The sequence below is a fragment of the Loxodonta africana genome, chromosome X (assembly GCF_030014295.1).
Source record: "Loxodonta africana isolate mLoxAfr1 chromosome X, mLoxAfr1.hap2, whole genome shotgun sequence".
NCBI lineage: Eukaryota > Metazoa > Chordata > Mammalia > Proboscidea > Elephantidae > Loxodonta > Loxodonta africana.
This window is the reverse complement of record NC_087369.1, coordinates 167704868-167776956: the sequence shown is the minus strand read 5'-3', so window position 1 is coordinate 167776956 and position 72089 is coordinate 167704868. Positions and strand designations below refer to the sequence as shown.

The 72089-nt window shown below is 38.4% G+C and overlaps 1 long non-coding RNA gene across 1 annotated transcript; it reads left to right on the top strand.

Annotated features, from left to right (window-relative positions):
• Positions 1–18261: 18261 nt before the first annotated feature.
• Positions 18262–33813, top strand: LOC135228897 (uncharacterized). The gene is made up of 3 exons (XR_010319752.1): positions 18262–18289; positions 24356–24416; positions 33211–33813. It is a non-coding gene; the product is annotated as an uncharacterized LOC135228897 (long non-coding RNA).
• The last annotated feature ends 38276 nt before the right edge of the window (positions 33814–72089 follow it).

The window sequence follows — 72089 nt, the reverse complement described above, 5'->3', positions numbered from 1 at the left end:
TTGTGCTGTATAAGATAATCCAATCATCTCAGCACCATTAACTGAACAGCCCAGCTTTTCTCCACTGACCTGCGTTGACCTCTCTTTTACTCATTGAGGTCCCATAATTTAAGTGTCTTTTTTTCTAGATTTCCAATGGCCTATTTGTCTGTGAAAATAGCAATATTTTTATAACTTATTTTGATATCTGATAGGATATGTCTCCCCACTTTGTTACTCTCCTGTTGCCATCATTGTCATTGTTGACATGCTTTCCTTCTCTCACTTCTCCTTTTTTCTTTAGAGCTACAGCTGCTAACCAAAAAGTCGGCAGTTCAAATCTACCAACGCTCCCTGGAAACTCTGTGGGGCAGTTCTACTACGTCCTGTAGGGTTGCAATGAGTCGGAATTGACTGCACAGCAACGGATTTGTTTTTTTTTTAGGGGAAAAAAAATACAAATTTGGAATTTTCTTGTCCTTGCCTACTCAATATATTTCATTACTAAAATTGTCTAGACTTGATGGGGTTTTGTTTGTCTGTTTGCTGTTGTGTTTTCTTGGTATTACTTTTTTGAGTAACGGAGTACTTTTATTTCCCTTACCCTTCCAAACTTGCAGCTCACCTGTTTTTGGACTTAGAACACTGGACGCCATGGCTCCAGCCTGCTCCATGCTTTATGATTCTGTTCTGTTCCTGGTCCTCCAAGATAGTCCTCATAATTTTTAGCCTGGATATGTGTGTTCTGTTTTGTTTTGTTCTGATCCATCACTGCTATATGATTGGAACAGAGGAACTGCGTGAATGCATAAACTCACTGAGCCACATTGACCGTGAGCTCAATACATCTCTTTTCAACAAATCCCGTTCTTTTATAATCTCTGGTTAATGATCAGGAAACCATGGCCAACCATTAGAGTTCCCTTCTGTTAAAATATTCATTATTTATCCCAGGAGTAGGTACCTTTTTAGATTGAATGATGGGTACAAATGCATTTAATAAGGTACTGATGCCTTTGGCACATATGGAGAATCATGTACTTGAGAAAAGAAGGGGTGATACACAATAATAATTAAGAGTTCCAGGGAGAGCAAGGTAAGGGAAAGCTAGTTATTTGCCATCCTGTGAGGATTTTCACAGTGTGTCTATTAAGTTACATCCTAAGAGAGCAAGATGATCATTCAAGAGAAAGGTTTCTTCATAAAATAAAACTTTCCAGAATGATGCAACAGGTCACCTGTGAGAAAACATCAGAGTAAACCCCATAAAAAAAAAAAAAAACCCACAGAAGCCAAAATTTATAACCATCTCTGATGCATGAATTCCACCTCCAGGAATTGATTTTAAGTAAATACATATGATGAAAAAAAAAGGTTTGTAAAAGAAATATTCATCACAGTGTCAGGTATAAAAAATTAGAAACCATATGAATGACCCAAAAGAGGGGATAAGTAAAACAGATGACCTGAGAAAGGATGCTTAATAAAGTATTTTAGTAAAGCAAAATACTCATGATCCAAGAAAACATATTAAACCACACCAAACCCATTGCTGTCAAGCTGATTCGACTCAGAGCAACCCTACAGGACAAAGTAGAACTGCCCCATTAGGGCTTCCAGGGCTGTAAATCTTTACGGAAGCAGACTGCCACATCTTTCTCCCGTGGAGCAGTTAGTGAATTTGAATTGCCGAGTTTCCAGTTAGCAGCCAAGCGCTTAGCCACTGCACCATCAGGACTTCTTAAGAAAATACATTAGAGTATTGTATTTAAAGGGCAAGTACAGTGATAACAATGCTAATAACAGTAACAACCACAACTGACATTGATTGAGCACTTACTATGTGACAGGGACCGTGCCAAGTGTTTTCTACTTACCCATTTAAATCTCATGACACTTCCTTGAGGTAGGGAAAATTATTTTCCCCATTTCACAGATGAGGAATCCGAGGATTATGGAAATTATATGATTTGTTTGGGATCACACAGCCGATAGTAGTCAGGCCATGGTTCAAGCATACACATGTGTGTGTTGTGTGTATATGTGTGTGTATGCAATATGTGGGAGGGATAACTGAAGTGAAATGCCCCAAATATTAAAAGTTCATGGTACTTATATGAATTGTTTTATTTTCCTCATATAGACATATGTATGTGTATGGTGTGTGTGTGTAAACATTAATCTCTACAAATTATCTATGACAAGTGTACAAGTCCTTTATAATCAGAAATGAAACTTATTACAAATACTCCATGACCCTCACCCATCCTGCATCTTTGTTTTCACCTTGGTGTGGTTTAAAATATTGCAAGAACTCTTTTAGCAAAATCCTGTTTTCTTTCGTATGGTTACAGGGAAGTCAATAAAATAATCATGAGTGAATTTAATACCAAAACCCCAAACCAAATCCGTTACCATCAAGTCGATTCTGACTCATAGCAACCCTATAGGACAGGGCAGAACTGCCCCATAGAGTTTCCAAGGAGCAGCTGGTGGATTCTAACTGCCGACCTTTTGGTTGTCAGCCATAGCTCTTAACCACTGTGCCACCAGGGCTCCGAATTTAATACATATGTTATTAAACCTGCTATATTTTAGAAATTGTGTGTGTGCGTGTGTGTGTAGAGAAGCAAGCTAATGAATTTTCATTGAGCATTTCACATTCTGGATGCCATCTAGGAGAATACAGCATTACATATAGTAAGCTGCACAAAAGCAACTTCTAAGCTAGAGAGAAGAGACAGTAAGTGGCATTATAAATGTGAAGATGCATTTGATAGACTAGGATTTGAATGAAACTTATTATGGTATGAAGTGAAGTGGAAACTAGTAATAGCACAATAAGACAGAGAGTGCTAAGAGCTTTGTGATAGGAGTTCAGGCGTACACGCTATTATTAAGGAGTAGACTGGGGTTAACTTTATTCTCCTGGCACATTCATACAATTCCAAGGAATCATGTATCCTCACTCACCTATTGTCTCCCATTTGTCACCTGAATATGCTTTAACAATATCACTCCCAAGGCAAAAGAAAACTATAGGATGAAAAGGGCTATGTTTTTTCTCTTCACTTTAGTGTATGTTATGAATGGAATTGTGTCCCCCTAAAATATGTACTCTATGCCTTGGTAACCCATTGCTGTTGAGTTAATTCTGACTCATAGTGACCCTATAGAGTAGAACTACAGAGTGGAACCGCCCCATAGCGTTTCCAAGGCTGTAATCTTTACGGAAGAAGACTGCCACAACTTTCTCCCTTGGAGCGGCTGGTGGGTTCCAACAGCCAACCATTTGCTTAGCAGCTGAGTGCTTAACCGCTGCAGCACCGAAGAAGAATTGATGCATTTGAATTATGGTGTTGGGAAAGAATACTGAATATACATACCACGGACTGCCGGAAGAATGATCAAGTCTGTCTTGGAAGAAGTACACCCAGAGTGCCCCTCGGAAGGGAGGATGGCAAGACTTTGTCTCAGGTACTTTGGACATGTTATCAGAAGGACATCATGCTTGGTAAGAGTACCATCGAAGAAGAGGAAGACCCTTGATGAGACAGATTGACACAGTGGCTGCAACAATGGGCTCAAGCATAACAACGATTGTGAGGATGGCACAGGACTGGAAGTGTTTTGTTCTGTTGTACGTAAGGTTGCCATGAGCTGGAACTGACTTGATGGCACCTGACAGCAACAACAAACTGTGAGAAAATAAATTTCTGTTTGTTAAAGCCACTCACCTGTAGTATTTCTGTTATAGCAGCACTAGATAACTGTGACGCTGTGTAACGGTCTGCAGAACAAATACTGAATTTGATCTTGGTATGTTTGGAAGAATGTCCCGCACACTATAAAAAAAAAATAGAGGCGGGGTTTTCAAACATTTGGGTGAGATTACTGTGCCACAGGGGAGAGAGTTAAGTCCTCAAAGAAGGGTTAGTCCTCTTGGAGAGATTTCTTTCCTTTCTGAAGGTCAGCGTGTTATTTGTGAGAGTATCCTGACAAGATCAAGATTTCATAATTCTTAGTCTGGTGCCTCACCAAGTATACTAGGTCCTCAAGGTGTATACCTCAACACTTTATTACACCCTACGGCTTGTTTACATATTTCTATTTGATTTCTCAACCTGGTGAGCTGTTCTGAACTACACGTGTGCTATTATACTAGTATTCTGTTGTTAGGTGCCATCGAGTCAGCTCTGACTCATAGCGACCGTACGTACCACAGAACGAAACGCTGCCCTGTCCTGCATCATCCTCACAATCACTGCTATGCTTGAGCCCATTGTTGCAGCCACTGTGTCAGTCCATCTCATTTAAGGTCTTCCTCTCTTTCACTGATCCCCTACTTTACGAAGCATGATGTCCTTCTCCAGGGAGTGATTCCTCCTGACAACATGTCCAAAGTATGTGAAACGTAGTCTCACCATCCTTCTAAGCAACATGTCCAAAGTATGTGAGATGTGGTCTCGCTATGCTTGCTTGCAAGGAGCATTCTGGTTGTGCTTCTTCCAAGACAGATTTGTTCATTCTTTTGGCAGTCCATGGTATATTCAATATTCTTCGCCAGCACCACAATTCAGAGGCATCAGTTCTTCTTTGATCTTCCTTATTCATCATCCAGCTTTTGAATGCATATGAGGCAATTAAAAATACCATGGCTTGGGTCAGGTGCACCTTAGTCTTCAAGGCGACATCTTTGCTTTTCAACACCTTAAAGAGGTTTTTTGCAGCAGATTTGCCTGATGCAACGCATCATTTGATTTCTTGACTGCTGATTCCATGGCTATTGATTGTGGATCCAAGTAAAATGAAATCCTTGACAACTTCAATCTTTTCTCCGTTTATCATGATGTTGCTCATTGGTCCAGTTATGAGGATTTTTGTTTCCTTTATGTTGAGGTGTAATCCATACCGAAGGCTGTAGTCTTTGATCTTCATCAGTAAGAGCTTCAAGTCCTCTCCACTTTTAGCAAGCAAGGTTGTGTCATCTGCTTAACACAGTTTGTTAACAAATTCTCCTCCAATCCTGAGGCCCCGTTCTTCTTCATATAGTCCAGCTTCTCGGATTATTTGCTCAGCATACAAATTGAATAGGTATGGTGAAAGAATATAACCCCGACACACACTTTTCCTGACTTTAAACCACGCAGTATCCCATTGTTCTGTTTGAACAATTGCCTCTTGATGTATGTACAGGTTACTCATGAGCACAATTAAGTGTTCTGGAATTCCCATTCTTTGCAATGTTACCCATAATTTGTTATGATCCACACAGTCGAATGCCTTTGCAGAGTCAATAAAACACAGGTAAACATCTTTCTGGCATTCTCTGCTTTCAGCCAGGATCCATCTGACATCAGCAATGATATCCCTGGTTCCACGTCCTCTCCTGAATCCAACTTGAACTTCTAGCAGTTCCCCGAAGAATATATACCAAAGTCACAATCATGATTTAGGTGATGAGGCTGGGGAGAAGACAAAGGGAACTTTAACTTTACCTATAATGTTCTATTTCATAAAAATATATGAAGCAAAAATGACATAACATAAACTCTGGATAATTCTAGATGAGTCCATAAATATGATACCATATTTTCTGTATTTTTGAAAAATTTTCCCCAAAAATCTCAATCAGTGGAAGATTTTAAAACTTGATATTATCTCCAAACTTTTATTGGCAAGATTTAAGATTGCGTAGACTTTACCTGATTGTTAAAAAAAAAAAAAAAATGCTCCTAATTGAAATGCACTCATAAATTCTTAATAAGTTGTGTTTTATTCAGAAAAAGATCTATCATCAACCTCAGTAGTCACTGCCAGAGCAGCACATTGAAAAGTGACGTTTTAGGCCTGTGATATTTCAGTAAATGCACAATGGAATATTAGAAAGTTTTCAAGGAGGTAAAATTGAAGAAAACAAGTTAAATTCCAGTTCTGTCACTGAATCCATTATTACCAAAGTTTCTTATTACTTATAGTTGAATATTTGTTCTGTTATATTGACCCATATGAAAGTGCTGATAATTGACCATTTTTGACCTCCAAAAATGGCAATTCCTTGTGGTCAATGTAATAGTTAAATATCACTGTGATAATAAATACACATCAAAACCTCAGTGGCTTATCACAACAAAGATTTATTTCTCACTGATGTCGTAGTTCAATGCAAGCTAGTGTGTCTGTATGCATGTATGTGTGCACACACGTATGTGCATACTTTAGGGTGAGGAATCTTGTCCACAGTCATTCATGGACCCAGGTTCTTTCCATCTTGTTACACCATTGTTTTGAACACAGGGCCTATGAGGACATCATGGAATGGGGAGAGAGAGTGGAGAAGGCACACTCACTCTTACCAACCTTGGGTGGGAAGTGGCACACATCATTTCGGCTCATATTTCACTGGCGAACTGTGTTTCCATAGTCCAACCTAGATGTAGTGGGAATGGGAAGGTTAGTTTACCTGTGTTCTTAGGAAGAGGAAATGGTTTATGACACCTAGTTAGCCTCTGCTCCAATGATATTTGGCAATAGAAAATTTTAGGTTTAAGTCCTGATTTTGCTTAGTAGGTAACTGTCATAGTTTTAGAGAATAACCAGTCCAGGTTGAAGCTGGAGGGTTGAGAGTTTCAGGAAGCATGTCTCAAATGAAAAAGAAGTCAAGAGCAATTAAAACATCAAGTGCTTGATATGTTTGGTAGTACTGAGAGAAATTGTAACAATTTCTGTTAGAAAGTGTGAGGCTCAGGGACAGATTACCCAATAAGCAAGGAGCACAGTTAGGCCCATGTGTACCTTGCTCACTGTAAGCCGGTACGTACTGTGCTTACTGGTTAATCTGCCCCCGATGAGACTGATTTAGTCACAGTAATTATCAAGAGTACGAAATGTAAAAAGATATACCAAAAAGAAAATGCAGTTGTAGCGTATTATGTGTTGTTGTTTCCATTGAGTTGACTCCTATTCATAGCGACCCTGTGTCCAAAAGAATGAAACACTGCCTGGTTCTGCGCCATCCTCGCACTCATTGTTATGCTTGAGCTCAGTGTTGCAGGCACTGTGTCAATCTGTCTCGTCAAGAATCTTCCTCTCTTTTTCAGTGACCCTCCACCTTACCGGGCATATTGTCCTTCTCCAGTGAATTATGTGACATACCAGAAATTGAGTATAATTGAGAAAGGAGCCATTGCTTTTAATTTTAAACATTATTATACTACTTAACTTTTAAAATTAAATATACTACTTTGATAAATTATAAAATATTTGAACAAAACTGTTTGATAAATCCCTTGTATCCAGATCCTGTAAAGCTGTCTTCCCGAATACCCGTTGCTGTTGAATTGATTCTGACTCATAGCAACCCTGTAGGACAGTGTAGAAGTGCCCCATAGGGTTTCCAAGGAGCACCTGGTGGATTTGAACTGCTGACCTTTTAGTTAGCAGCCAAGCTTTTAACCACTGCACAACCAGGGCTCCGTATAAAGCTGTCTTGCAACTCAATAATGAGAAGATAAGCAATGTAATAATAAAATAGGGAAATGCTTTGTGCACATGATTCACCAAAGATGTCTGATACGCACATTAAAAGGTGTTCAACGTATATCATTAGGGAAATTCACATTAAAACCACAACGAGAAGGTACTACACACTCACTAGAATGGCGAAAATTAACAAAAGACTGATCATACAAAGTGCTAGCAAGGATGTAGAGCATCTAAAGGTCTCATACTACTTAACTTTTAAAATTAAGTATATTACTTTGATAAATTATAAAATATTTTGCTCATAGGAATGCAAAATGGTACAACCACTTTGACAAGTGTCAGCTCTTTATAAAATTCCATCTGACCCAGCAGTCCCACTATTAAAACTTTTCAAGGGACATAAAAGTATATGTCCACACAGTGACGTGTTTGTGAACATTTACAGCAGCTTTATTCATAATGGTCAAAAACTTGAAATAATCCACATGTCCATCAACTGGTGATTTGGTAAACAAATTCTGAAGCATCCATATAATGGAATACTATTCAGCAATAAAAATAAATACACTACAGATGCATGTAACAATGCCAGTGTATCTCAAAAGCATGCTAAGTGAAAGGAGCCAGGTGCAAAAGTCTGTAAGTACCGTATGATTCCATCCATGAAGTATTATGTAAAAGGTAAAGTTATTGTGGCAGAAATCCAATCAGTAGGTTCCAGGGGTTAAGACTGGCAAAAGGGCACAAGGGAACTTTGTGCAGTGATAAAAAATATTCTATATCTTGATTGTAGTTGTAGGTACTCAACTTGGTGCATTTGTCAAAACTTATTGAACTATACAGTTTTAAGAGGGTAAATTTTCAGATAATTATACTTAGATAAAGCTGACTTAAAGATAAATTGATACGAATGAAAGGGAAGTTCTATTAGATGTCTAATTGTATTATCGGGGAAAAAATATAGAGCATGGAGGGGACAAGAAATGAAGAAATGTTAACCGAGAATTTTCTAGAACTATTAAAACATGAATCCACAAATTCAGTAAGCACATCCCAGGTCAATGAAAAGAATAGACACAGTGAAGCAAAACTGAAGATTTTCAAAGGCAAGGAGATCTTCAAAACAGCCGCCAAGCAAGAACAATCAGTAAAATAACAGTTGACTTTTCAGTAACAACAAGGGAAGCAAGAAGACAGTCAAATATCTTCACGTTTTTAAAGAAAAATCACTACCAACCATGAATTTTATACACAGGAAAGCTATCGTCAAGAACAATGGTGAAATAGAGATAAGCAAAACAATCCACATATTATAAAACTATCTTTTGAAAAGAGCAAGGTAATGACAAACAAAAATACAAGATGGTTCTTACCTCTATAGGGATTCATTTGGATGGCCTAGGAGATGCACACATAGATAACTGCAAGCTGTTTGTAATGTTCTAGCTTTTGAAATGAGAGGAGCATAAACAGGTATTCATTATATTATCATGCTATACTCCATCATATCATATATCATATCATATATCATCATATATATTGTATCATGTTGTGTCATGTTGTGTCATGTTATGTCATGTTATTTAGTTATATCTCAGGATGAGATATGACACAAAGCTTGACAGATTCTGCTACCTAAAAATGTAAACTTTCTGTATGTCAAAAGCTGGGAGAAAATATTAACACTGTATAAAATAGGAAAAGGGTTAATTTTTCTAGAATACAAAGAGACCCAACAAATAGGTAAGAAAAAAGCAATAAAAAAATTCATAAAATATTTTAAAATCTATGAATGGTTAATTTACAAAGGAAAAGAGAAAGCTGGTTAATAAACATAAGCATTCCACACAAGGACAAGGGATCTTTGTCAATTTTTTATTTTTGCTGAGTCACTCACTAAATTTTTTTGCATGAATGAACAAATAAATGAAAAGAACCTTAGTGTCACCAGCAGCCAGGACTGTGTAAATTAAACAACAATGAAATACCATCATGCCTGACCATGCTATGTAGGTGTAAAGAGCAATAAAACTCAGTGTGTCAAGATGTTGGTAACTATGCTCTGATACAGTGCTCATAGAATCGGAATTCATTGCTGCTATCACCAAAAATCAGTGGAGAAAGGAAAGATTATTCAGTAAATGATACTGAGAACATTAATTGCCAATGTGGGATATATTAAAATGAGATGGAGGTCTGGTATAAAATAATAATTAAAAGAAAGAAGAAAACAAGAAATAAATGCTTTTCCAATCTATGGAGTGAATATATTCTGAATCTTTTCTTTTGTGTCTTTTTTAAAAATTGTGCTTTAGGTGAAAGTTTACAGAGCAAATTAGTTTCCCATTCAATAGTTTGAACATAAAGTGCTTCATGACCTTGGTTTCATTCCCCACAATGAAATCTACCGATTTCCGCGCTGGTTACTCCATTTTCTTTCCTCCTGATTATCTACCCCTTCCTGCCTTCTCATCTCATAATTGATTGTTCTAAGGAGTACATTCCTCTCAGGTGTTGTTTATCTTACGTGCCGTACGTTTACCTTACGTGCCTGGCTGGGACGTAGGTAGCCTCCAGGAATGATTTCATTTCCAGGTCAGAAGAGTGTCTTAGGGATATAGTCTCGGGAGTTCCTCTAGTCTTTGTCAGACCAGCAAACCAGGTGTTTCTTGTGAATTTGATATTTTTGTTCTATAATTTTCTCCCACTCTGTCCAGGACCCTCTGTTGTGATCTCAGTCAAAGCAGTTAATGGTGGTAGCTGGACACCATCTAGTTCTTCTGGTCTTGGGGTTGTGAAGGCTGTGGTTCATGTGGTCCACTAGTCCTTTGGACTAATTGCTCCCTTGAGTCTTTGGCCCCCCTCACTCTTCCTTGCATCAATACTTGTATCTTAGATGGCCATTTGCAAGCTTTTAAGACTCCAGATACTACTTTCCAAAGTAGAATGCAGAACATTGACTTAGTATATACTATGTTGTGCCCATTGGCATAGATGGCCACCGTTTTCCAAATCTTAAGGTGAGAAACATCACTAAAAAATGAATTCTATAGATTGAACCAATTGAAAAATAAATAAAAAGTAACAGCAAACAATAGAGAATACTACTTATAACATATTGCACATATAAAAGCAGTTAATATGAACTGATAATAATACTTAGACTTCATTAGGATATGAATCAACAGAAAAGAGAAATAATTGGTTAACAAACCAATGGGGAAAAAATCATGTCATTCCTAATCAAAAAGTTCAAGTTAAAATAACAGTTTGATACCAATTTTATCTTTAAAATTATTATTATTATTTTTTGGCTTCAAAAAACAGAAATTTATTCTCTCACAGTTCTGGAGGCTAAGAGTCAGAATTCACACATGGGCAAGGCCCTGCTCTCTCTGCATGCTCAAGGGGAAGATCCTTCCTTGTCTTTCCAGCTTCTGGAAGCTCCAGGCATCTCTTGGTGTTCCTGGGCTTGCAGATTTTCTTCACAAATGTTTTGCTTCTGGGTGTGTGCCCCCCAGGGTCTGTTCTCCCCCGCCCCCCCTTTTTTTTTAATTTTTATTGTCAGTCTCTCATACAAGAATTTATACACACCTTAAATTTTTTTTTTTTTTTACTATATACAGGAAACCCTGGTGGCATAGTGGTTAAGTAATGTGACTGCTACCCAAGAGGTCGGCAGTTCGAATCTGCCAGGTGCCCCTTGGAAACTCTGTGAGGCAGTTCTACTCTGTCCTATAGGGTCACTATGAGTCGAAATCGACTCGATGGCAGTAGGTTTGGGTTTTTTTTTTTTTTGTAGCTTTTTTGTGTGCTTCACTTTTTTTTTATTATTGAGATATAATTCACATATCATACAATTCACTATTTTACGGTGTAAAATTCATTGGTTTGCTGTATACTCCTAATTGCCCTCTGCCTAATAATGAGACAGCATACTCCTTCCCTCCACTCTCTTGTTTCGTGTCCATTCAGTCAGCTTCTGACTCCATGCGCCCTCCCATCTCCCCTCCAGACAGGAGATACCAACATAGTCTTATGTGTCTACTTGATCCAAGAAGCTCATTCTTCGCCAACATCTTTTTCTATCCCATAGTCCAGTCCAATCCCTGTCTGAAGAGTTGGCTTTGGGAATGGTTCCTGTCTTGGGCTAACAGAAGGTCTGGGGATGATGACCACTGGGGTCCTTCTAGTCTCTGTCAGACCATTAGGTCTGGTCTTTTTATGAGAATTTGGGGTCTGCATCCCACTGCTGTCCTGTTCCCTCAGGAGTTCTCTTGTGTTCTCTGTCAGAGCAGTCATCTGTTGTAGCAGGGCACCATCTAGTTCTTCTGGTCTCAGGCTGATGTAGCCTCTGGTTTATGTGGCCCTTTCTGTCTCTTGGGCTCGTAATTATGTTGTGTCCTTGGTGTTCTTCATTCTCCTTTGCTTCAGGTGGGTTGAGACCAATTGATGCATCTTAGATGGTGTCTTGCTAGCGTTTAAGACCCCAGACGCCACTCTCCAAAGTGGGATGCAGAATGTTATCTTAATAGATTTTATTACGCCCTTTGACTTAGATGTCCCCTAAAACCATGGTCCTCAAACTAGACTAAACCAAAAGCAAAGAAGTCTCCTGAATAAATTGAACACTTCGAAGGCCAGCATAGCAGGGACAGGGGTTTGGGGACTACCTTTGAAATTATTAATGATTACTGTTAATAGTGATAGTCGAAGCTGGTGACAGAACATGACTAGTATAGTGTGAGTTTTTACAGCCCTATAGGGTCGCCCCCACGTGTCTGTCAATTTGTCATACTGAGGGGGCTTGCGTGTTGCTGTGATGCCGGAAGCTATGCCACTGATGATTCAAACATCAGCAGGGTCATCCATGGAGGACATGTTTCAGTTGAGCTTCCAGACTAAGACAGACTAGGAAGAAGGACCCAGCAGTCTACTTCTGAAAAGCATTAGCCAGTGAAAACCTTATGAATAGCAGCGGAACATTGTCTGATATAGTGCCGGAAGATCAGCCCCCCAGGTTGGAAGGCACTCAGAAGATGACTGGGGAAGAGCTGCCTCCTCAAAGTAGAGTCGACCTTGATGACGTGGATGGAGTCGGAATCAACTCAATGGCAACAGGTTTTGGTTTGGAAATTAATTTGATAAAATCTGATGAGAGTTTAAAATGTCCATAGCTCTCGTGGCACCATAAAGTGTTAAGAAAGCACTTGCAGTTCAGTTGGGGGAACACAGTGAGCTGACAGTCTCTTGCTGCAGCACCTTTCTGATCTGCTGCAACATTTGCTACAAGGCCATGCTTTTGCCTGGCAACGTGTGGACAATGACTGAGTATGGCGAGAGTACTAGGACCTGGCCATTTCTGCCCATAGGATACTTCTGTGGACAATATTTGTACCAGAGTTCTGCTTTTGGTAGAAACTGTTGCAACATAATTTTCTTTCCATGTGTCCCTTCACGGGTGCCTGACCTACATCAGGATCTGAGTTTCTCTCTGCCTCCCCTTGTTCCCTGTGCTGTGTATCTTTCACAGGCATTACCCTCAATAATTCTCCTGCATTTCTCATCCCCCTGGGCATCTGCTTCCTTCAAGTCCTGAAGTGACAAAACCATTGATTTCACTTCTGGGAATTTATTATAAAGAAGCATTCTCAAATATGGGGCAAAGCTCTATACACACATGTCCTCATTATAGCATTAAAAAAGCATTATGATATTCACAAATATGCGGGAAAAAAAACCCAATTTTTCAAATACTCAAAAACAAGTAAAGATTCGGAATATTTTGTAGCTGTTATAAATTTAATATATATATAAACTAAGCATATGTATTAAATTCATACTTATGAATTTGTAATAATATGGAGAATGTTATGTGAAAAAGGAGATAAAATTAAACGTACAGAATTACCACAACTATATAAGCAATTAAACAATAAAGAATTAAAACAAAATTGCACTGAGAATAGCTATACTCGGTAGAAGTTATGACATTCTAGCAGATGTTGTTGTTATGTTGTTAGGTGCCGTTGAGCCAGTTCCGACTCATAGCGACCCTATGCACAACAGAAGGGAACACTGCCCGGTCCTGTGCCATCCTCACAGTCGTTGTTATGCTTGAGCCCATTGTTGCAGCCACTGTGTCAATCCATCTCGTTGAGGGTCTTCCTCTTTTTTGATGACCTCTTAATAGCTCTTAAGAAAATGTTAATGCATATTATGTATTTATTGATACATTGTATTTTAAATGTGATCAACTATATCCCCTTTCTAAGAGCCGATGCTTAATGGGTCCAATGCTTGAATTTAGATTACTGTGCTATTTTCCCTGTGAATAAATGTAGCACGCAGATGTTAGGAATCTATCCCTGAGACTAGTTGATGGTCACTGAAAAGGAAATAGGACATTCTTTTGAAAATGAAGGACAAATTTGTATGTGATGGTACGTAGCGATTGCAACCAGCACCGTATGTGAACTTGCTGCAGCGCGCACAGTTGTAATACCCATTTTTTGTCCTATGCCTGTCCATATTGCTGCAGCTTTTTGATTATGTGAATTTGTTCTTATTAGTCCTGAAACATTTCACACATCTCATTTCCAATTGCTCTCTCTCTTTTCATTGTTCTTTGCTCATTTTTATGGCGTCTTAGAGATGCATTTTGATCTTGTAATGTGTTTGATCTCTCCTCCAGTGTTGCATTATCACTGTTTCTTCAGCAGTATTTCAGACCATTGCAGTCATTGTAGTCATTTTAACATTGGAATTTTAAATATTTTATTAACTGAACGAATGCTCCAAAAGAATTTATTTGATTAAAGGAAAAATACAGATATTCGGGGACCGATTCCACAGCAGCTAACGGCAACACAGATATTCCTGCAATTCTTATGTGTTTATGCACTGGATTCCGTTCAAAGTAACCGAGATGATTTTCGAATTCACATCTTAGAAGTTGTCTACACGTTCTGGTTACAATCCTTCACTTCCCATTTACATCTCAACCCAAGGAGCAAATAGGTCTCACACTTTAGTGTGCATCAGAGTCATCTGGATGACTTGTTAAATCACAGATTTGTGGGCACTGCCTCCACTGTTAATGATTTAGTAGGTCTGGGAGGCAGCTGAGAATTTGCATCTTTAATAATCCCCAGGTGTTGCTGATGCCAGTGGTCTGGGGCCCATGTTTTGAAGGCCCTAGAATCTACCTTCTAGGCAGGGCTTTGAACCGGTTTGTTCTGGCTCGAACCTCTGCTGATAATTTGTATTTCCACCCTAGATACATTGAATCAGACTCTACAGTTTAACAAGATCTCCAGGTGATTTTTATCCCCAGCAGTATTAGCACTGGCTGGGGACTTGTTAGAAATGCAAATTCTCAGCAGAGGTTCAAACCCGAAAGAAAGGGTTGGAAGTCCTGGTTCTAGGAGCACACTTAACCGTAGTTTTGTTGGTAACTGAAGGATCCCTCTAGGCCACTACTATGTCCGTATCTCCCTACCTTTCAAGCCATTCTGAAAAGCCATGTTTTCTTATTTGGGTGACTGTAATGGATGAGTTTGGATAATACATTTTTTCCCCTTTTGTGTCACTTTGAGTAATATATCACCAGACTCATAAATGAATGACACTATCATTCAGAAGTAAGGATAGCAGCAGTACTAATCAGGATATCTGGTTAGATTTGTTTGTTTTTTATTTAAGTTAACCTGTATGGTAAAATGAAACCCTAGTGGTATAGTGATTAACCAAAAGATGCAGTGATTAACCAAAAGGTCAGCAGTTCAAATCCACCAGGGGCTCCTTGGAAACCTTATGGGGCAGTTCTGCTCTGTCCTACAGGGTCACTATGTGTCAGAATCAACTCAGCAGCAATGGGTTTGGGTTTTTATATGGTAAATAGAACGAAGAATCACTTCAGCTTTCCATTGGTAACTCTATTTTCGTTCTCTACAAAAAATGGCTCTTACACAGCCACACTCCAGGCATTTAATGAACACACTGTGCAAGACTATGCCTCTTTGCTTTTGCTTATGGTATTTCCATAGGCTTTCTTTTTTACTCTGAAATAATCAACTTATGATTCAAGGTTTAATTCAAGCGCATCTGCTTCTGTTCAATACTTCCCAGTCCCTGCAGTTAGACTTAATCATGACCCCTTCTTCGTTGCCAAAGTATTTTGCTTAAAGTTCTCTTTAAGCACATACCACAGTTCTCATCTAATAATTAAAGTTCGTATGGGTTATTGTTGTTGTTAATTGCCATCAAGTGGATTCCCACTCATGGTGGCCTCATGTGTGCAGAGTAGAACTGCTCCACAGGGTTTTCAAGGCTGTCACCTTTTGGAAGCAGATCGCCTGGTCTGTCATCTGAGGCGCCTCTGGGTGGGTTCGAACTACCAACCTTTCGGTTAATAGTCAAGTGCTTAACTGTTTGCACCACCTAGGGACAAATCTGTATGGGATACCAAAAACCAAAACCTAACCCACTGCTTTTGAGTGGATTCCGACTCATAGCGACCCTATAGGACAGAGTAGAACTGCCCCACAGGGTTTCCAAGGCTGTAAATCTTTGCGGAATCAGACTGCCACATCTTTCTCCATCGGAGTGGCTGGTGGGTTCAAACCACCAACCTTTTGGTTAGCAGCTGTCTTAGTCATCTAGTGCTGCTTTAACAGGAATACCACAAGAGGATGGCTTTAACAAAGGGAAATTTATTTCTTCACAGTAAAGTAAGCTAAAAGTCCAAATTCAGGGTGTCCACTCCAGGGGAAGGCTTTCTCTCTCTGTCCGCCTTCTCATCAATCTTCCCCCCAACTAGGAGCTTCTCCATGCAGGAACCTCAGGTCCAAATGATGTGCTCTGATCCCGGCACTGCTTTCTTGGTGGTATGAGGTCCCCCCGTCTCTCTGCTCGCTTCTCTGTTTTGTATCTCCAAAGAGATTGGTTTAAGACAGAATCCAATCTTGTAGATTGAGTCCTGCCTCACTACTTGGAAACTCTATGGGGCAGTTCTACTCTGGTTCGCTACGAGTCGGAATCGACTCGACGGCACTGGGTTTTTGGGTTCACTAACACAACTGCCGCCCGTCCCCCCTTATTAACATCATAGAGGCAGGATTTACAACATATAGGCAGGATTTACAACATATAGGAAAATCACACAATACCGGGAATCATGGCCCAGCTCAATTGATACACACATTTTTGGGGGCACATAATTCAATCCATGATAGCAGCCCAGCGCTTTAATTAGGGCGCCTCTGTATGGGTTACTAGCCTATATTTAAGAAACAAAAACAGAAAAAGCATCTTTTCTAATGAATATTTCTAGTAAGTATCTAAATGATATAATGTGACATAATGAAGGCATGTAGGGTGTTATTAACGTAACCTTGGGACAAGGAAGAATTATTGACATTTTCTTATCATTAAAACAGGATACTGAGCTTATCCACGGAGAAAGAATCCAAGTTTCTTTACATCCATAAATGTAAGTAGAAAAATCTACACAAATAATGATATTGTTGACGAAATGCCTAATTAAGAGCACAGTGCCTTCCTTAGAGGTAAATAAATAAGCAAAATAAGTTTGTTTTTTCCCAACAACTATGACATCAGACTACTGGCTTGAGTCCTTTGTTAAATTCCTAAACTGAGCGATTTTTGGTGCAGTGCTTAAGAGCTTGGCTGCTAACCAAAAGGTCGGCAGTTTGAATCTACCAGCCACTCCTTGGAAACCCTGTGGGGCAGTTCTGCTCTGTCCTATATGGTTGCTATGGGTTGGAATCAACTCGACAGCAACGGGTTTGGTTTAGTTTTGGTATATAGACACAAAGGAGCCCTTGTGGCACAGTGGTTAAGGGGCTTGGCTGCTAACCGAGAGGTCGGCGGTTCGAAACCACCAGCAGTATGCTTCCGTAGAGATTTACAGCCTTGGAAACTCTATGGGGTTGCTATAAGTTGGAATCGACTCGACGGCAGTGGGTTTGGTTTGGTATATAGACACAGCCTTACTTGTTGACCACACTACACTTGAGATGTGATCAACTGTGGAAGCAATGAGTGGAACATATCTAGTAAGTTTGATCTGCAGAACTTGAAAAGTACTTACTAGCTATGATTCTAATTGAGAAGAACAGCTATTCAAATACTCTTGATTGAGGACTGCTCCTTCATCATGTGGGAAATCTGTCCTCTGATAATATGGCTTCAGAAGGAAGGCACACAGAATGGCGCTCACTAGGGTGACATATGAGTATATGTCACACAAGTGAAAAATATATATATACCAGTTAATCAGTCTGGTTGTTTGTAGAGACGGAACCTTTCTATAAATACTGAAGATTTACTGGATATTAAGTCAAATCCTATGTGTTACACATAGTTATATTTAATCTGCAAATTAATATTAGTAGCCTACATTTATAATGAGGTTTTTAAGTTTTAAAATCACTATCTATTATTTTCCTTTTCAGTCGGCTACACACATAACAGTTTAGGAGTTATGCCAACTAGCCACGGTCCATATGGATTCCTTGGCGTGCCATGTTGGTGAACAAGCAGGGATCATACATGATGTACCTCCTGGGTCACTGGAAGATATTTAGTGCTAAATATCATCTGTCACTATGGAGACAATTTCTTATTAGGAGATAGCTGGATTCTTTATTCGTTCCTAATACAAGATAGTACAGAAGAGGTGATTGCCAAGGGACAAACTTAGTATAGCAAGATGTGCTAGAGGCAGCAAGAGTCTATATGATATCGTTTTTTTTTTTTTTTTCTTTTAGGATAGAAAAGACAAGTGATTCTTGGCCTGCAGGTGAGCCACAGATGGACAGGGCTCAGATGGCACATAAGGGTACAGAAGTGAGTAAGAGTCCCTAGTGAGAATTGAAAGTGCATCTTGGCAAAAGATGGAGTTGTCCCCTATATAGTGAGGTCATTACACACAACCCTTGCCCATTCCTCCATCTGGTTTATATGTCAAGTAGCATTAGTTCAGTTTTTAGTGGTCAGCCAGTTCAAACAGCGAATATCCCTGACATATTACTGAAATGTGCGTGTATATGGTTCTGTGTGTATGCACTTGTTTAAGAGTGGGTGGGGGGTAACCCTCACATCAGTGAAAGAGTAAATAGGATATAGAAAAAGCCAAATTACTATAATAACAATTTTCCAAGTGCAGGTGTAAAAAGAAATCTCATTCTTTAGAAGCCTTTTCCAATATCCTTGTTATTTTATCTTGAACACTTCTCTTGTCATTGAAAGAATTACTAGCCTTAGTGAAAAAACTGGCTAGATGAAAGAGAAATTAAGAAGTGATTCAGTGTTAACAAAAATACTGGCTGATTAATCACTGCTTAAAGGAAGAGTAGTTTACTTTCCTCAAAGAGAAAAAGCACCCACAACTTAATAGAGGCATTACTTTCTGCTCTCTAGATTGGTTCACAGTTGATGTATAGACTTTCTAGCCAAGTAATAATATCAAGATCATCTTACTGTTATTATTCCTGGATCATTAAAAAATGGGAGGTCGACTCAAAGTAATGTATTTGATTGAATTGCTTTCAGCCTGTGAATATCTTTGTGTTGCATTTTTGGGTCAATATCAAACGATGTACAAATCCACTGAGAGTCTCCTTGGACATAGATTTCTCCAAGAGAAGTAAGGAGCTACTTTAAGGTTAGCTTTGTATGCTGATCCACCTGAAGGGGGAAATCAGCCCAACAAGACTATGTATGTTCTAATGAGTCATTTTTAAATTCTGGAGACAGCTTAATAATTACAAACTGTTATTATGGTACCAAACAGTTGACTGTAGAATTTGGTTCTGAGATGATAGCCCAGTGGCCTAAGCAAATTATTTCCCACCTAAAAAACTGCAGCAATGGCATTTGGAGACCAAGTATATATTGGGAAAAATTGGCTTATTGAGTGGATTATTTCACAATATACTGTGAGTATACACAAGCTGAAAGTCATCAGCATTTATTGAGTTCCTGTTGTACATAGCAATGGACTCAAACATATCAAGGATCATGAAGATGGCACAGGTCTGGGCAATAATTCATTCTGTGATATATAAGGTCACCATGAGTTGGAGCCGACTAGAGAGCAACTAACAACAACAACAAATTGTATTAAAGCCTTGTGCTAGTTGCTATGGGGAGATGATCCATGAACTAGAAATTGTACTTTTTGAAACTCTCAGTCCCATTGAGTTTCATAAGAACATATATTCATGGGAAAAGTAGACCTTGAAATTAGTGTCAAGGAAAATATTAATAAGCACGATAGGTACAGCCCCGAATGAAAAGAGAAATGCTGAGACATAAAGGTAAGGAATGATCAGGGGTGACTCAGCTCCCACTGAAAGGCTTTGATAACTGTATGGGCACTAAACCCTAAATGGAAGATTGTCCCATTGATGCTTTTGAGCTAATGGAAAGGAACAGCAGAAAGCTATCCTGGCAGTCCTTCAAATGGAAATATGCTCACTGATGACTTGGTCCACCTCATATCTAACGTGAACAGATTGTGGAAGGTCAGAAAGAAAAAAAGGATGATGGCAAATAGCATAGGGGCAGAACCAGCTAGAGACCTTAATTAAAGCAACTCCACTTGGCTTTCTGTAAAAATCAAATGCGACAAAGCTGCCTAAAAGGGAAGGGAGAGAAATTGTTTCTATAATAAGAATGCCTTTAAAAAATAACAACTTTACCAAGAATGTAATCTAACACTAGCCTAATAGTAGAGAATTTTGTCATGCAATAGTATATCCTTAACAGCAGTTTTATTGAGAAATATGCTGATTTTGTGCTAACCAAATCCACATAATCACAAGCAGAATGTTCTTTTGGAGTTGGTACTGTGTTAAATAAATGCACTTGGTCAGACATTTTTCCCTGTTAGCGTCATACTCCTGAATGTAGACAATTGAGAATGGATGTAATTACAAACTATTCAAATGGACTAGCTCTACAGAACTAGCATTCATATTTCAGTCAATAGTGCAGAAGGGAACTATGGTAGAAATATTTTCTATTCTGACTATATTTGCATATTTGTGTCAGTTGCTTGATTCAAACCAATTAGACTACAGTTATCTGTGTAAACCATATGGTGCACAAATAAAGGATACAAGACCAGTTAAACATCAAGAGTATATCATTTGCATAGTTACAAAGAACACTGACAGGGAAAATATTTGTTATTCAAGGAGTAGACTACCTAATAGAAGGCACTGTCTTTATATTTTGAATTTGTATGTACTGAAGCGAATGATTACTCTTCAAATATTTGTCAATGTTGTACTAACTTGTGGCAAAGGACATAGAAAATGAGTGATGTGAGGAGTGGAATTCAGACAACTGTTTAAATAAGCTCATGAAAATTGTGGTTTTCATAGGTAAATAAATCAATGACAGGATGACCTTCTAACATTTTATTAGAATTTCTAATTTAAACTTTTGTAGTAGAAGTAGTATTTTCAACATTTGTGAATATAATCATCATTGATTGATTTATTGTCAAAAGCATTTGATTTCTTAAAAATAGTTTGACCTAAAATGAGCATATAAAATATTTTATAACTTCCTTTACTTTAGGAGACTTTTTTTTTTTTTTTAACACAGGACTACTATGTTTAGGTCATCTAGGTCATCCCCTCCCTCACCTGCCAGTGAAATGGAGACTCTGGGACACAGAAATATAGCCCCCCAAAGATTTCCATATCCTAATCCCCAGAACCTGTGAATATGTTACTTTACATGATAGAGAGAAATAGAGACCCTATGCATGAAAGTGCTAAGCTATTGCTTAAAACTTTTGTTTCCTTTTTATACTGCACCCTTTTAATAGACTTATCATCAGGGGTAAACCCTGGTGGCGTAGTGGTTAAGAGCTACGGCTGCTAACCAAAAGGTCAGCAGTTCAAATCCACCAGGTGTTCCTTGGAAATCGTATGGTTCAGTTCTACTCTGTAGAACTATGAGTTGGAATCGACTTGATGGCAACGGGTTTGGTTTTTTTTTTTATCATCAGGGAGTGACTTGGTCACTTAAATAACACTTTTACCTTGAGATATCCAGTATATGTGCTCTGCTCACTCATTATATTTTTCAAATGACCCTTCATATTAGTCTGTAATGTGTCCAAAATATACTGAAACAATCACACAAACCATTATCCTTTTCAAGTATTTCAGAGTTTTGTTTTGCTAATGCCATGTTATATGACAGATCACTTTACATGCACTAGTTCAAAGTTATGTTCATCAGAAAATATGTGTATTATCAATCAGTTTGGTAAATTCGAATGTGATCTTTCAGTAGAGTTTTATTTGGATATTTGGAGCTAGCTTAATCCTTTAAAATACGGTTCCTCAATATAAGCAGCTTTTTTATTCCAACTAATGGGGACCCCGTGTGTGTCAGTGTAGGACTGTGCTCCACACGGTTGTGAGTGGTTGATTTTTCAGAACTAGATCACCAGATCTTTCTTCTGATGTGCCTCTGGGTAGACTCGAACCTCCAACCTTTTGGTTAGTAGCTGAGCACGTTAACCCATTCTCATTACCCAATGATAAATGTCCAACCAGTAGCCTCCATCTCTCACACTCTTGAGCACATAGCAGAACTCAATAAATATTGATTATAAATAATGAAAGAGTTCTCCTGGAAACACAAACTGAGAAGTTCAAAACCAAGGCATAGGCTCTTCAGAATAATCTAGTGATGAAAATGTGAGTAAAATGTAATACAGAAAAAATGCAATACACATACTTTTTATATTCAATTATGATACTATTTTTAATGTATAATGATATCTTCCATTCTTCCCAAATTCATATAAATTTTAATTCCTCAGTGTATTACTTGTATGAATGATGTGAACTACCTTTCTTGCTGGATTTAGGTTTGGGATTGAGTTCCGTCCTTGTAAGAATGATCAGGGAATGAGTTATTCCAACATTATTATGGGATGCTTGGTGCCTATAATTAAGTCAGTGAGCTCCCTTATCACTGAAAGGGTGGAAGCGTAGGCTGGGTACCAATGTGTCAAGCATTCTGAAAAAGGGCCTACTGAAGGAAGACCACATCCACCACTACCGTCAAGTCGATTCCGGCTCATAGCGACCCTATAGGACAGAGTAGGACTGCCCCGTAGAGTTTCCAAGGAGCGCCTGGTGGATTTGAACTGCCAACCTTTTGGTTAGCAGCTGTAACTCTTAACCACTACGCCACCAGGGTTTCCAGAAGGAAGACAGAACTAGAAATAGCCTCTAAGGTCCGCTCTACCTTGAAGACTCTTATGATTCTGCTGTATAATTTAAGGATAGCCACCCAGGTGGACCATAGCCTAGTCAGCTTAAATGTTTCAGCTATGTTTATAATAACTACTAGTCACCATGGGTGAACTATTTCTGTACCATCTTATCATTATATTCAAGTATATTTGAAATATTCTTGCAGAAGAAATATTTGCATCATTAATATATTCAAGTCAGAAGGGATTCCCTTTGATTTGCCCTTTAACTTTTGTAGGACAGTTTCAGAATTGTGAATTTACATCAAGCATCAGCAAGAGAATATTTTCCTGGGCAGAAGGAAGAAAAAGTGAGATCATTATCTTACAGGGTGAACTCAAATTCAGCATTACAAAAAGCTACAGAGTATGTAAATTGGACTGTCCTTCCCCTCTGGCCTCTATCCTTGCCCATGAGGACATTCCTCAGAGAACATGTCATTTCACAGAAAATACAGCATTCTGTAATCACAGAATCAGAGAAAGCGAACAGACATTATCTTGGGTCAAAACAATCCAGCGTTTCTTTTTGTCTTTTTTAAAGGAAGCTCTCAGTGTAAAAGTTATCCACGAGCGTGGGTAGTCTAAAATCAAGTCAAAGATGAGATTGCACAAAGTGTCCTCATTTGTGTTCAGGTGTGGCGGGGGCAGTTTAGGAAGAGGCGCTGACAAAAGTCGTTCTGTCTCTGAACCCAAATTCATTTCTATTATGTCTTAGAATTTTTATGGTCTTAATGTAATGTGTTTTTCTTCAACGGAGAACAGTCAAAAAGTTTGATAAAGTCAATATCCCCAAACCCTAGTATTTCTCAGTAAATAAAATTGATACAGTAAGAACCCTGCAACTTCCCCCAAAGTTTTCCAGGATTCTGCTCATGAAAGGTTAGACTTCTGGAACTTAACTAAAATCTCTTCAGGATTATTTGAGTACTTGTTGTTGTTGTTAGGTGCCATCAAGCCAGTTCTGACTCATAGCGGCCCCATGTACAACAGAATGAAATACTGGCTGCTTCTGCGCCATCCTCAAAGTCATGGTTATGCTTGAGCCCATTTGAGCACTTAGACAATAGTAACTAAATTCCCTTCTAACTGTAATTACCTATGTGTGTGAGGAAGCTACTACTTAAATATTTGGTTCTTTGTAATGTACTATATTGGAAACCCTGGTGGCATAGTAGTTAAGTGCTATGGCTGCTAACCAAGAGGTCGGCAGTTCAAATCCACCAGGCGCTCCTTGGAAACTGTATGGGGCAGTTCTACTCTGTCCTATAGGGTCGCTATGAGTCAGAATTGACTCGATGGCACTGGTTTTTTTTGTTTGTTTGTTTATATTGTATTATCTATATGATCGCATTATCATATCATATTGTATCATATCATATTAATTGTTATTATAATTATCCAGGTGCCCAAGAACCCTGTTGTTCTGTATTGTTACGGCAGCGTTATTTTGCCTTTCATTACTGATGCAGACTTACATATGTAAACCCAGTATTAATGTTAAATTTACTTAGTTTTGTAATAAGGGCTTTTCCTTGGCAAATTCAAATCATGTAACCCTCACCATTACTCTATCAGGTACAGATGTGGAAGCTGAGGCACAGGGAGATTAAGTAACTCATGCAAGATCACAAAGCTGGTGAGTAGCAGCACTGCTATTTGGACCTAAGACTGCTCGATTCAGAATCTCATATTCTATTCACAATAGCGCAAGAGCACACCATCTAGGGCGAATTTTGTTTTTAAAAATTTATTTTCTGATTTATACGTAGAAAAATACACTCCTTTTGGCATATGAGTTTTGTCAAATGCACACAGCCATGTAACCACCGCCACACCTTTCCTTCACCCCTAACCCTGTCTTGGAGGGAGTACAACCAGAATGCTTCTTAGAAGCAAGGATGGCGAGACTGCGTCTTACATACTTTGGACATGTCAGGCGGGATCAGTCCCTGGAGAAGGACACCGTGCTTGGCAAAGTACAGGGTCAGCGGAAAGGAGGAAGACCCTCAGAGAGGTAGATTGACACGTGGCTGCAACAATGAGCCCAAGCATAACAACGACTGTAAGGATGGTGCAGGACCGGGCAGTGTTTTGTTCTGTTGTGCATAGGGTTGCTATGAGTCAGAACCAACTCAACGGCACCTAACAACAGCAACAACCCTGGCAAAGAGGAAAAAAAAAAAAGGAAAGAAAAGAAACAATGATTGTGATTGTCCCCTACGCTCCAGTGCTCGGTCCTTTGGCCATAAGGGGGTGAGTTTCTCTAGGAGTTTTCTCTTTGTTTTTGTGTGTTTTGGCTCAAAGCCGGTTATAAAGGAGGAACACAACAAACAAACAGGAAACTGCAGTGCTTGTCCTTCAAACTCTGACTTGCCTCTCCAGACTGCCTGTCATTCTCTGCTTTTCAGAGACCTCAGGTAATTATTTTTTATATTCAATCTAGACTTTTTAGTCGTAATCAGTGGGAGAGAGAGAGCCTGTAGTGGACTTAGTCCAACTCAGCCAGCACGAGAAGTCCAGTTTGAATTTAAGAAAAGGACATGGATACCTTGGTGAAATAGTTCAACTTCAAAGGCGAGATAGGTTATACTGCCATTTAGCCTAGAATGGCCCAAGGGGGTGATCTGTCACTGCTACTTAAGGAGCCAAAGACTGATGAAGCAAGCCCTCAGCAATAATAGGGATATAAGCCTGAGCAGGCTAACCTTCATCCTGCAGCTAAATTTTAACAAGGATTATAAAGTCAAGTTTAGTTTTGAGGTCTCTGGCTAGTACTGAAAGATATTTTGGATTTGTCACATGTTCTGAGGTAGGGAATTCAAAGAATAAAAGACCAAGTTTCTAGCGTATGTGTGGTATATATGCGTGTATGGTATGATATCCTAAGGGTGCCTAAGAATCCTGTTGTTTTATATTACTCTGCAAAGTAAACTCAAAAGCTTTGGTCTGTTCTATTATGTCTGCAGATTAATTGCATATATGCTCATCCGTACCTGTTTTTATTTCATACAAAGAATATTAAAAAGAAAACTGCACTTCAGAGAATATGATTGCCCTCTAGTGGGGGCCGCCCAAACTGCAGACCAAAATTACCATGGTCTCCTAGAAGTTCTGAGAAAGAACCTGGCAAAGTCAACCACATACAGCTAACATCAAAGACGCTCTTCGTGTTCATTCTAAGGATGCAGAATTATGCTGGATGGTTGATTTTTGAGGTTCCATTCTTCTAAAAATACAATAGTGACATTCTTCAGAGTTCCTAATTCCAAATAGCAAGCACATAGATCTTTGTGATGAAGAAATAGGAGTCTATAGAGTTGAGAAAGTATGCTGAAAAGTTTCTACAAGGCCGGAGCCCTGGCCAGAGTCTTTGCTTCAAAAAACCTCAAACTATATTACTTTACTTTCCTTTTATGTTTGGACTTAATAATATATTTTATTAGCGAAATTAACTCTCAAATTTAATTAATTTAAGAAATATTCATTCCAGATACTCTTGTAGAGACACAGCAGTGGAAAAAAACAAATGAAACAAAATTCCTTCTTTCTTGGAGTTTGCCTTCTTTATCATGGGGTTTACATATGTAACTTTGTATCATTCTTTTATTACTACATATGTAAGTAATGAAAAACTACATAATACTACAATAACAAATGACTCAGAAATCTCAGTGGTTTAATACTATTTATGTGTGTTTAAAAAAAATTTTTTTTTATGTGTGTTTGTGTGCACATGCATGTATTTTTTTTCTTTTTCTTACTAAATTTCTGTTCTGATTGAGAAAAGTAACTTTCCTCATCATAACCACTCTGGGACTAAGGCTGATGAAGGTTTCGTCTCACCACGTGCTTCCATGATTACAGAGTTAGGGAAAAAAAAATCTTAAAGATTCTGCCTGGAAGAGACACCACCCGTTGCTTCTCCCTCACATTTCTTTGGCCAAAGCAAATAACGTGGCTGTCTCTGAGTTCAGTGGAGTAGCAGGGAAGTAGAATCCTTTTGTAAGAGAGAACCAATTTTGGTGAATAGCAATGTAGTTTGGTCCCGTGTTCAACCATTCCTTAAATATGTATTAAGTGCCTATTTGTGCCATGGAATGTACTAGGTGCTGGGGTGAAAACAGTGAACAGGACCCTCTGCTCATGAAATTATACAATCTAGAGATTTTTTTTTTTTTTTTTTAGAGATGAGACAGAGTTTAAGACAGATAGCTGTATGGATATCTAATATAGGATTATAATTGTGATAAGAGCTAAGAATAGGGCATAAGGTCCCAATTTCCAGTAATTGCATCAACCCAAACCAACCACACCCGTTGCTGTGGAGTCAATTCTGATTCATACCAACCCTATAGCACGGAGTAGAACTGCCCCATAGGGTTTCCAAGGCTGTAATCTTTACGGAAGCAGACTGCCACAACTTTCTCCCACAGAGTGGCTGGTGGGTTTTGTCTTAGTTATTGTAATGGGATTGAATTGTATCCCCCCAAAATACGTGTATCAGTTTGGCTAGGCCATGAGTCCCTATATTGTGGGATTGTCCACCATTTTGTCATCTGATGTGATTTTCCTAAGTGTTGTAAATCCTGCCTCTGTGATGTTAATGAGGGGGGATAGGCAGCAGTTACGTTAATGAGGCATGACTCAATCTACAAGCTTATGTTGTGTCTTAGTCAGTCTCTTTTAGGCTATAAAAGAGAGAAGCAAGCAGAGAGACGGGGGTCCTTATACCACCAAGAAAGCAGTGCTGGGAGCAGAGCGCATCCTTTGGACCTGAGGTTCCTGCATGGAGAAACTCCTAGACCTAGGGGAAGACTGATGACAAGGACTTTCCCCCAGAGCTGACAGAGAAAGCCTTCCCCTGGAGCTGGTACTAGACTGTACTAGACTGTGAGAGAATAATTTCTGCTTGTTAAAGCCATCCACTTGTGATATTTCTGTTATAGCAGCACTAGATAACTCAGCCCCAAGGGAAGGCTTTCTCTGTTGGCTCTAGGGGAAGGTCCTTGTCATCTATCTTCCCCAGGTCTAGGAGCTTCCCAGTCCAGGAGTCTCAGGTCCAAAAGATATGCTCTGCTCCCGGTACTTTTTTCTTGGTGGCAAGAGGTATCTCTCCTCTCTGTTGGATACTCTCTTTTATATCTCGAGAGAGTGACTCAAGATACAAGGTAATTCTGTAGATTGTGCCCTGCCTCATTAACATAGCTCTCTCTAATTCTTTCTCATTAACATCAAAGAGATTAGGATTTATAACACATAGGATAATCACATCAGCTCACAAAATGGTGGACAACTACACAAAACTGGGAATCATGGCCTAGCCAAGTTGACACACATTTTGGGGGGACACAATTCAATCCATAATAAGCTCAAACCGTCAGCCTTTCAGGTAGCAGCCAAGTGTGTTACCGCTGCAGCACCAGGGCTTCTGTGATTGCAATAAGGCTAGAAAAAAATCCTACATATTAAATAGGAAAGAGTAAAAATAGCTTTATTCATAGGCAACAAGTTTGTATATGTACAAATTCCTAACTAAGCTAGAAAACAACAACTTGAATTGATAAGTGAATTTAGGAGGGTCATAGGACATAAAACGGTATGCAAAAATCAAGATTATTACTATATGTTGTTATTGTTATTAAGTGCCATTGAGTCAGTTTTAACAGAATATGATGCTATGCACAACAGAATGAAACACTGCCCAATCCTGCTTCATTGTCACAATTGCTGCTGTGTTTCAGCCCATTGTTGCAACCACTGTCAGTCCATTTCCTTGAAGGTCTTCCTCTTTTTTGCTCACCCTCTACTTTAACAAGTATGTTGTCCTTCCACATGGACTAGTCCTTCCTGATAACATGCCCAAAGTATGTGAGAGGAAATCTCACCATCCTTGCTTCTAATGAACATTCTGGCTGTAATTCTTCCAAGACAGATTTTTTTCATTCTTCTGTCAGTCCATGGTATATGCAATATTCTTCACCAACACCGTAATTCTGCTGCTAGTACTATATATTAACAATAAATAATTGGAAAATGAAATGATAGAACAATACATTTTCCAATAGCATCAAAATCATGGGCTACTTAGGAATAAATCTTGCAAAATATATGCAAGACCTGTACTACACTGAAAACCATCGCAAAGAAGAATTAAAGGAAATCTAAATAACCGAAGCGATATACCATTTTTGAGAAGACTCACTAGCTTTAAATTTTCCCTGAATTTATAGATTCAATGCAATTCAAATCATTATCCCAGCAAGTTTTTTTGTAAAAAAAAAAAAAAAAAGTTGGTTTAGTCTAACATAGAGAGATGCAAAGGATGTAGAATAGCCAAAACAATAATAAAAAGTAGAACAATTATGGGGGACTTATATTGTCTGTCTTCAAGACTTACTGTAAAGCTCCAGTGATCAGGACTGTGTGATACTGGCATGAGGAGAGGTGAACAGGTCAATGGAATAGATTAGGGAGTCCAAAAATAGACTCATATTCATAATGTCAATTTATTCTCCACAAATGGGCCAAAGCAATTCCACAGAGGAAAAAAAAAAGTCTTTTAAATAATTGATGCTGGAATAACATCCATATGAAAATATAGCAAATCCAGGAGTCTGGATCAAAATAGCATGAGCAGCTGCACGCTCCCATCCTTCCACAAAAACACGAAAACAAAACAACAAAAAAATGGAAACTGGCAGAACCAGCTTTTTCGGAACTCTGAAAAACAATCAAAGGGTTACATCAATGAAACGCAGGCTGAGTCAAGAAAGAGGTGACATCTAAATGGTAGGAAAGCTTTGGTTGTTTCTGTGTTGTGCCCCACCCTCTCCCGGGCTCCTTGGGGGCCTCTTAAAGCTGTACTCCAGAGAGCCAGAGAGGGAGCCTGGTCTCTGGCTGTAGATGGCACAGAGCAGATTTTATTTGCAAATGATGGTGTCTGTCCTAAACTATCAGAGCCTACCTGAAGGATCGAAGCAAGATGCTTCTCTCAGTTTGGACTGACAACTACTCAATATATAAGAAATAACGGAGTCCATGGATGTTAAACTAGTCGGGGAAAGTATGATGCGAAACAGGATATCTGTATCATCTCAAAGTAGCTCCCGACAAATCACTTATGAATTGTAAATGGAAAACTACTGCTACAATGGAGACATAGGGCAGACACCACCTTCATCAAGTGAGCACAATTAGCCAGTAATGGGGCAAATGCATATCATGTGCCTCCTTTTAGGATCTACGTACTGAGAAGGACACACTTCACTTCTGAGATACTTCTGCCAAAAACACATAACCTGAATTTACTGAGGAAATGTCTACAAGCCCAGATAGAGAGGTATCCTACAAAATAACTGTCCTGTACTCTTCAAAAAGGTCAAAGTCAAGGAAGAAATAAAACAGTGACTGAGGAACTATTCCAGACTAAAGGCAACCAACGAGAAGAAAGAGAGAGATTGAAGATACATTAATACAGGGGGAGATCAGGGGTAGAGCTGGAACCATGAGGCAACAGGGATAGAGAAGGTGTTAGCCTTCATTTTCTCGATTAAGAGGAAATCCGAGAATGACAAGGGCAGGAAGTAGGTAGTAAAATGAGAGGGAAATGAAAGACAAAATAATTGACTGTCAGTGCTCAGGACCCAGCTAATACAGGAAAAACTGTATTTGACGTGGTGCTCGCCTGCTCAGTTGTGTGGTCCTCTTTAACAGCGTTCAACCTCCCAGTTCCAATAACAGAGAATGTTTGGTAACATCGATCAGGTCTGAAGTTTTGCTGGTTATTTATGACTGTATGTAATCATTAAGGAATCATGAAGAATGGGAGAAATGATGGGAAAATTATGATAAGCAAGTCAAGTCATAGTTTTCATAAAGGATTAGAAGAAAGTGTTTTTCCCAGACTGTCACCCAATGGATTTGACAATAATACTAGACACATGTTTAATGAATTGTTCAATGCCTGGAGAGCATTTGGAAAGATATGTAGGGAGCGTTAGTGGACGCTGAAAACAAACTGCAGTAGAACAACTCATTTTCTTTGTTAGGAAGATCACTGCGCTGCAAGACCGGGGAGCTGTGCTGACTTCTGCTGCAAAGGGCAGAGCCTAAATTTTGTCATCAATGCCCCAAGCCTGTACTTAATCCATCTCACATATTGCTGCCAAATTAAATGTCCAGTTTTAAAATGGAAAGAGTTTGCATAATTCCAATTTAATAACAAATCAAGACAAACAATATTAAAACTATATGCAAATAAGAACTGTTTATAACTCAATTTGTCAACAACAACCTCTAAGTAATTCATTAGCTATGGCAAACTTTTTACTGTTCTTTGCTCCTGGTAGGATAATAGTGGTCAGCACTAATTTAACAAGTTACTTTAAAAATTTTTTTTTCAAAATTATTTAGGGATATATTGACTCAAACTGTAATAGGTTTTATCAGGAAAACTCTGCACCCATGTGATCTGGAATTGCTTTTCAAACTGCCTTAGCATTTCTAAATCAATCCCTGGTTGGTAATTAACATGTGAAAATGGGACCGATATCATTATTTTCTCTATATCCAAATGGTTTCCATTGTAGTCTGTGTTGCAATTCAACTAGAGAAAGGATCTGAAACATTCATGAATGTCTTTGAGGCTTGTAAGCACTCATTATTTTCATACTGCGGAGAGTGGAAATGCAAAAATCCTACATCTGTAACTCCGTTTTAGGACCTTGCGAACTTTCCCCCAAGACATTATAGAATTACTGATAAATCCCTATGAAAGCAATTTCTGTTACTGCAGCATTAAAGTATTCTGCTGACAGTTCTCTTGACTATGCAAAGGCATTCGCCTCTATGGATCATCACAAATTATGGATAACATTGCAAAGAATGGGAATTCCACAATGCTTAATCGTGTTTATGAGGAATCTGACCAAGAGGCAGTCGTTCAAACACAACAAGGGGATATATGTGTTTTAAAATCAGGAAAGGTGTGCGTCAAGGTTACACATATTTAATCTGTATGCTGAGCAAATAATACGAGAAGCTGGACTATAGGAAGAATGGGGCATCAGGATTGAACAAAGACTCATTGACAACCTGCGTTCTGCAGATGACACAACCTTGCTTGCTTGCTTGCTGAAAGTGAAGAGGACTTGAAGCACTTACTAATGAACATCAAAGACCACAGCCTTCAGCATGGATTACATGTCAACATAAAGAAAACAAAAATCCTCACAACTGGGCCAATAGGCAACATCATGATAAACGGAAGATTGAAGTTGTCGAGGATTTCATTGTACTTGGATCCACAAACAACACCCATGGAAGCAGCAGTCAAGACATCAAACGATATATCGCATTGGACAGATCTGCTGCAAAAAACTTCTTTAAAGTGTTAAAAGGCAAAGATGTCATTTTGAGGACTAAGGTGTGCCTGACGCAAGCCATGGTATTTTCGATCCCCTCATATGTATGCGAAAGCTGGGCAATCAATAGGACCAAAAAGAATTGATACCTTTGAATTATGGTGTTGGCAAAAAATATTGAATAAACCATGGACTGCCAGAAGAACAAACAAATCTGTCTTGGAAGAAGTGCAGCCAGAATGCTGCTTAGAAGTAAAGATGGCGAGACTGCATCTCACATACTTTGGACATGTTGTCAGGAGGGATCAGTCCCTGGAAAAGGACATCATGCTTGGCAAAGTACAGGGTCAGCAGAAAAGAGGAAGGCCCTCAACAAGATGGATGGACACAGTGGCTACAACAACGGACTCAAATATAGCAACAATTGTGAGGATGACGCAGGACCTGGCAGTGTTTTGTTCTGTTGTACATAGGATCACTATGAGTCGGAACAGATGACAGCACAGAACAACAACAACAACTGACAGTGAACCTCATTTACAAAGCCAGTATTGAATGTTGGGGGACAGGATCAGCATATCCTTGTAACAGACTTTTCTATATAAAACTGCTACTTTAACAAACTTTTTAGAATATAACTTTTACCTCTGGTTATAAAAGTAATACTGAGAAAATATTCAAACAAAGAAAATGCCTATAATGGTTTCTTTTTTTTTAACTTGGATGTATTACATGCCTGCATTTTACCTGCAAATTGGGATTCTACTTTGTAAACTTCTATTTTTAACAGTGCACCATCAACATTTTCCCATGGCATTAGATAGTCTTCTAAAATACAATTTTTTTTTATAGCCATGTAGTTGCCATATGTTTAAGGTCATAGCTTTGATCTGTGTGTAGCCGAAACTGCGCAATATTTTAATTGTTTAACTTACATAGTATGATTTAATCTTTTGGAGAAGATTTGTGTTTTCAGTTATTTGAACCTCATACATTTTATTTTCCTCAAATGTTCCTATCTAGTTAGTCTGTAACTTACATATAATTTTTATCTGTAATCATTTTTAGGACCAAGGTACAAAAGACCTGGAAGCAGAGAAATTATCACAAAGAATATTACAAAAGTAGGTATGATTTTTCTGCCCTAACAATTTGACAGGGCACATATACACAGCAAGCATTCGTGGCTGCTCTATGAAGCCTTTCCTAGAGAAACAGCAGAACTCATGTATGTGAGATTTACATGAAAAATAATTACCTGTTGGCATTTCAGCAAAGAAGAAATTTCTCATCAATCATTACCCGTAGCATTCATGTATATTCTTAAATATAAAGAAGATGATTAGAAGGAGCACATGTATGTGAATAAGGAGCTAGAATAGACTTGTTTCTGAAATGAAAATCCTAGTATGATTTGAAACATATTCCTCTTGTCTCCTTGTGCATAACTCACGTTTCTCAGAAGCATAGAATATTTTCAGTCCTCAAAATTGAAACAGTAATTGATTTGTGAACCACTTTAATTTAATGAACATATAATTTGTTTGAATTAAAGAAATACAAAATAAAATTCAGAGTACTGAATTTCTCAAATATTTCCAATTCTTTCCTTTCTTCCATGATTATTATGAACACTAATTACTAAGTTTTACATAAAAAAGGTTAAAGGCACTCCTCCCAACCTTTGTGTGAATGTGTGTGTGTGACCATGGGCAATGCATGCAAATGTTGTTCTGTACCCTTCAGCACAGAGTGGAGGAGCCTGACCAACCAGAGGCCCCTGACAGTTTTCACAGTCAAGAATAACATATGATAATATATATATAATATATATGATATTATATATAAATATATAATTTACTTCATAAAATTCCTAGTAGTAATAACAATTACAACAACTTACACTTTTTTTTTTTTAACATTTATTGAGTAGTAATGTGAAGCACTTTACATAGCAGTAACTTCACAACAAGCCCATGTGGTAAGAACTATGATCATAACAAAATTTTTAAAAAAGACGTTTTCCATTGCCAGTAAGTGACAAAATCAGACCTTGAATCCAAGTATCTAGCAATAAAATGCAAGCCCTTAACAGGTACGTTATTTATACCACCAAAAAGTAAAAGATGAGTTACAGGGGTGCTGTTATTGATCTTCTCAAACTTTGGGGTGGCTGGAGCCTCACCCCAACCCCACCCCAGATTTCTATAGTTCTAAGCATACCTTTGGTTTGGAGAGTAGAAAATCATTTAAAGATTGTCCTGCAACGCCTATAAGAACCCTGGTGGCATAGTGGTTAAGCGCTTGGCTGCTAACCAAAAGGTCGGTGGTTCAAACCCACCCAGCAGCTCCACAGGGGGAAGAAGTAGCAATCTGCCACCTTAAAGCTTACAGCCTAGGAGACCGTATGTGGCACTTCTACTCTGTCCTACAGGGTCGCTATAATTCGAAATTGACTCAACAGCAGTGTGTTTTGTTGGGTTTATTACAACACTATGTGACTGTGCAAGTGCGTTCCTGCCATAATCCTAAAATGTTTCAGTATCCACATCAATGGCCCATCTATCACACTTTCTAGAAGAGTCTTGAATCTTCTTAACTCCAGTGATTTCCCATATCACTTCAGCCACCCACCTCACCTGGAAGCATCTCAAAAAAAAAAGAAGTCTTAAATTCCACTGTCTTGCTCCCTCACATGAACCACTCATCCTTTTATTTCTCTCATTACCCTGTTCCCACAGCGCCTGTTTAACCTCACAGACATTTCCATCTCTTTCATTTCTGATTTTAGTTATTTACCTGTTCTCTTCTTTTTTTTCCTTATCATTCTAGCAAAAGTTTTGTTGATTTTATTGGTCTTTTCAAAGAACCAACTTCTGGTTTTGTTGATTCTATTTTTCTATTCTCTATTTCATTTATCATTGGCTCTCATCTTTATTATTTCCTTCCTTCTGGTAGCTTTGGTCTTTCTTTGCACTTCTTTTTCTAGTTCCTCGAGGTGTAAAATTACTAGATTATTCGTGTGAGATCGTTGCTTTTTTAATGAAGATGTTCACTGCATCCTACATGTTTTGGTACATTGTGCTTTCATTTTCTTTTTTCACTAAGTATTTTCTAGTTTCCCTTGTGATTTTTTTTTTGATCCATTGTTGTTTAATTTCCACGTATTTTCGAATTTCCCGGTTTTACTTCTGTTACGGATTTCTAGTTTTTGTTCCATTGTGGTTAGGAAAGATACTTTGTATGATTTCAGTCTTTTAAAATTTATCCAGACTTGTTTTGTGACCTAACATATTGTCTATCCTGGAGAACAATGCGTGAGCCCTGAAAAAGAATGTGTAGCTGCTGTTGTTGAATGGAGTGTTCCATAGATGTCTGTTAGGTATAGTTGGTTTATAATGTTATAATGTTCAAACCCTCTATTTCTTTATTGATCTTCTGCCTAGATGTTTTATATCATGTATTCAAGTCTCAAACTATTACTGTAGAAATCTGTATTTCTCCCTTCAGTTCCGTCGATGTCTGTGTATATATGTGTGTATATTTTTGTTGCTGTGTGCCATCATGTCAATTCCAACTCATGGTGACTGTATATGACAGAGCAGAATTCCCCTGTAGGGTTCCCTGGGCTATAACCTTTATGAGCGCAGATCACTAGGTCCTTTCTCCTGTGGAGCCACAGGTGGGTTTGAACTGCAGACCTTTTGGTTAGCAGTTGCGTACTTAACCATTATGCCACCAGGGGTCCTTCATATATCTATAGCTACATCTACATCTATATCTACATCTATATAGGGACTCTGTTATTAGGTATATATGTATTTATAATTTTTTATATCTTCTTGTCGAATTGACCCTTTTATATCATTACATAACGTCCTTCTTTTTCCCTGATAACAAATTTTGGCTTTAATTCTATTTTGTCTAATATTAATATAACCAACCAAGCTATCTTTTGGTTACTATTTCCATGGAACTTTTTTTCCCATCCTTTCAACATATCTGTATCTTTGGTTCTAAAGTGGGTCTCTTTTAGAGACCAGTTGGACCAGACAAGTTGTGGAATGACATCAAGGACATCACACATGAAGAAAGCAAGAGGTCATTAAAAAGACAGGAAAGAAAGAAAAGACCAAAATGGATGCCAGAAGAGACTCTGAAAGCTGCTCTTGAACATCGAGTAGCTAAAGCAAAAGGAGGAAATGATAAACGCTGAGCAGAAAATTTGAAAGGATAGCCAGAGAAGACAAAGTATTATAATCAAATGTGCAAAGACCTGGAGTTAAAAAACCAAAAGGGAAGAACATGCTCAGCATTTCTCAAGCTGAAAGAACAAGAAAAAAATTCAAGCTTCGAGTTGCAATATTGAAGGATTTTATAGGCAAAAACTGAATGACGTGGGAGGCATCAAAAGGAGATGGAAGGAACACACAGAGTCACTGTACCAAAAAGAATTGGTTGACGTTCAACCATTTCAGGGAATAGCATATGATCAGGAACCGATGGCACTGAAGGAAGAAGTTCAAGCTGCACTGAGGACGTTGACAAAAAACAAGGCTCTAGGAATTGACGGAATACCAATTGAGACATTTCAACAAATGGATGCAGTGCTCGTATTGCTCACTCTTCTCATTTGCCAAGAAATTTGGAGGACAGCTACCTGCCCAGCCGACTGGAAGAAATCCATATTTTATGCCTATTCCCAAGACACGTGATACAACTGAATGTGGAAATTATAGAACAATATCTTTAATATCAAACGCAAGTAAAATTTTGCTGAAGATCATTCAAAAGCAGCTGCAGCAATACTTCAACAGGGAATTGCCAGAAATTCAAGTCAGATTCAGAAGAGGACATGGAACCAGGGATATAACTGTTGATGACAGATGGATCCTGGCTGAAAGCAGAGAATACCAGAAGGATGTTTACCTGTGTTTTATTGACTATGCAAAGGCATTCAACTGTGTGGATCATAACAAATTATGGATAACATTGCAAAGAATGGGAATTCCAGAACACTTAATTGTGCTCGTGAGGAACCTGTACATAGATCAAGAAGCAGTTGTTCAAACAGAATAAGGGGGTAGTGCATGGTTTAAAATCAGGAAAGGTGTGAGTCAGCGTTGTATCCTTTCGCCATACCTATTCGACCTGTATGTCGAGCACATAATCCGAAAAGCTGAGCTATATGAAGAACACAGCATCAGGATTCAAGGAAGATTCATTAAGAACCTGTGATATGCAGATGACACAACTTTGCTTGCTGAAAATGAAGAGGACTTGAAGCACTTACTGATGAAGATCAAAGGCTACAGCCTTCAGTATGGATTACACCTCAACATAAAGAAAACAAAAATCCTCACAACTGGACCAATAAACAACATTATGATAAATGGAGAAAATATCGATGCTGTCAAGGACTTCATTTTACTTGGATCCACTATCAGTGCCCCTGGAAGCAGCCATCAGGAAATCAAATGACATATTGCACTGGACAAATCTGTTGCAAAAGATCTCTTTAAAGTGTTAAAAAGCAAAGATGTTACTTTAGAAACTAAGGTACACCTGACCCAAGCCATGGTGTTTTTCAGTTGCCTCATACGAATGCGAAAGCTAGATGATGAATAAGGAAGATCAAAGAAGAATTGATGCCTTTGAATTATGGTGTTGGTGAAGAATGTTGAATATACCATGGACTGCCAGAAGAACGAGCAAATCTGTCTTGGAAGAAGTACAGCCAGAATGCTCCTTAGAAGCAAGGATGGCAAGACGGCGTCTCACATACTTTGGCCATATTATCGGGAGAGACCAGTCCCTGGAGGAGGACATCATGCGTTATAAAGTAAAGGGTCTGAGAAAAACAGGAAGACCCTCAACAAGATGGACTGACACAGTGGCTGCAACAATGACCTCGATCATAACAACGGTTTTGAGGATGGTGCAGGACTGGGCAGTGTTTCGTTCTGTGGTGCATAGGGTCACTATGAGTCAGAGCCGACTCCACAGCACCTAATGACAACTTGTTTCCTTTGGAGCATATTTTTTAGATATTTTCTTTATGGTTACCATGGAAATTACATTTAACATCCTAAATTTATGACAACCTAGTTTAAATTGATAATGACTTAATTTCAACATTATACAAAAAAAAATTGATGATGTGGAAAATGAAAAGTTCAGGGCAGAAGGACAAGCTAAGAGGCTTTTGTAGTAACCTAGGTGAGAGATGAAAACCTAAGCTGAAACCTTGAGAGTAGGAACAGAGAGTAGGGGACACATTAAAAATATATTTAGGAGAAAAATGGTTAGGAAATATTGACTGATAGAAGAACATGAGGTAAAGCAGCTTTCACATTGCTAATCCTTCAGGGAATTGAACTTGATGCCGTGTTTCTTTTTGTCCACTACTGCTGTACGTCATGTACTTACCAGTATGCCTCATACTTACAAGTCATTCTGCCAATTTAGAGATGATCGACTCAATCCACCTGCTTCAAATATAGTGTCACTCCCCTTCAATACTTCCATGCCCATCAAACCCACTTTTTAAATTACCCTTTCAACAAGCATTTAACATTTTACTTGTACCAGGCAATGTGGAGGATAAAAGATGCATGAGGTATCATCTCTCAGCTCCTAGAAGTTAGAAGTCAGAGCTTTGCTCACTTCACACCAAAGCCTTTTCTCAGGCCATTGTTTTTCATCGATGATGCTGAATTTTCTACCTACCTTGGTTTACCCTTTCCCTAATTTTCCAATGAAGAAATATTCAACGTAAATGCTATCACATGACTCTTCTGCTCTTGCACCAAAGCTGTATCATAACCCTTATTGAATAATTATGTCATGCCAGGCACAATACTAAGCTTTTTATATGCATTAATTAATACTTAACAAATATTACTATCCCCATTTGAAAGATCTATTAACTGAAGCACAGAAATATTCATTGCCAAGGTCATATAGCCAGTAAGTACTACTGTTGTGAATTTTAACCCAATTGTTCATTATTTCTGTCTACTTTCTCCAAGTGGTTAAATGATCCTTTTACTTGTGGTTTTAGGAGTAAAGAGAAGGGTACAGATTTGAGAAATAGAATTGCAGTACCACATGTGATTGTTTCTAAGTCAGTACATATACTGTAAATAAATGTCCTAATTTGTTTCCTGGAATGAAATGGTTTAGTATTTTTATGTCAAAATAAATCCAGTTTTGTTTTGCCTTTTTTTTTTTTTTGGCTTTAATTATCGGGATGGGCAATTCTTCGCAGGAGACCTAAATATTTAGAAGTTGCCAATTGTTTTAATTGTGCAGTGGTTTTCTTTTTGTGGACAGTGAGCATGACTGTCCCTTCACAGTTTATATTGATTGCATTATAAAAACCAATCTCTGTCTTAACATAATTGCTAAAGTGCCTGATAATTTGTAGGTAGCTTATGAACTTATTTTCATAGATGGCAATTTTATTGATTATTGTAATTATCTTTAATAACAGATTAATTTCTCCTGGGGTACACATGGCATTTTGATAAATGCACATTTTGAAGAATCGTAGTATTAAATTCCAGAATTTGAAGAGATTTTGCTGGTCAACTAATCAAACTTAACATTTAAATTTTTAAAAATAATTCCTGTTTCAAATATATGTGTATGACTCAGATTACTACCAAGAAAAAACAAAATGAAGGGCATTTTCCAATAGTAGGCATTGGAGGAAAATTTTGTATTTTTTTAATTTAGCTAAAAACAAAATAGCTTTCTCGACTGTACTTAGTAAAAATCAACCACCAACCACCTAGTTTCTGTCTAGCTGATTCTAACTCATGGCGACATAATAGAACTCACCATGTCAGGCACTGTTTAATAAGTGCTTACATGTACGAACTCATGTAATCCTCACAACAACCCTGTAATAAAGTTACTGTTATTCTCATTTTATAGATGCTGAAACTGAGGTACAGAGAGGTGAAATAACTCTGCCCAAGGTCACACAACTAGCTAGTGGCAGAACCAAGTTTCAAACCTAGGCAGTCTAGCTCCAGAGCCCATGCACTTAACAACTACACAGTCCTTTCTTCTTTAATTTGGTAAGACATTTTCAGAACAATGTTTCAGTGATGGGTTTTTCTCCTTTTTCTAGCATTTGAAGGACTTTTTTATTTGTACTAAGAAGTCTACAAAGTCTTATTGCCAGATTATTCTAATTGACAAGAAGGAAAAGCACAAGACGCCTGCAGTTTACTCACAGAGTATCTATGTTCTACAAACTTTTGGAACTGTTTTTCAAAGAATAAATTTATTCTGACAATGGGAAATGCAGAGCTTCAGCTGTGAGTGAAATCAACCTCAGTCATTCTGCCCCACTCAATGTTTGAGAGAATGTGCTTCATTTCATCAATCAGCTGGGTTTCTTTCCATAATGATATGCCACATTGCTCAGCTTCTGAGAATATTTATAACCCACCTCATTATAACAGGACTATTTATAGTCCCGATGTTCCAACAAACAGCATTAATCGTTTTAGTGTTGACATATTGACAATTGATTTGATATGTGGAAAAGAAAAATATAATCAAAGACAACCAAAGTACATCTTTCAGTTGCTCATGGGAAAAGATAATGTTAACATAATTTAAAGTTTCAGAGAGGATTAACGGCCATGATGGTGAGGAGGTATCTGTCTTAGTTATCTAGTGCTGCTATAACAAAAATAACAGAAGTGGATGGCTTTAACAAAGAAAAGTTTATTTCCTCACAGAAATAGGGCGTTGGCTCCAGGGGAAGACTTTCTTTCTCTGTTGGCTCTGGAGGAAGGTCTTTGTCCTCAATCTTCCCCTGGTCAAGGAGTTTCTCAGGCACAGGGACCCCATGTCCAAAGGACGCACTCTGCTCCTGGTGCTGCTTTCTTGGTGGTATGAGGTCCCCAACTCTCTGTTTGCTTCCCTTTCCTTTTATCTCTTAAGAGAGAAAAGGTGGTGCCGGCCACATCCCAGGGAAACTCCCTTTACGTTGGATCAGGGATGTGACCTGGGTAAGGGTGGTGTTACAATCCCACCCTAATCCTAACATAAAACTAGAATCACAAAATGAAGGACAACCACACAATACTGGGAATCATGGCCTAACCAAGTTGATACACACATTTTGGGGTGGGCGTAATTCAATCCATGACAGTACCCAGCAAAAATAACCAATTGGTGGTAGATACTAGCAATAAAACAAGGTACTCCTGTTAAGAATATTATATACTTCAAGAATGAAGCATCAATCCTAAATTTGTGAATTTAGAGGCATAATTCTGAAGCTTTCCCTATCACATTGGTTTGGTTTGGAAAGGCCATAGTCTTAGTTGGCAGGGATACCCTTTGCAAGGATTTTACAGGACAGAAAGTCTTCAACAAATGATTGTACCTTGCATTACAACTGTGATGAAAATCTCTAGGATTTGGTTTACATTAACATGAATAGACCAGAAGACAGAAATGATAGACATTGGTTTAGTTTTATAAAACAAAAGCCCTGTAAAATATAATCAGAAGACATAAAATTATGTAAACCTCATATGTACACATATTATGATTTACACATTCTTTCTGTGATTCCAAATCAAAGATACTAATTTTAACATACGCTAACTCTTAGACATCTAGGGATGGTGTTGCTTCAAAGTAAGCTTCAAAGTAAGATGTACACTTATCTAAATACTATCTCCAGCACTCAGGGTAGGTTTGAAATTCATCATTTGTAAGTTTATTGGTAGCCCGCCGAAAGTCACTTGAGAAACTTATTTTTACTAATTATCATACCTTGTTTTAGGCCAAAGTATTTGTCAATCTCTCATTAATTACTGTAATTCCAAGTTACATTCTTTAGTTTTTTTTTAAAGTTATATCCACCTATAAATGATGAGAGTAAGAAAAAATGATGACTGGTACATATGAAAAATAATAGAAGATACTAAATTAATGTTTCATGAGTAAATGCATGCATGAGACATAGGATCCAGAGATAGCTCCAAGAACGGAGCTTCACAAACTATTTGAGCAGTAGCTTCCTCACTGAAATAACTTTATGCCCTCCCATGTGGTCTACTTAGAAGGGATGACATTTATTTGGATGGATGAGTTCAAGTCTGTACATTAAAAAATCAATCACCTTATTTTTTAGTCGCACTTCATGTATCCAGAGTTTAACTTCTATTCCAAGATTTTCAGAATTTGAATTTATTTAAATTTATTTCATATTTTGTAAGGCAAATCAGAGGTTATCCACTGCTCTATAAATAATGTATAAGGGAATAAGAATAGTTGTTAATAACAAAGTTGGGCCATTATGAGTGAAAAAATATTTAATACCAGTTCTGTTCAAATACAACTGAAAAATATGAGCAATCCTTCATATTCTTTGCACTCTGTTTATGACAGTTGTCCCAATATTAGTGGGCTGCCATTGTAGTTATGCTACCCTGTGATTCTCAACTGGATTTTTGTATGCAATAATCAAGGAAATATCAGCAAAAAGTACTAACCAATGGGTTGACTTCAGTAAAATGGCCAGGGAGTTTTGGCTATCTATTTAATGATAAGTAACAAGTTTGTCTGAATTTTTCAAATTTTCAGTCAATTATTTGGATGTAATGTACATACAATCAAGGCAAAGCAAACAGATCGAACAGTCATTGGCTTGGAGCCCTGGAGTTTTGCCAAAACCAGGTACATAGTATAATGAAAAGACTACTGTTCTAGGAGTTTCAGCTTTTAGGAGATTCTGAGGCTAAAGTTTATGTATTTTTAAGCTGGTTGTTGCTACCATGGTTCTTCTCCAAGGTACATAGTAATCCCATGGTAGGGAATAAGTGAGGAAAACTGAGTCATTCCATCTGTGGCTGCCAACTCAGGGACTGTGTCATAAGCAACTTCCCCTCCAGGTCTATAGTGAAAACTTATCCTAGATCCCCAAACTTTGGAATAGCAAGCATACTTTCCTCTCACAGGATCCATGGGATCTATTGTTCTACTGATAATTTAAAAAATGGATTTTAAGTAGCTATTCAAACTCTTGATAACATGCTGAATTCTTTTTTATTTCTTTCTGTCTGATTATCCTTTAATGTTCAGATTTTCACTTGCAATCTAAAAATATGCATTTCCTTCTATCAAGGACATGCAAGAACCAGAGTTTCTGCTGATGTGAACACCATATAATAGATAAAAAAAAAAAAATAGACACACTTTATATAGTAGTTCGCTCCAAGGAAGTCACTAATATGCCCATGACTTGTTTGTGTTTTGTCCTAAGAGGGAAATAGATATTATAATTTCTTATAGTTTGGGAATATATGGAGAGAGAATTATTTGTCCAAGGTTCACTAACACATGAAACAGGGACATATTTTATCTTAACACAGAACTTCTCTAGAGACTGAGTAGCATTAAATTTCAAATCAGAGGCCAAAGGGACGTGCGGCCTGTGTTTTGTTTGGTAAGGTGGAAGCATATCATGGAGGACAGAGGATAAAATCATGGAGGACAGAGGATAAAATCATGGAGGACAGAGGATAAAATTCTCAAAGAACATAAATTTTCAGAGAGCTCTTGAATAAAGTATTACCCCAGCCATTGCCTTGAATTTCATAGCAGATAAAAAAAAAATTTAAAAGGCCTGCTTACTCGTTCTCTTAAATTCATCATTATATTCCATCCTCACTGTCACCAAATTTACCTAGCTTTCATCATTCTCGCTTGAACATTTGAAGACTAAAAGAATTAATATATGTGAAGTCCTTAGAACAGTGTCTGGCTCATCATAATCCAACCTACTGAGCATCTGCTATATGTCCACAGGCATTACAGGAAGCAAAGAGGTAGATAAAAATCGGCTTAAATCCTTCAAGTGCCCGAAATCTAGTGGGCGAGACAGAAGCATAAATACTGCGGTGTATGGCAGAACTTAGCAAGTGCCATGATAAAGGGACAACTGAGGATAAAAGGTGTAGGAAAAGTGAGCTTTGCTATCACCTACTCATTCATTCATTCACTGACATAAATTAGCTCACATTTTTCTCACAGCCTTTTAAGATAAGCTGGATAGATGTTCCTTTTAGCATTAATGTAGTGCTGTGTAGCTTACAGTGTTTTCCCATACACCGTTTCATTTAGTGTCGTCTTCACAGCAGTTGCATGATGGAGATGCTAGTACTATTTTTATTGCATAGAAATGGAAACTAAGGCTTAGAAAGATTACTTTATATAGTTGTCAGGTGTTTTGAGTTCAAAGCCAGGATGAGGAAACTGAGGTCCAGGGAGATAAAGCGACTGGCCCACGGTCATATAGCTAATTAGTAGGAGGCGATTATTGTTTGTAATGGCACATTCTGGACAGTAAATCCACACCTCAGCAAGGTTGGAATGATCAATGCCTCCATTTTCCCACTCTCTCATCCCTGGGATGTGTATTATTCTCTATAAAAAACCTACTACGTAGGAATTTTGAAGAGGATGCGTTGGTATTTGCCTTGAGATGCTTTCCGGGCCTATCCTAATAGGATATGAGTCTTGTTTGGCGTCCAGTATGGCCTTTAAAAATAAGAAAAATGATGATAGCAATAGCCCTTTGTAAAAATATTTTCAAGAAGGGATTGGCAAATAAGTCATTAATTTCTTTCACAAGGCTCCCCCTTCCTCATTTAGTATTTGTATAAAGAATACATTTCTTTAGGGTGTATTGTTCTACATGAAACACCAAGAGAATATTGCAAATTTGTCTCTCATGTGCACTCATTATTATTACAATGCCAGAAATATATTCAAGTTTGGCATTGTTAATCCAAATGAATTTCTCTGCCACTAAGTTCTACAATACGTGTGGTGTGCTGATGTAGAAATAATTAGGTAGATAAATGACTTTTTTTCAAATAGTGAACTGAATATAATTAACGAAACAGAATGGTGGAAATAGTTACTTATTAACTTGAACTTCCCTCTCCTTTAAGATATTCCAGGCTTAAGATAAATCAGGTTTGTAAATAAACTTGAAGAGAAAAAAAAAATACTGCTGTAAAAAATACAAAAAAAGATCTCTGAATTTCATGTGAATGTATAATATTTAGGATAGAAGGATGGAATGTGTGGATCTTTTGGTTGAGTTGTAAAGTCCTTTGAAGAGAGGTTCTGTATTTATAGATGAAAAGTCAAGACATTTATAGCACTGCTAATGTCTATTTGTCCATCTAAATTCAGTTCAAATATGCAAAGTATGAGAGATATACAAGAACATGCTAACTATGGTTATCTCTTAAGGGAGGTGTGGTAGACAATAGCTGTTATAATTATTCCCTTCAAACTCTTGCCAGGGCTTCAGTGTGACTGGAATATACTCCTCTGCACCATTGATTTTGGGCTTGACCAGGAGACTTGTAACCTACAGAATAAGGGTAAAAATAACAGTATGCTAGCACCAATGGAGGCTTTAAGAGTCAGTGTTTGTGTCTGATAACCCTCTTGTGCTCATCAAAACGCCTCCATTTTTTAAAAAGAAGGCTGAGGCTCAGTTGCTTAGAGACTTGTTTGTGATCATACAGTTCAGTTAGTCTTCACAATCATAAGGTTGGCATACCTTTCTTCTTTTATATAACTGTTCATGACTTCTATTCATTTTAGTCATCATTTTCTCAGAATCTTTTTACCCAAGTCATAATGATGTTTTTCTGCAAAGCATTTGTGTATCATGAAGAGAATTAACAGGAGTGAGGAGAGTCTGCTGAAGATGCACTAGTGGGTCACAGTGAGGGATCTTTTTATGGATATTTGTGCATACATAATACCATGATTTAAAATGACATTTCAGAAAACCCTAAAGACTGGGGAATGTTTCGTTCTGTTATACGTAGGGTCACTATGAGTCAGAACCAACTTGACGGCACCTAACAACTCAACAACAACATAAGATAAATATGATTAGACGCTGGGCTCAAATTAGCCCTTTAATACCATGGTGTACCTTCCTTGCCAATAACCAACCCCTGCTCCATCCCCACACCTTTCTATGCTGTTCCCTGCTCTGCTGTGGTTCCAGGAGCTCCAGCCCACAACTTTGACATCTGGCTCATGGCTTACTATCTTTGCTTCAGATTAACCTCAAAGTGACCGATACCTACCCTGGACAGATCCAGTGTCAGACACATATCGTAGAGTGCACTCCATTCTTATCGCCTGAAAATGGGAGCAAGTTGGTTTGATGGTTTTCCTTTGTAAACCAGCTTGTTTGGGTATATAGGCTTTTCCTCTGGCTGCACTACCTCTTTGCAATCAGCTAAATTTCATTTGCAGGGAATTACCATTTTTCAATTGTTTCTCCAGGTATTCCTCATTACTAACGCAGTGGTTAAGTGCTACGGCTGCTAACCAAAGGGTCGGCAGTTCGAATCCTCCAGACGCTCCTTGGAAACTCTATGGGGCAGTTCTACTCCATCCTATAGGGTCGCTATGAGTCGGAATTGACTCAACCGCACTGGGTTATAAGAAATGCAAATATGTTTTTTTCTCAAAACCCCTGCTAATGGAAACAAAACTTGCATTGCTATTGAAATTATTATGAGCTACCCACAGCACTTGGCTGAAGCAGTTGCATAGAAACTATTTCATAAAAAATTCTTCTCTCTTGTTAAGGAAAGTGTGACAAGAATAAGATGTGATTTCGTCATTTCAGTGCAATCTCTTCCCCATCCAAATAGGAAACGGTCAGACTGAAGAGGCAGCAAGGAATAGTGTAAGGGTTTTCCACCTTTATACTACAGAGCCCTCATGAATCCATGACTGTGTCATATAGGTCACTGTGAGAACTAAGAGGGGGATTAACTCCCTGCTTCAACAGAGCAGTTCTGCTTTTGTCTTTATAAACTGTGCTTTAATGTTTTAGATAATACTTTTTCTTTAAAAACGGTCCTGTGGCAGAAAACAGATTTGTAAACCACTTGATAGGACAATGAGCAGGGCTTTGCAGTCAGTCAGAGTTAGGTTTCAATCCTGTCTATGGCTAGGTGACCTTGGGCAGCTAATCTAACTCTCTAAGCTTCAGTTTCCTTATCTGTAAAAGGTGGATAATAACCTCATCGACTTATTTTGAGGCTGAAGTGAAGTCATGCATCTATGTATCTAGAATGTGAAAGCATTTAATAAATGTTCAGAGTTGTATTTATTATCATTGCAGAGGATAAACCACGATCTTCACTGTCAAACATTTATCAAGTGATCATTAGTAGAAAAGCATAATGCCTGTTCATTACCCTTAAAAACTTTACAGCCTCGTTGGTAAGATGACACGTAGCATAAAAAAATCAACAACCAAACAGGGTAGAGTAGGACAAGAGCCAAATGACTTGGATTCCCTCGCTGAGGAAGGAAAAGACTTGAGTAACAGAATAAATATGTTCAAGCAACATGACCTCATCCTCTTGGCATGAGTCTGTGTGTGACTACGTTATAAAGGCTGTCCCCAAATTGAGAGATTGAAACAATTACTAATTTATTAACTGCAGTGCAACGTCTCCATTTAATGGGGGGGGGGGTGGGAATGAGCACCAAGAACAAACAGCCGTAAATGGTGTTCCCTAAAGGACAAACAAGAAGAAGATAGACTCTCACCATAGTTTCTCTGCTATGTCCCCACACTATCAAACCATTTACCAACATGCTCAAAACAAATAAGCAAGCAAACAAAACTATCCATTTAAATGAATTGAATTACACTAACTGTGGGTAGGAAGTATGGAAGAGAGGGGAATGTGTAACAGACACTGTCTATGATGTGAGTGCTTTTAAGACAGGCCTCATAAATTGGTATCCATTCACTGACTCTCCAGATACCGTGAAACTGGGAAGATGGCTACATGGCAGGAGAATGCAAGGAAGAAATATGCATTCAGAATAATATAGTGAGAAACTAGTCCCTAACTCATAAAGAGTGGATTAGCATGCCTAACTGATGGTTAATTTTAGGTGTCAACTTGGCTAGGCTATAGTGCCCAGTTGTTTGGTCAAACACTAGTCTAGTTGCTGTTATGAAATAATTACATCTGATTAAATCAGTTGGCATTAAGTAGATTACCCTCCATAATGTAGGTGGGGCTCATCTAATCAGTTGAAGGTCTTAAGAGCAAAATGAAAGTTTTCCCTAGGAAATATTCTGCCTCCAGGCTATAAACAGCACTCCACTCTTCTCGCCACCTGATGTATGGATTTTAGGACACAAGACTGCTGGAATCTCTTCCCTATTGCCTCTACTGACGGATTTGGGACACAAACTACAGAATCTCTTTGAGATTTCCTTATCTTTAATATGTCTTGTAATTTTTTGTTGAAAGCCAAAAAATGTGTAGGACAATAGATATTGAAGTAAAAAGAAGTTTTGTGCCTGGAAATAGGCTTGTATTTCCTTCTGCTAGGACCTTGGTTAAGAAGTTTAGGTTAATATAATTAGGAGTTGAGCTATGTTTAGGTTTGTTGTTGCTATGGTTACCACAAGCTTCAAATGTTTATAGCTATATCTTATGCTACACGTGGCACTGGTTTACCAGTGTTTTGTTTTAAAACCTGCTCCACCCTCAGTTTTAGGTACTCTCTTTGGGCTGCACCTCCTAAAGGATGTCTTTCTACTTTCTTATCCCTCCTGTTCTCTCATCAACAATATTCTGTTATTATTTGTTACTCGATGTTTGTTGGCCTGGCAGTGGTTGGAGGTGTTGGGAAGAGTTTTTTGTTATTCTGATTAAGCCTCAGTCTTAGGCAGGCTGGGTATCCCTAGGACTCAGGAATCTGGCCTTTTCAGGCTTCCTACTCCTCCTCCAGCTGTAGCTCTGACCAAGAACTCTTTTCTGCCCCTTCCCTAGGATGGATGGATATATATTTAATATATATAATTTTTATATATAATTTCTTTAATCTGTTCCTTTCCCCTAGCTACAGTGGATTTTCACTAGTACCCTAAAGAAAACTGTGTTTGTTGTCTCCTGCACCCCCTTCCCCCCACTTGATTAAGGCTTAAAATAATTTCAATAATATATTTTTCTTTAAGAAAGCCATAACAATTAATTATATTTTTTTATTTATGAACTTGTTTATTTGGCATGGTCTTAATACAGTTTATTATAGTGTTTCTCCATCTAGCATATGGCTCTAAAGTTTTATTTGTCTATTTGAAAATACGTTGCTCATATTTAGAGCTGAAAAATCCTTTTGATAATACTTCAAACCCTACAGCTCAGAATATGCTGAATGTTACATATTTGTCCTCAGTAATGCCCTGAGAGCTTATGCAAATTAAACAAAAATATGTGTATTGGGAATTTACATATACAGACACATTTTTCTGATAATGTTAAAATAGCAATTGTAGTGCACTGAAGCTCATGAAATTTCAATGATTCCTTCTAGATTTGACTTTATTCTTCAATACTTAGGTTGTTCTGCTTAATGAAGGTATATTTTTAAAGCATGTTTTCCAGTTTTAACATCCCTTTAAAAGTTGTTAATATCCAACAGTAATAGTGTAATTTACTCCAGTATTTTTTTTTAATTTTTATTGTGCTTTCAGTTGAGAAATCAAGTCAGTCTGTCATACAAAAATTTATATACACCTTGCTATATACTCCTTCTTCCCCCACGTGCCTGTCAGTTTGTCGTACTGTGAGGGCTTGCGTGTTGCTGTGATGCTAGAAGCTATGCCATGGGTGTTCAGATACCAGCAGGGTCACCCATGGAGGACAGGATTCAGCTGAGCTTCCAGACTAAGACAGACTAGGAAGAAGGACCCAGCAGTCTACTTCTGAAAAGCATTAGCCAGTGAAAACCTTATGAATAGCAGCGGAACATTGTCTGCTATAGTGCTGGAAGATGAGCCCCCCAGGTTGGAAGGCACTCAAAAGATGACTGGGGAAGAGCTGCCTCCTCAAAGTAGAGTCGGCCTTAATGACGCGGATGGATTAAGGCTCTCGGGACCTTCGTTCGCTGATGTGGCACGGCTCAAAATGAGAAGAAAGAGCTCCAAACATACGTTAATAATCGGAACCTGGAATGTACAAAGTATGAATCTAGGAAAATTGGAAATCATCAAAAATGAAATGGAACACATAAATATCGATATCCTAGGCATTAGTGAGCTGAAATGGACTGGTATTGGCCATTTTGAATCAGACGATCATATAGTCCACTGTGCTAGGGATGACAACTCCAAGAGGAATGGTGTTGCATTCATCGTCAAAAAGAACATTTCAAGATCTCTCCTGAAGTACAATGCTGTCAGTGATAGGACAATATCCATATGCCTACAAGGAAGACCAGTTAATATGGCTATTATTCAAATGTACACACCAACCACTAGGGCCAAAGATGAAGAAATAGAATATTTTTATCAGCTGCTGCAGTCTGAAATTGATCAAACACGCAGTCAAGATGCATTGATAATTACTGGCGATTGGAATGCGAAAATTGGAAACAAAGAAGAAGGATCAGTAGTTGGAAAATATGGCCTTGGTGATAGAAACAATGCCAGAGATTGAATGATAGAATTTTGCAAGACCAATGACTTCTTCATTGCAAATACCTTCTTTCACCAACATAAATGGCGACTATACACATGGACCTCGCCAGATGGAACACACAGAAATCACATTGACCACATCTGTGGAAAGAGATGATGGAAAAGCTCGATATCATCAGTCAGAACAAGGCCGGGGGCTGACTGTGGAACAGACCATCAATTGTTCCTTTGCAAGTTCAAGCTGAAACTGAAGAAAATCAGAGCAAGTCCACGAGAGCCAAAATATGACCTTGAGTATATCCCACCTGAATTTAGAGACCATCTGAAAAATAGATTTGATGCATTGAACACTAGTGACCGAAGACTAGATGAGTTGTGGAATGACATCAAGGACATCATACATGAAGAAAGCAAGAGGTCATTGAAAAGACCGGAAAGAAAGAAAAGACCAAAATGGATGTCAGAGGAGACTCTGAAACTTGCTCTTGAGCGTCGAGCAGCTAAAGCAAAAGGAAGAATTGATGAAGTAAAAGAGCTGAACAGAAGATTTCAAAGGGCCTCTCCAGAAGACAAAGTAAAGTATTATAATGACATGTGCAAAGGGCTGGAGATGGAAAACCAAAAGGGAAGAGCACGCTCGGCATTTCTCAAGCTGAAAGAACTGAAGAAAAAATTCAAGCCTCGAGTTGCAATAGTGAAGGATTCCATGGAGAAAATATTAAATGATGCAGGACGCATCAAAAGAAGATGGAAGGAATACACAGAGTCTTTATACCAAAAAGAATTAGTCGATATTCAACCATTTCAAGAGGTGGCATATGATCAGGAACCGATGGTACTGAAGGAAGAAGTCCAAGCTGCTCTGAAGGCATTGGTGAAAAACAAGGCTCCAGGAACTGACGGAATATCAATTGAGATGTTTCAACAAACGGATGCAGTGCTGGAGGTGCTCACTGATCTATGCCAAGAAAAATGGAAGACAGCTTCCTGGCCAACTGACTGGAAGAGATCCATATTTATGCCTATTCCCAAAAAGGTGATCCAATCGAATGTGGAAATTATAGCACAATATGATTAATATCACACACAAGCAAAATTTTGCTGAAGATCATTCAAAAACGGCTGCAGCAGTATTTCGACAGGGAACTGCTAGAAATTCAGGCTGATTTCAGAAGAGGATGTGGAACCAGGGATATCACTGCTGATGTCAGATGGATCCTGGCTGAAAGCAGAGAATGCCAGAAAGATGTTTACCTGTGTTTTATTGACTATGCAAAGGCATTTGACTGTGTGGATCATAACAAATTATGGATAACATTGGGAAGAATGGGAGTTCCAGAACACTTAATTGTGCTCATGAGGAACCTTTACATAGATCAAGAGGCAGTTGTTCGGACAGAACAAGGGGGTACTGATTGGTTTGCTCCTAGCTTGTCTTAAATATAATCATTTCACTCATTTTTTCATGTCTGTTGTAAGAGGGATCGCCAGAAGCGTCTGAGTATTCTGCCATCTTGCCCCCACCCCCTCAAGTATTCTTATATGTGGAGTACATTACTGTATAGTAAATGTTATGGATTGAATTGTATCCCCCCCTAAATGTGTATCAACTTGGCTGGGCCATGATTCCCAGTATTGTATAGTTGTCCACCATTTTGTGATTTGATGTGATTATCCTATGTGTTGTAAATACTAACATCTATGATGTTAATGAGGAAGAATTAGAGACAGCTATGTTAATGAGGCAGGGCACAATCTACAGAATAGCGTTGTATCTGGAGTCAGTCTCTTTTCAGATATAAAAGAGATTATTCAGCAGAGAGGAGAGATACCTCTTGCCACCAAGAAAAAAAGTGCCAGGAGCAAAGCGCATCCTTTGAACCTGGGGCTCCTGCACTGAGAAGCTCCTAGACCAGGGGAAGATTGATGACAAGGACCTATTCCTAGAGCTGACAGAGAGAGAACCCTTCCCCTGGAGCTGGCACCCTGAATTTGGACTTCTAGCCTCCTAAAATGAGAATAAATTTCTCTTTGTTAATCCATCCACTTGTGGTATTTCTGTTACAGCAGCACTGCATAACTAAGACAAGTACGTTGATTATTTATTTACCATAGCTATTACTTGCTACTAGAATAACTGTTTTACCCTTTCTCAGGGGAATCTAATTACCATATGCCTGAATTTGTAATTATTTCTGAAACAACTTGTGTTCACTTTTCAGCTTTATTAATTATATATATATATAATTATACATATAACCAAACCTATTGCGATTGAGTTGATTCCAACTCACAGCAACCCTAAAGGACAGGGTAGAACTGCCTCATAGGTTTCCAAGGAGCGCCTGACGGATTTGAACTGCCAACCTTTTGGTTAGTAGCCGTAGCTCTTAACTACTATGCCACTAGGGTTTCCTAAAAAAAAAAAAAAAATTTCCTAGTATGTATAATACACTAATATATATATATCCTGATTTTCTATCTCTGTGAAGCAAAACTGCAAAACTATCTTCATGACTTGGAGGACAGATCATAAACTTTGAATAAGATGGATTTGGATTCAGATATTGTCTCTACCACTTAACAGATCTTGAAGAATATACTGCACCTTTCTGGGCCTCAAATTACTCACCTGAAAAATGGCATCAAACAGTTGTTATTCAGAATGGGAATACTACATGTGAATACCTAGTACAGTTAATTACTGGTGTATAGCTGATGTTCAATAGGTAGTAACTATTATTGTTATTATCATTACATTGATGAACATGCCATTTATGGTGATAATCAAGATGGTAATTTTGGCAATGGCTAATATAACCAATTCTATATTTCCCCACAAGAGAAAGCTTCAAAAGTTGTTTATTGATACTTGAGATAAAGCATATTTTTGAGCAATTCTTATAAAGTTCTAAACTTATGATTTCAGATGTCACATATTATATGAATACCTGACAGCAATATTTTAAACACCTCAGGTTAATCTGTTTAACAACAACATCTTTTGCCTATTTTGGTTGTTTCTTTTCCTATCATTGAGGGTTTTTTAATATACTTTATTTTTTGTTGTTGTTGAGAATATACACAGCAGAACATATACCAATTCAACAATCTGTACATGTACAATTCAGTGACATTGATTACATTCTTCAAGTTGTACAACCATTCTCACCCTCCTTATCTGAATTGTTCCTCCCCCATTAACTTACCATTAGTTTTTGAGAATTGATTTTATCTTTTGGATATAAGTCCTTTGACAAACATATGCTTTACAAATATTTTCTCTCAGTGTGGTTTGTCATTTTATCCTCTTTTAAAAAAATAGTTATTTTATTTTTGATGAAATATACACAGCAGACTGTAAGCCCATTGAACAATTTCTACATGTACAGTTCAATGACACTGGCTACATTTTTCATGTTGTGTCACTGTTCTCACTCTCTCTCCCCATATTGTTTCATCACCATTGACTCAGACTCACTGTCACATAAAGTCATCTATACCTTAGAGTTACTATTGTCCATATGATCTGATATAGAGTGCAGTGCTCAAGGTGAACATTCTTTACTAATTTAGCTAAACTGTTGTTTAGTTTGAAGATGACTCAGGATAGTTTCAATTCAATTTTCCAATATTTTCTCAGGGCAAGAAATTTGGGGGTTCCTCCAGGTTCAGTGAGATTCCATAACAAATTTGAACTTCTGTTCCAAAATTTACCCCCTTTTGATCGGGGCTTACCTATTGAGCCCTTCATCAGAATGAGAACTGGGCACCATCTGGTTCTTTTGGTCTTATGGCAAAGGAGGCAGTAGTTCATGGAGGCAAATGCACCTGCAGTGCATTTTATTCTCCATTTCCTGGGTCTCCTTCTTCTCCTGCTCCAGGTGAACAGAGACCAATTGTATCTTGGATGGTTCTTGCAAGCTTTTGAGGCCCAAGGCCCTACTCACTGAACTGAGAAGTAGAACAGAAATTCTAAAGACAGTGTTAGGCCAATTGGTTGGAGAGTCCCGTGAAGCCATGACTCTAAGTCTTCAAAACAAGAGAACTAATCCCGTGAGGTGTTTGGTTATACCTAAGTGGTTTCAGCAACTGCATCCTTTTTTTTGTTTGTTTCTGTTGTAAAATTATACCTGACAACAATTACCATTTTGTCCCTTTTCTGGTGTACAATTAGTGATATTGGTTACAATAGTCAAGTTGTATAACCCTTACTCTTAATTGATGTCCCATCACCACGTTTTCCCATCGCCACATTTTATTCTCTTAACGGTGTCTTTCAGACAGCAAAAATTTAAGGTTGAGAAAATCGAATTTCAATTTTTTGCTTTTGTGTATTATGATTTGGTTGTCATATCTAATAATAATGTTGAATTTTACCTGAGCCCTTTAATGCTAGATTAGCCCTATTCCTAAAGTGTCACCTTTCTGGGGTATGTAGGGTATCTAAGAAGATTCACCACTCTGTCTTATTTGAATTTATATATGAGCTTTTGTAGTTCTTCACGTCACACTTTCCTTGCTACTTGTTCTTCCCCAGTAGTTGCTTTAAGCTCAACCATGCAGTCTCACCCAAATGCATGTGCAACAGAGACAGTACCCAGCCACAGACTTGAGGGGACCCCTCACGCAAATTTCTGGATGTTCTTCTCTGCACAGTTCCCTTTTCTCTGTTACCTTGTACCACAATTTTCAGCCAGTTTAGTAGTTTTGAATTTAATCTCTATTCATTGAGACCTCCATGCTGTGTTTGAGATTCCTCTCTCTTTGCCACAGTCCAAAAAATTCTCCCAGACAGAAAGTCCAGGGGGATATGTGGCTCATTGTCTTAATTACCTAGCACTGCTACAACAGAAATACCTCAAGTAGATGGCCTTAACAAACAGAAATTTAGCCTCTCATAGTCTAGGAGGCTAGAAGTCTTCATTCAGGGTGCCAGCTCCAGGGGAAGGCTTTCTCTCTCTTCTCTTGGAGAAGGCCCTTGTCATCAAACTTCCCCTGGTCTAGAAGCTTCTCAGGTACAGGGACCCCAGATCCAAAGCATGCGCTCTGCTCCTAGCTCTGCTTTCTTGGTGATAGGAGGTCCACCTGTCACCTTCTCCCTTTTTTGTCTCAAAAAAGATTGACTCAAGATACAACCTAATCTTGTGGATTGAAACCTGATCATTGACATAACTGACTCTAATTCTGCCTTATTAACATCATAGAGGTGGGATTTACAACACATAAGAAAATCGCATCAGATGGCAAAATGGTGGACAGTCACACAATACCGGGAATCATGGCTTAACCAAGTTGACACACATTTTGGGGGGACACAGTTCAATCCATAACAGCCATATTATTTGTTTTCCTTTTCTCAGGGATCACAAACATATGCTGCTTATTGCCCAGCATCTCACAATAGTTATTTTATATGTCTTGTGAAGTTTTATAGCTCTTTATGTTACTACGGTTAGGTCAGTGCCAGTTACTCCTTATAACTAGCATAGGAATCCTCTCCATAATTTCTTTAAACAATGAAGTTCGTTTTTCAACTACTATTAAGATTTTTTTTTATTGTGCTTTCAGTGAAAGTTTACAAATCAAGTCAGTCTCTCACACAAAAACTTACATACACCGTGTTACACACTCCCAATTGCTTTCCCCCTAATGAGACAGCCCGCTCCCTCCGTCCACTCTCTCTCTTTGTGTCCGCTTTGCCAGCTTCTAACCCTCTCTACCTTCTCATCTCCCCTCCAGGCAGGAGATGCCAGCATAGTCTCAAGTGTCCGCCTGGTCCAAGAAGCTCGCTCCTCACCAGCATCCCTCTCCAACCCATTGTCCAGTCCAATCCCCGTCTGAAGAGTTGGCTTTGGTGAATGGTTCCTGTCCTGGGTCAACAGAAGGTCTGGGGGCCATGACCACCGGGGTCCTTCTAGTCTCAGTCAGACCATTAAGTCTGGTTGTTTTACAAGAATTTTGGGGTCTGCATCCCACTGCTCTCCTCCTCCCTCAGGAGTTCTCTGTTGTGTTCCCTGTTAGGGCAGTCATCGGCTGTAGCCAGGCACCATCTAGTTCTTCTGGTCTCAGGATGATGTAGTCTCTGGTTTATGTGGCCCTTTCTGTCTCTTGGGCTCGTAATTACCTCGTGTCCTTGGTGTTCTTCATTCTCCTTTGATCCGGGTGGGTTGAGACCAATTGATGCATCTTAGATGGCTGCTTCCTAGCGTTCAAGACCCCAGACGCCTCTCTCCAAGGTGGGATGCGGAATGTTTTTCTTAATAGATATTATTATGCCAATTGATTTAGATATCCCCCAAAACCATGGTCCCCAAACCCCCACCCCTGCTACACTGGCCTTCGAAGCATTCAGTTTATTCCGGAAACTTCTCTGCTTTTAGTTTAGTCCAGTTGTGCTGACCTCGCCTGTATTATGTGTTGTCTTTCCCGTCACCTAAAGTAGGTCTTATCCATAATCTAATTAGTGAATACCCTTCTCCCACCATCCCTCCCTCCCCCCTCTTGTAACTATCAAAGAATATTTTCTTCTCTGTTTAAACTATTTCTTGAGTTCTTATAATAGTGGTCTTATACAATATTTGTCCTTTTGCAACTGACTAATTTCACTCGGCATAATGCTTTCCAGATTCCTCCATGATATGAAATGATTCACTGATTCATCACTGTTCTTCATTGATGCATAGTATTCCATTGTGTGAATATACCATAATTTATCCATTCATCCATTGATGGGCACCTTGGTTGCTTCCATCTTTTTGCTATTGTAAACAGTGCTGCAATGAACATGGGTGTGCATATATCTGTTCGTGTAAAGGCTCTTATTTCTCTTGGATGTATTCCAAGGAGTGGGATTGCTGGATCATATGGTAGTTCTATTTCAAGCTTTTTAAGGAAGCACCAAATCGATTTCCAAAGTGGTTTTACCATTTGACATTCCCACCAGCAGTGTAGAAGTGTTCCAGTCTCTCCAGAGCCTCTCCAACATTTATTGTTTTGTGTTTTTTGCATTAAGCCAGCCTTGTTGGAGTGAGATGAAATCTCATTGTAGTTTTGATTTCCATTTCTCTGATGGCTAATGATCGTGAACATTTCCTTATGTATCTGTTAGCTACCTGAATGTCTTCGTCATTGAAGTGTCTGTTCATATCTTTTGCCCTTTTTTTAATTGGGTTGTTTATCTTCTTGCAGTTGAGTTTTTACCGTATCGTATAGACTTTAGAGATCAGCCACTCATCGGAAATGTCATAGCTAAAAACTTTTTCCCACTCTGTAGGTAATCTTTTTACTCTTTTGGTGAAGTCTTTGGATGAGCGTAGGTGTTTGATTTTTAGGAGCTCCCAGTTACCTAGTTCTTCTTCTGCATTGTTAGTAATGTTTTGTATACTGTTTATGCCATGTATTAGGGATCCTAACATTGTCCCTATTTTTTCTTCCATAATCTTTATTGTTTTAGATTTTATATTTAGGTCTTTGATCCATTTTGAGCTTGTTTTTGTGCATGGAGGGAGATATGGGTCTTGTTTCATTTTTTTGCAGATGGATATCCAGTTATGTCAGCACTGTTTGTTAAAAAGACTGTCTTTTCCCCATTTAACTGTTTTGGGGCCTTTGTCGAATATCAATTGCTCATATGTGGATGGATTCTCAATTCTGTTCCATTGGTCTATGTATTTGTTGTTGTACCAGTACCAGGCTGTTTTGAGTACTGTGGCAGTATAATAGGTTCTAAAATTAGGTAGAGTAAGGCCTCCCACTTTGTTCTTCTTTTTCAGCAATGCTTTACTTATCCAGGGACTTTTCCCCTTCCATATGAAGTTGGTGTTTTGTTTCTCCATCTCATTCAAAAATGTCGATGGAATTTGGATCAGAATTGCATTAAATCAACAGATCGCTTTTGGTAGAATAGACATTTTTATAATGTTAAGTCTTCCTATCCATGAGCAAGGTATGTTTTTCCACTTACGTAGGTCTCTTTTGGTTTCTTGCAGAAGTGTTTTCTAGTTTTCTTTGTATAAGTCTTTTACATCTCTGGTAGGATTTATTCCTAAGTATTTTATCTTCTTGGGGGCTACTGTAAATGGTATTCATTTGGTCATTTCCTCTTCGATGTTCTTTTTGTTGGTGTAGAGGAATCCAACTGATTTTTGTATGTTTATCTTGTATCTGCTGAACTCTTAGTTTCAGTAGTTTTCTGGAGGATTCCTTAGGGTTTTCTGTGTACAAGATCATGTCATCTGCAAATAGAGATACTTTTACTTCTTCCTTGCCAATCTGCATGCTCTTTATTTCTTTATCTAGCCTAATTGCTCTGGCTAGGACCTCCAGCACAATGTTGAATAAGAGCGGTGATAAAGGGCATCCTTGTCTGGTTCCCGATCTCAAAGGGAATGCTTTCAGGCTCTCTCCATTTAGGATGATGTTGGCTATTGGCTTTGTATAAAATGCCCTTTATTATGCTGAGGAATTTCCCTTCTATTCCTATTTTGGTGAGAGTTTTTATCATGAATGAGTGTTGAACTTTTTCAAATGCCTTTTCTGCATCAATTGATAAAATCATATGATTCTTGTCTTTTGTTTTATTTATATGATGGATTACATTGTTTTCTAATGTTGAACCATCCCTGCATACCTGGTGTGAATCCCACTTGGCAGTCATGGTGAACTATTTTTTTCATATGTTGTTGAATTCTAGTGGGCAGAATTTTGTTGAGGATTTTTGCATCTTTGTTCGTGAGGGATACAGGTCTGTAATTTTTTTTGTGGTGTCTTTACCTGGTTTTGGTATCAGGGATATGCTGGCTTCTTGAAATGAGTATGGGAGTATTCCATCCTTTTCTATGCTCTGAAATACCTTTAGTAGTAGTGGCGTTAACTCTTCTCTGAAAGTTTGGTAGAACTCTGCGGTGACACTGTCAGGGCCAGGGCTTTTTTTTTTGTTGGGAGTTTGATTACCTTTTCAATCTCTTCTTTTGTCATGGGTCTATTTTCTACCTCTGTGTTTGTTTAGGTAGGTAGTGTGTTTCTAGAAAATCATCCATTTCTTCTAGGTTTTCAAATTTGTTAGAGTACAATTTTTCATAGTAATCCGATATGATTCTTTTAATTTCAGTTGGATCTGTTGTAACATCGCCCATCTCGTTTCTTATTTGGGTTATTTTCTTCTTCTCCTGTTTTTCTTTTGTCAGTTTGGCCAATGGTTCATCAATTTTGTTGATTTTTTCAAAGAGCCAGCTTTTTGGTCTTCTTAATTCTTTCAGTTTTTTCTGTTTTCTATTTCATTTAGTTCTGCTCTAATTATTATCATTTACTTTCTTCTGGTACCTGAGGCTTTCTTTTGTTGCTCTCTTTCTATTTGTTCAAGTTGTAGGGATAATTCTTTGATTTTGGCCCTTTCTTCTTTTTGGATGTGTGCATTTATTGGTACAAATTGGCCTCTGAGCACTGCTTTCGCTGTGTCCCAAAGGTTCTGATGGGAAGTGTTTTCATTCTCATTGGATTCTATGAATTTCTTTATTCCATCCTTAACGTCTTCTATAATCCAGTCTTTTTTGAGCAGGGTATTGTTCAGTTTCCGAGTGTTTGATTTCTTTTCCCTGCTTTTTCTATTATTGATTTCCACTTTTATGGTCTTATGGTCAGAGAAGATGCTTTGTAATATTTCAGTGTTTTGGATTCTGCTAAGGCTTGCTTTATGACCTAATATGTGGTCTATTCTAGAGAATGTTCCATGTACACTAGTAAAGAAAGTATACTTGGTTGCTGTTGGGTAGAGTGTTCTGTATATGTCTATGAAGTCAAGTTGGTTGATGGTGGCAATTACATCTTCCGTGTCTTTATTGAGCTTCTTTCTGGATGTCCTGTCCTTCACCGAAAGTGGTGTGTTGAAGTCTCCTGCTATTATTTTGGAGCTGTCTATCTCACTTTTCAATGCTGATAGAGTTTGTGTAATGTACCTTGCAGCCCTGTCATTGGGTGCATAAATATTTAATATGGTTATATCTTCTTGGTAAATTGCCCCTTTACTCATTATATAGTGTCCTTCCTTATCCTTTCTGATGGATTTAACTTTAAAGTCTATTTTGTCCAAAATTAATATTGCCACTCCAGCTCTTTTTGATTGTTGTTCGCGTGATATATATTTTTTCCATCCTTTGAGTTTAATTTATTTGTGTCTCTAAGTCTAAGGTGTGTCCCTTGTGGGCAGCATATAGACAGATCATGTTTTTAAATCTATTTTGCTACTCTCTGTCTCTGTATTGGTGCATTTAGTCCATTTACATTCAGCATAATTATGGATAGGTATGAGTTTTTTTTTGAGTTTTTTTTTATGAGTTTAGTACTATCATTTTTGATGTCTTTTTTTGCGTGTTGTTGACAGTTTCTTTTTCCCACTTAATTTTATGTGCTGAGTAGATTATGTTTTTATATTGTAATTTCCTCATATTTGTTGTTGTTGATTTTGTTTGTGCTCTCTATTTTTTTCTTGTATTTTATTTTGATGAGTAAGATAGTTTGTCTCCTTTGTGGTTCCCTTATTATTTACCCCTATTTTTCTAAATTTAAACCTAACTTTTATTTCTCTGTATCGCCATATCTTCCTCTCCGTATGGAAGATCTATGATTACATTTCTTAAAGTCCCTCTTTATTGTTTTAATGTTTGTCTTCTTTTATATAATAACTTCGCTGTTACTCTGTTTTGAGGTTTTTTTTTTTTTAATCTTTGTTTTTTTGATTTCCCTGTCTGGGTTGACTTCTGATTGCTCTGCCCAGTGTTCTGGTCTTGGGTTGATACCTGATATTATTGATTTTCTAACCAAAGAACTCCCTTTAGTAATTCTTGTAGTTTTGGTTTGGTTTTTACAAATTCCCTAAACTTGTGTTTATCTGGAAATGTCCTAATTTCACCTTCACATTTAAGAGACACTTTTGCTGTATATATGATTCTCGGCTGGCAATTTTTTAAATAAGTCATCCCATTGCCTTCTTGCCTGCATGGTTTCTGCCGAGTAGTCTGAGCTTATTCTTATTGGTTCTCCTTTGTAGGTGACTTTTCGTTTATCCCTAGCTGCTCTTAAAATTCTCTCTTTGTCTTTGGTTTTGGCAAGTTTGATTATAATATGTCTTGGTGACTTTCTTTTAACATCTACCTTATGTGGGGTTCGATGAGCATCTTGGATAGATATCTTCTCATCTTTCACGATATCAGGGAAGTTTTCTTCCAACAAATCTTCAACAATTCTCTTTGTATTTTCCGTTATCCCTCCCTGTTCTGGTAGTCCAATCACTCATAGGTTATTTCTCTTGATAGAGTCCCACATGATTCTTAAGGTTCCTTCATTTTTTATAATTCTTTTCTCTGATTTTTCTTCAAATATATTAGTACCAAGTGATTTATCTTCAAGTTCAGAAATTCTGGCTTCTATTTGCTCAGTTCTGCTCCTCTGACTTTCTACTGAGTTGTCTACCTCTGTAATTTTATTGTTAATCTTCTGAATTTCTGATTGCTGTCTATGGATTTTTCCAGTTTATTAAATTTTTCATGATGTTCCTGCATAATCTTTCTGTTTTCTTCACAATTGCTTTATCTGTGTATTCCTTGGCTTGTTCTGCATATTGCTTCATTTCTTTCCTAATGTCTTGAAGGGTTCTGTATATTAATCTTGTGTATTCTGCTTCTGGTAATTCCAGGAATGCACTTTCATCTCTAAGATCCCTGGATTTATTGTTTTGAGAGCTTGTTGAGGTGATCATGGTCTGTTTCTTTATGTGACTTGATATTGACTGTTGTCTCTGAGCCATCTATAAGTTATTGTATTAGTTTATGCTTGCTTACTGTGTCATAGCTTCTTGCTTTGTTTTATTTTGATATGCCCAAATGGGTTGCTTGAGTGAACTGGCTTGATTATTTTTGCCTTTGGAGCTCTGACGTCCTGTCCCCAGATGGCTAGAGCTATTGTCAGGTATATCAATCTAGGAGTCCATTCACTTTTCTTGTATGAATTCAGCCCAGGTTTCCAGGTAGCTGATCATCAAGTGTGTGGTACAGGCCCCATCCTACAGCCTTAGAGGGTCAGGGGTGATTGGTGTAGGTACCGGTATCTGATTGCAGCAGGGGGTCATGTTCTGAACAAGGCAGGGCACTGAGAACCGACCCCTGAGTTTCTCTAAGGAAAGTGTATTCCTGTTCCCTATACCGTGCAGGTGGGTGGGTTCTGCAAATGGATCGTGGGCAGCCAAAGTTTTTGGTTGTAAGAACTGGGAGGTACCAGTTATCCTTGGACTCCTGTCACAGGTGGCTGGGTGACCTGAGTGGAGCTACAAGTCCTTAGGTCCCTGATGTGGGTAGGTGAGGGCCATGTTTAATAGGTGAAGCAATGTCAAAAATCAAACACCCACCTCTCCACCGCACCACTGAAATGGTTGGAGTCTGCCAACAAGGGCCTATTCTCCTGAAATAGGCCTATACAGGTCCATGCAGAGGGGAAAAGTGCTCAAAGTCTGCAGACAATTTATGCCTGCACAGGAGCTACTTCTGTCCTGCGCTCCCCCAGTTAGTGGAGTTGGCAAATTATCTTTTCCCCCAGTTGCAAGTTTTTTCCTTCTTCAAGGCCAGGAGGATGGCTTTAGGCGCTCAACAGTGCCTATCTCAGGCCCAGGGAATTCAGCCGCTGAGGCCAGCTTGGGGGTGGGGAAGCATGGTAAAATATATGCAGGTACTTAGCTTTTGCCAAGAGCACCGTTCTTCTCTGGTTCCGGAGGTGTGAGTAGGCTATGTGGCTGGCTGCTTCTCCCTGAGGAAACCGTGGCTGAAAGCTAGTACCAACCTGCTGCTGCTGCTCTGGAATGGTGCCTGGGGGCTCCTCGTGATTCAGGTCCGGTAACTACTCTCCGCCTCTGAGCCATCTCTTCTTCCCCTTGCCCCTCAGTTTGTTTTCTAAGCTTGCCTTTGACGCTCAGGGTTCCTAGCTTGTTATAAATATACTTGTTTCACTTGTTTTTTTGGGTCTTTGTTGTAAAGAGGGCTCACCAGAAGCGTCTGCCTATTCCACCATCTTGGCTCTGCCTCTTATTAAGATTTTTTTTAAATCTTTTTTAAAAAGGCTTTTGTCTTTTACATAGATGGTATATTCTATAAATATAATTATTTCTTACTTTTTATCTTCTTTGTAATTTTTTAAAGTTTTTATTGTGAAATAATTGTAGACTAACAAGAAGTTGAAAAAAAAATAGCACAGAAAGGTCCCATGTACCCTCACCCAACTTTCTTCAGTGATAACATCTTACATAACTATAAACCTGTTGCTGTTGTGTTAATTCTGACTTGTAGCAAACTTATAGGACAGAGCAGAACTGCCCCATAGGGTTTCCAAAGCTGTAATCTTTAAGGAAGTAAAGTGCCGTGTCTTTCTCCCATGGAGCAGCTGGTGAGTTCCAACCACTGGCATTTCGGTTAGCAGCTTAGCATTTAACCACTGAGTCATCAGGGCTCCTTTTAAATAACTATGTTGTCTGTTGTTAGGTGTCATGGAGTGGGTTCTGACTCATAGCGATCCTATGTAAAACAGAACGAAACACTGCCCGGCCCTGCGCCATCCTCACAATTGTTATGCTTGAACCCGCTGGTGCAGCCACTGTATCAATCTAGTAACTATAAAAAAATAGCACACTATAAATATAGGAAATTGGCATTAGCACAGTACAATTAACTAGACTATAGACCTTACTTAGATATCACCAGTTTTTTTTTAATAATTTTTATTGTGCTTTAAGTGAAAGTTTACAAATCAAGTCAGTCTCTCACACAAAAACCCATATACACCTTGCTACACACTCCCAGTTACTCTCCCCCTAATGAGACAGCCTGCTCTCTCCCTCCACTCTCTCTTTTCGTGTCCTTTTTGCCAGCTTCTAACCCCCTCTACCCTCTCATCTACCCTCCAGGCAGTAGATGCCAACATAGGCTCAAGTGTCCACCTGATCCGAGAAGCCCACTCCTCACCAGCATCCCTCTCCAACCCATTGTCCAGTCCAATCCATGTCTGAAGAGTTGGCTTCAGGAATGGTTCCTGTCCTGGGCCAACAGAAGGTCTGGGGGCCATGAGCACTGGGGTCCTTCCAGTCTCAGTCAGAGCATTAAGTCTAATCTTACGAGAATTTGGGGTATGCATCCCACTGCTCTCCTGCTCCCTCAGGTGTTCTCTGTCGTGTTCCCTGTCAGGGCAGTCATCGGTTGTAGCCAGGCACCATCTAGTTCTTCTGGTCTCAGGATGATGTAGTCGCTGGTTCATGTGGCCCTTTCTGTCTCTTGGGCTTGTAATCACCTTGTGTCCTTGGTGTTCTTCATTCTCCTTTGCTCCAGGTGGGTTGAGACCAATTGATGCATCTTAGATGGCTGGAGCGTTTAAGACCCCAGACGCCACTCTTCAAAGTGGGATGCAGAATGTTTTCTTAATAGGTTTTATTATGCCAATTGACTTAGATGTCCCCTGAAACCATGGTCCCCTGCTATGCTGGCCTTTGAAGCATCCAGTTTATTCAGGAAACTTCTTTGCTTTTGGTTTAGTGCAATTGTGCTGACCTCCTCTGTACTGCGTGCTGTCTTTCCCTTCACCTAAAGTAGTTCTTATCTACTATCTAATTAGTGAATACCCCTCTCCCACCCCTCCCTCTCCTCCCCTCCTTGTAACCACAAAAGAATATTTTCTTCTCAGTTTAAACTATTTCTCAAGTTCTTATAATAGTAGTCTTATACAATATTTGTCCTTTTGCAACTGACTAATTTCGCTCAGCATAATGCCTCCCAGGTTCCTCCATGTTATGAAATGTTTCACAAAATCCTCACTGTTCTTTATCGATGTGTAGTATTCCATTGGATATCACCAGTTTTTGCATGCACTATTTCACTATGCATCAAAATCGACTCAATGGCAATGGGGTTCAGGTATTGTGTGTGTGTAGTTTTATGACATTTTATCATCCATATAAATTCATATAACCACCACCCAAATAAAGATACAGAACTAATCCATTGCCACAAAGGAACTCCCTTGGGCTACCCCTTTCAGTCACACTCCCCTGTCTGCTAATCCCTGGTAACAACTGCTTTTGTTTTCCATTTCTATAATTTTGTTATTTAGAAAAAAATGTATGTATATGTGTATATATATATATATATATATATATATATAAAATCATAAAATATGTGATCTTTTGAGATTCGATTTTTTTATTTAGCATAATGCCTTTGAGATTCATCGAAGTTGTTGTGTGTATCAATAACTCATTCTGTTTTACTAATGTGTAGTGTTACTTCTATGGATTTTTCACCATTGGTTTAACCATTCACCCTTTGAAGGACATCTGAATTGTTTACAGTCTGGTGCTATTACAAATAAAGCTGCTATAAACATTTATGTAGAGGGTTTTCTATGAACATAACTTTTCATTTCTCTATAACAAAAGTCTGCTTGTGCAATTTCTGGGTTGTATTGTATTTGCATGTTTAGTCGTATAAGAAAGTACCAGCCAGTTTTCCACGGTAATTTTACTACTTGACATTCTTACCAGCAATGTGATCTAGTTTTTCTGCATCTTCACCAGCATTTTGTGTTGTCACTACTTTTTATTTTAGACATTCTGATAGGTGTGTCTCTGTGAGTCGAAATTGACTCGATGGCAGTGGATTTTTTGGGATAGATGTGTAATGATATCTCATTATGGATTTAATTTGCATGTCCTTAATGGCTAATAAGGTTTTCATCTTTTCATGTGCTTATTTGCCATTCTTATGTCTTCTTTGGGAAACCCTGGTGGCGTAGTGGTTAAGTGCTACGGCTGCCAACCAAAGGGTCAGCAGTTCGAATCCACCAGGTGCTCCTTGGAAACTCTGTGGGGCAGTTCTACTCTGTCCTATAGGGTCGCTTTCCGTCGGAATCGACTCGATGACACTGGGTTTGGTTTGGTTTGGGTATGTCTTCTTTGGTGAAGTTGTTCATGTCTTTCAAGCTTTTTGACCGTTTTCTAACTGGAGTATTTGTTTTTTACTGCAGAATTTAGAAAGTTCCCTGTAAATTTTTATCCTTCCTCTTTAGTTTCTGTACAATTATATTAATATGGGGTTTCACAAGTCAAACGATTTCATACATTTAGGCATTCGGTTAAAGTGAATTTGGTCAAAACATAAGAAATAACAGTTTTGTTATTGCTTTGTTTCAGAAATATATATTTTATGTTTTCATATGTGTATTTGGTTTACCATAAATATGCAAGTATATATAAGTGTGTGTGTGTGTATAAAAGCACACATACACAAATTTTAATCGTGTATATATGTATGTAAAATCACCTATTTTAACCTGGGTAGTTTATGTTGTTTTCCTCTTTCAGTAGGACTCTATCTCTGGAAAATGCTTTTAACAAAGGAAACTCAGGAGAGTTAACTATTTTAGGAGAGGGTTTCTCAGTAAGACAAGTAATAAAAAAAATCAGTCATTACTGGTGTTGTTATGCAGCTGAATGTATGCATTTTAGATTCCTAAGTCAAAATTTTTAGTAATGTTTAATTATGGAGCATCTATCAATAGAAGCGATTGCTATCATGTATTAAATGACTGCATTTGGTACTTTGGAAAACAACTTCAGTCAAAAAATCATACAATGTACTAAAGATATTGCTGTAATTGCAGGTTGGAGGAGACATTCATCAATATTCTATGAAACTGCTATGTCAAAAACATTTGAGGATGAGATTGTGAAAAGAATCAATATCATTCTTTGTATTGCTCTACATAGAAGAACAAATTATACATCTTTAGATATATTGATATAATTAAAAATAGTTCCAAATCTGCAGAAAATATATTGATGTCTACATTATATGTTACAAACTGGAAATCTGTGTTCCAGTTTAGTCATGCTAGATCTTTCGAACTGTACAGGCTTTCAGTGACATAATGCAATTGAGGACTAGTAAGAAGGCAAAATGTTTCATCCTTTCATCTTACCTGGTCCATATTAACTAAAGGCAGTTCCTGAAAGTCCTATACAGTAGTGTAGAGTATATGAAATTTGAAGTTATATAGATAGACCTGCATCTGGATTCAAACCTTGGCTCCAAGTTATAACTCTGAGCAACTGAAAGTTGTTAACCTTTAGTTTTCTCATTCGTACACTGGGGAACATAATATCTAAATTTTAAGAGTATGTTAAGGGCTAGGTAACATAATATTTGTAAATGTTTCTATGCATGTTGATACATGTTTGTTTTCAGGTGCCGATGAGTTGGTTCTGACTCATAGCGACCCTGTGTACAACAGAATGAAACACTGCCTGATCCTGAGCCATCCTCACAATCATTGAGCCCATCGTTGCACCCACTGTGTCAATCCATCTCGAGGGTCTTCCTCTTTTTCACTGACCCCCTACTTTACCAAGCATGATGTCCTTCTCCAGGGACTGATCCCTCCTGACAACATGTCCAAAGTATGTGAGATGCAGTCTCGCCATCCTTGCCTCTAAGCAGTCCATGGTATACTCAATATTCTTTGCCAACACCATAATTCAAAGGCATCAATTCTTCTTTGGTCTTCCTTATTCATTGTCCAGCTTTCACATGTATATGAGGCAATTGAAAACACCATGGGTGCCATGGTGTGTTGTTTGATTTCTTGACTGCTGCTTCCATGGGCATTGATTCTGGATCCAAGTAAAATGAAATCCGTGTATCACTAGTTAATGCATTTTAACTGCTGTACAGTATTCTTCTTTTTGAAGAAATACAATGCATTTATCTATTATTCTGTTGATGGACATTTAAATGAAACTGCAAGATCATAGGATTTGTATACAGACCCACTTTATTAGATATTGCCAAAATTTTCCCCAGAAGAGTTATAATAATTTCTGTTCTCATGAGCACTTTCTGAGTTCCCTTTGACCTACATCCTTGTCAACACTTGGTATTATCAGATTTTAAAATGTGTACAATTGTGGTTAAGTGTGAAATGACACTTCATTTCTGTTTTTATTAGCACTCCCCTGATTATGGGTAATGTTGAATATCTTTTCATGTGTCTATTAGCAATCTGGTTCTCCTTTACTGTGAATTTATTGTTAATATCTTTTGGCCATCATTTATTGCTTTGTTTAATACTTGATCTGTAGTAGATACTATATCTGTTGTTTATAGTCATTGACGTGTCTTCTTCCTGCCTGTGGCTTGTCTTTTCATATTGTTTATAGCTTCCTTTCTTGGAGAGATGTTCTACTATCAATGTAGTCATATTTATACATTGTTTCCTTTATGGTTTGTGGTTTCCCAACATATGTTTCTCTCGCTAGCAAGTAGTAAATCCATCCTTGCTGTTTCTCCCTTACCCTTCATTCTCCTCTTTGTCTAACACTTAACCTCCAATCGGTCAGAAAATCCTCTTCAATTTATATTAAAAAAACTATCCAGAATCTATCTAAATGCATCCCCACACGTTTTCCACTAACACCCTGATCCAGATCACCACCATCTCTAGTATGGATCACTGAGATAATTGCCTATCTTGTCCTCCTACTTTTTCCTATTTCACTCAGAGTAAAAGTCAAACCCTTTACAATAGTCTACAAGTCCCTATGCAGCCTCTTTCCCTACTCCCCACCCATCCTACCCTCTTTACTTCTATGATGCTATCTCCAACTACTCTGCTGCCACCATATAATCTACCTTTCTGTTCCTGGAGCACACTATGTATATTCAAGTTTCATGATCTTCTCAGTTGTTGCTGCTTCTCCTAGAAACTCTCTTCTACATAGTTCATTCCTTCAAATGTTTGCTTCAATGTCACTTTATCAGTGAGGAAACTCCTAACACCTGTATTTAAAAATCACAACTTCGAGTTATGTCTGCAAGATGGCAGAGCAGGCAGCTCCAAGCTCCCATGCTCCTGACAGAAAAATCTTAAAAAAAGGAGAAACTGTCAGAATCAGCTTCTGTCAAACTCTGAACAGTCGATGGTTTACAGCAAACAAGTGAGTGGAGAAAGTGACTCAGTTGATCACAGAAGCAACTAAAGTCAACAGTCAGAAGAGTATTTGCAGCTAAGCACTCACGCATAGTGCAGTGGCTGTAGGACACTGTTTTCCATTAAGTGCTAGTTTCTGTTTAATCTATAAGCATAAATAAGGAGATGTTACCTGATTAGGGTCCGTGCCCTGGAGCAGTAGAGCCAATGAAACATATTCCAAGTCAGAAAGAGTGAGAAAGTTTATTAAGGAGAAGTATACATCACCAGGGACCCAGCAGCAACATAGGCTGTCTCTATGGAATCCTAAAGAGCAATTTAACATTAGAACTTATACAGAATCTTACAAGGGTTAGAAGTGTCTATTGTAGTTACTTGGCCGGAGGTATGGTCAAGAGGAGTTATTTATTACAGAATGGTGACAAAAGATACCTGCCAGACATCTCTTTATTAGGCTAAAGATATACATATCAGATACCTGGGCTCTGATTTTCCTGTGGGGTTTGTAAGCCACAGGTAGCCTGGACAGAACAAAAGGTTATTTGTATCAGTTTAAAACAAAGAACAAAGTCATCAACATTTGGTCAAAACAAAGTCATTAACAGAGGTATGTGAAGGAGGCAGGCAGAAGAAGAACAACTTATAGGTTTATCATGGCCTTAGTTATGTTAAGCTCTCAGTTGCCCGTTTTGAAAAAGGAGAAAACATACTGGGGGCTATTGAGGTCACAGAGAGAAAGACACAGAATATACAAAGCATAACTACCACTATGTGCATCACAGAAAGAATAAACCAAGTTAACCGTTTAGGCAAATACAAGGCATTTATTTTATCTGGAGCACGGCGAAGGGTAAAATTGTTAGTGATGAACATCGAACATGTATGACCTCCTATAATAAGCCAAGTTTTTACTTAATTATTTAGTGTTGAGACATAGAAAAGGTAGTGAAAAGGTCTGATCAATTTTTCGTTATAGAAAGGCTAAGCGGGAAGCAGTATGAACCAAAGAACAGAAAGGATACTCACTGTTGAGATCAAAATTCCTTTTAATGATCCAGGTGTTGTAAAAAGCAACAATATCCAAAAGTGAAAAGAGTTCTGTACCTGCTCATAACTGAATATTGCAATGGTTGCCGGCACTCTGTTTCTCAAAAGCAGCCTCATTTTGCTGAATGCAGAAGGATAAGCAAGACAACAGGAAGAACAGCATCCCAGGAAAAGGAATAAAAATGTGGGCTAGAGGGGCAGGGCCAAGAAGGCAGAGTAGTCAAATGCTTCCTGTGGTCCTTTTTACACAAAGACCTGAAAAAACAAGTGAATCGATTATATATGACAATCTAGGAGCCCTGAACATCAAAGACAAAGTTGAGGAGTCAGACTGAGCTGCAGGGGGAGGGAGAGACAGTTCAGAAACAGCGAGGAGTTGCCGGACCTGACCTGGCTGGCACCCTGCAGGCTAGATCAGCAGGTAGGCACCATGAGATGGTATCTCATTGTAGTTTTGATTTGCATTTTTTTTTTTAATGGCTAGTGATCTCCAGCATTTCCTCATGTGTCTGTTGGCTACTTCAAAGTCTTTGTTGAAGCATCTGTTCATTTCCTTCGCCCACTTTTTTTAAAGGGATCTTTTGCAGCAGATTTGCCCAATGCAATGCATCTTTTGATTTCTTAACTGCTGCTTCCATGGCTGTTGATTGTGGATCCAAATAAAATGAAATCTTTGACAACCTCCATCTTTTCTCCGTTTATCATGATGTTGCTTATTGGACCAGTTGTGAGGATTTTTGTTTTCTTTATGTTGGGGTGTAATCCACACTGAAGGCTGTGGTCTTTGATCTTCATCAGTAAGTGCTTCAAGTCCTCTTCACTTTCAGCAAGCAAGGCTGTGTCATCTGCATAACGCAGGTTTTTAATGTCTTCTTCCAATCCTGATGCTCTGTTCTTCTTCATATAGTCCAGCTTCTCGGATTATTTGCTCAGCATACAGATTGAATATGCATGGCGAAAGGATACAACACCTTTCTTGACTTTAAACCATGCTGTATCCCCTTGTTCTGTTGGAACAACTGCCTCTTGATCCATGTACAGATTCCTCATGAGCACAATTACATGTTCCAGAATTTCTGTTCTCTTCAATGTTATCCATAATTTGTTACGATCCACACAGTCAAATGCCTTAGCATAGTCAATAAAAGATAGGTAAACATTTTTCTGGTGTTCTCTGCTTTCAGCTAGGATCCATCTGACATCAGCAATGATATCCCTGGTTCCATGTCCTCTTCTAAATCTGGATTGAGTTTCTGGCAGTTCCCTGTCAATATACTGTTACAGCCACTTTTGAATCTTCAGCAGAATTTCGCTTGCGTGGGATATTAATGTTATTGTTCAATAATTTCCA